The sequence below is a fragment of the Mesocricetus auratus genome, unplaced genomic scaffold, assembly GCF_017639785.1.
Source record: "Mesocricetus auratus isolate SY011 unplaced genomic scaffold, BCM_Maur_2.0 Super-Scaffold_100008, whole genome shotgun sequence".
NCBI lineage: Eukaryota > Metazoa > Chordata > Mammalia > Rodentia > Cricetidae > Mesocricetus > Mesocricetus auratus.
This window is the reverse complement of record NW_024429192.1, coordinates 63602472-63674560: the sequence shown is the minus strand read 5'-3', so window position 1 is coordinate 63674560 and position 72089 is coordinate 63602472. Positions and strand designations below refer to the sequence as shown.

The following is a 72089-nucleotide window of genomic DNA, read 5'->3' as shown; positions in this document are numbered from 1 at the left end:
GGCAGAGAAAGGATAGGTGGGGCTGTCAGGTAGAGGGAATAAGTAGGGGGAAAAATTCAGGCTCAAGAGAGAAGAACAATAGAAGAGAGAAGAGAACAAGGAAGAAAGAGAGAGACACACCTGGGACAGAAGCCAGGCAGCTGCCAGACAGAGACACTAGAAGCAGGAAAGTAAGTCATCCTGAAAGAAAAAAAGGTAAAAAGCCATGAGGGAAAACATAGATAAAGAGAAACAGATTAAAATAAGAGCTAAGATCAGGCCAAGCTTAATGACTAATAAGTCTCAGGATGCCTTGATTTGGGAGCTGGTTGGTGACCCAAAAGAAAAAAGGCCTGGTACAGTAAAAGCGTGTGTGTGTGTGTGTGTGTGTGTGTGTGTGTGTGTGTGTGTGTGTGCTCTATGTATATGAGGATATGGATGTGTACCCCCATTAGTAGTCATGTAGAGACAAGATAAGGATATCAGGTAGTCTGTTCTATCACCTCCTGCCTTCTTGATACCAGGTATTGAGACAAGGTCTCTCATTGAACCCAAAGTTCACATTTTGCTAGGCTGGCTGTCCAGGAAAATCTTAGGATCCATGTGACTCTTGTCCCCAATTCTGGGATTATAGGTTCATGTAGTCATATCATCTTCTGCAAATTTGAACTCTGAATCTCATGCTTTCCAACCAAGTACTGTTACCCACTGAACCATTTCCCCCAGCCCTGTAAGTAATAGTTTTAATGAAATAACAGAAGTTTGAGTCCTAACCTTATCAAATATTAGCTACTCAGTTATTATGAAACCACCTAGTTACATCGATTCTCATATACATGGTAAATATTAGGACATAACTTGAAAAGGCAAAGGAACATTTAAAATAGGAATCAATATTTAGGCTCCTTAAGACTTTACTACACTGTGTAGCATACATTACTTCCTTTATGTATCATGTAGGAAATACAAATAATATAGAGGCAGCTTAATGAAGATGCATTATCTTTCTCTCCTTGTCTTTACAGAACAAGTCATGGTCCTGGAGCACAAAGGTGGACTCAGTGAGGTTTACTGAGAGAATGATAACTAGGAAAGACTGTAGATTTGACTTTCAAGTTTTTCATAGTATTTTACAAGTCAATATTTGCCCTTGTTTTTACTTCTTGCTGATAACACCATGACAACTGTCCTAAATTTTTTTCAGATCAATGAAAGTAGCACTGTCACTGTTCTAGTTGTAGAGAGACCTGGGAGAATACAGCCAATAAGTGAGACAGACTAAAATCTCATGCAACAGCCAACTTTATTCAGAGCCTAATACTATTTACACTCTGAGGGTTAAGAAAGGTCACATGAGTAAAGTTCTCATGGCTTCAAGCTGTATAAAATTACAGGGACAAACTGTGCATGAAAAAACCATGTTTTTCCACAGAAGCAGACAGAGAAATAGCAGTATCTAATTGTAATAAGTAATCTGAAGTAAACTAACTCCTATACACTAGACCTTGGTGGAGCACAAAAACACATTCCAAAAACAATTCTGTGTGTTGAAGAAGCTGAATTCATAAGACCCTTGTCTAGTTTTAATGGAGCTTTCTCACAAGCACTCAGAATTCTTTACTCCATTCCTGCACCATGTTCTGACAGTGCACATTAGGTACGGTCAGCTATGTCATCAAACATGTTATCAAAAACTGGATGACATAAAGCAAAAATTAATTAATACTAATCTACTAGAGTTCTAGAGTCCAGAAAGTCATGGTTAAGAAGTTTGCAGGGTTAGCTCTGTGTAAAGCTTTAGAAAGAGTCTATTATGTGCTTCCCTCCTAACTTGTGGGAGCTTCAAATATACTTAGTGTTAATTCAGACACTGGCTTCACCCTCACATGAGCTATTCCCTGTGTCTGTCTGTGTGTCATTTGACTTAAAAATACTTTTAAGAAGAAGGATTGAATTCTTTAATTTCTTTGTTAGGAGAGTTTGTTTCTATGAACTAGTATTCCAACCTCTCTAAAACCTAGTTGTGCTTTTAATCTTAGGTTCTCAATGTTGTTACAGAAGTGCACATATTAAAAAATGACAGCATTTAGTCCACCTAAAGCTTGACTGTAAAGGGATTTCTGGCTGTTAGATAAAAGCCAACATTCCTCACAAATTTGAGAATAAGGTCTTATCCCCTAAAAGGGATCCTTTCCCTTGCCTCTGGCAGAAGGGATACTGACTCTCCATTACAGATACCTGCGGCTCCATGTTCCAAATTAAAGCCTATATTGACCTCCAGGTTTCTGCTGTCCTTATTCACAAGTGCCCATTATACATTTCAAACCCCCCACACTAGCTTCCTGACCCTTCTCATCTCAGACCCTAGGTCTCTTTGTATAGGCAAGGAGGTGGTTCTCCCCTCAGCCTCATGCCACTCAGTTACTCTCTACCTTTCCTTCTACTATTCTCACTTCCTTGACTCGGCCCATGTGCAATCTGTTTCTGTTCCTTTCGGTTCTAGATTCTTTCAGATGCCTCTGGATGTTCTCTCTCTTTCCCTCAGCTACAATAAAAAGCATCCCCCACTAACCATGGAACGGACATTTCAGTGAATTCTTTACTGCCCCATCACATACAATTCTTTATTGTGGGGGGTATATTTTAGTTAGCTTTATTTTTAAAGGAAGAAAAAACGATACCAAACCTAAACAAAACATCACTACTCAAAGTGTGCATGTTCATTCACATATTCATTTCTGCATATTCAAAACAACATGTTAATAATTTTCAACAAACATAGGTAGAAATGCAAAATTAGAAATGTTAGTGGTTTCTTGTTCAGTTCTTCAGGATTCCAAGGGCAGAGGTTGGTTTTGCCTATTACTGTCTTAATTTCCTTAGAGACTGGTCAGTTATAACTCTCTAAAGGGGAATGTTTTCATGGTTACATAAATCACAGATGAGATCATAACACTCTCTATTCTCTATTAAGAATTGTTCCACAGGGCTAATGGCTCAATATAGTCCTAGATTTTTCCTGTCATATAGTGGTTTCCAAAAAACTCAAAACAGCTTTCAAACAGACAAAGCCTGACCTATGAATAGTTCAACAAAGGTATGACCCATCACCAAATGGCTCAAAAGTGTCCAAACAACAGACAGAAATGTGAAGTAAACACCAAGTTGCACAAATAGGGGATAAACTTATCAAAGACAAGATGTTCTTAAGAGTCCAAAAAAACCCGAATAATCTTTCTTCTTCATCAAATAGAGGTAAAAAGGAGCTGATGCCAGCCCAAGTGGAAAGAGAAAAGTGCCCATAGTAAATGACTCCAATGCTCCCTGTTTTTCCTTTTCAAAGCCAACTTCATGTAGGTGGCAGACCCCTCAAAATGTGTTTTCAATAATTTCAAGGTTGCCATACTGTTACCAAATTTGGACATACCCTCTCTATTTCAAGAAGCCAGTTTTGGTCGCAGTCCCTGAAAAATCAACCTAGACTGTAAATGTAATAATAAAAAACAATATAAAGGAAACACATTTACTGAGGCCACATTGGGGGAAAGGCAGAAAGAGATCCAGTGGCCACCTGCCTATGTCCATGCAGGATTATGTACGTCTAAACAGTGCTGGTATCAAGATGTGGTTTCTCCTACCATTGACTCATGATTGTCTGAGCTCCAGTCTCTTCAGTAAGGTGGTGTGAAAGCTGTAAGCACTGTATGAAATATATTTTGGGGAGGCAAGCTGCATAAGTAACCAGAAGAGACTTCAAAGTGAGAGCTCATATCTAACCAAGGAGAGGAAATTGTTTGCTCTAGTCTTACCAAAAGTAACTGGAGCCTAAACTATGAAAACATTTACTGTTTTCATTCTTGGCACAAACAAATGTATTCTAAATGTAACCCTCCTTTAACTGCTTATTGTATTTTTTCAGTCATAAGCATATGCTGCCACATGATTAAGTTGTTAAAACAGAAGTTAGGGAGTAAACCACCTGGCAGAGATGAAGCTATTATTTTTAAAAGATACTCAGATAAACACACACACACACACACACACACACACACACACACACACACACTTATGCTAGCTACTTTTTTTGTCAACTTGATACAAGATAGAGTCATTTGTGAGGAAAAAAGGTTCTCAGCAGATTGGTTAAAGGATTCTAAGAGTCAAAAGTAGTGGGTGACTTCAAGGAAACAGTATTTTATGGATACAACAGGATAATTGCTCATGTGATTGTGACAGCATGCATAAGACTTGCACAAGTTCAAGTCTGGCTGGCAGTAGGTGGATGGGAAAGGGTGTCACCAGTAATGAAGGAGTTATTAGCTGATAGGAAAGGGAGAGTCAAAATTTTAATGGATTAGCTCTAAGTAGATTAACCACATTCCAGGGCAGGCCCCATACTCAAGAGTAGTGGGACAAAACAATTTAATGATAAACAAATAAATAAATTTAAAAATAAATAAATAAATAAAAATTAGAAAAAGAACTCACAGATGTTGGATCTGTGAAAAGTATAGACATAAGGTAAATAGGATCAAAATAAAACAATAAAGAATTAACAAACATATTATTTTTAAAAGTTTATATATTAATAGACAGACCTCAAAATAAAACAGACATCTTTTATTAGATAAACAACCTAATGATTCCAAAACCATAATTAAAGACAGTACAATACTTCAATACAATTCTTTACTATGGACTACCCTTAGCAATGAAATCACCGTCCTCTCCTAAGTGTTAAGGTGATGCTATGATGATGGGGAAGAAACGGGTGCTTTAAGGCTCATTTATGTAAAGATAAGAAAGCTTAAATAGTGAAAGGTGATTTTAGATGTTTAAAAGATGCTCCAGACTTCTCTCTCTCATTATGCTACTCTTATATTAGGATTCCAAAAGTTCATAGTCTTAACATTAATTGATAAACTCCTGATAAGCCATTAACTTGGCAGATTGCTACCACTTTGTGACTATACCACCTTTTCTTCAATGCTGATTTCAGTACAGATTATAAATAGTGGGAATGCTAATATGTCTAAAGTTTTTCACAAAATCAAAGAATTTTTGTAAGTTCCAGGAAGCCGACTTGGATTCACCTTGAGCAGATCAGATGCAACCCTCAATTAAGTACTCCTCTCCCTAAATTACCAGGACCTAAGAAAACATTTTTTCTATATGTAACTTTATCTTTTGCTCTGCCAGCATTTTTCAAGGTACAAGAAGCACATGGTTTTACAGAGCCTCAAGAGTAGTGAAATAACCAGGATGTGGCCAGCATTCCAGCCTTCTCAGGTCCCCCATGATTCTGACACCCCCAGATCAGCGGAAAGCAATCTTAAGAACTCAGTGCCTCATTTCCCCAATCTGTCACCCCTAATTCTTCATGTTTTTATAATAAACACAAAGTGGGAATGTTAGCATTCAGGCATTATGCTGGCCTACTCCCATCACCTGGAAGGATGCATTTGTCAGCACTCAGGCAAACACCTAGCCAGCCCCAGAGTTTTACAGCTATATATTCATTTACCAGTATTCAGGAAAATACTTAGCCAGTCCACAGAACACTCACTACATATCTACGTTTACCTGCTAAATGGCTGTGTAAGGCTCTGTACACATGTGCAAAGGCCCCCTTTTCAAAGTAAGCTCTGCCTGTCCTTCCTCTCTCTTCACCACTCCCTTTTCCTGGTGGACAATCACAATTCCTCTTTTACCCACCTTTCAATAAACTTCCATGTGAGTTTGTCATATTTTGTGATTCATTCTTGCCATCACCCCTAAACTATACACACACACACACACACACACACACACACACACACACATCTCAAAGGAACTTCAAATACACAAGGTTTCAAATGTATAAAAAATCCACATATGCCTATTTTTGCATTTTTCATATTGTTTTTCATTTTTCCTTTAATGTTGTCTTAATATCTCTTCATACCTGACATTCAAATTAGTCCTCCTCTGCGCCTCATTTGAAGCCAGAGAAAAAGGATAAACAGTATTGTTTGGAAGCCTTCCATTTATAGACAACACATTTGAAAACAAAGACATGTCATCAAGGAAACACCCTGGTTTCTATTTTCCTGATCAGACTGCCATCCATGCCATCCAAAACCCCTTTTCAGTGGTCATAGTAATCCCAACCACAATCAACAACACAACGCTGGCATCTACAGTTCAGGGAACATTGTGCAAGAGAGATCAGAAAGACTGTAAGAGCCACAAGACTAGGAAATCTGTTATAATATTGTATATAATAAAAATAACAGGAATCTTCGCTAATATAAGACCTTAAGAAATACAATATCACATGTCAATCCCAGTGAAGCAACCTTGTTTCTAATTTTTAAAAAAATTTAAAAAAGAAATATAATATCAATGGGCATGCTAACATGGAAGGGAGAAATAACATTACTTACCAATATTAAGCCCTGAAATCACACACATATGTGTGTGTGTAAAACACTGAACAGTATAAACAGGTTGTATTTATGTTACTTAGACACTTATGTGTATGTATATCAATAAAAACATAGGTCATGATTTTGAAAGGGAGAAAAGAGTGGAGAATACATGAAAAGGGTTGAAAGAAGAAAATGGAAAGGGAAAATCATGTAATGATATGTTATTTGAATTTTTAAGAAGAAGAAAAGAATAAAAGGAGAAAAGACTTTTAAAAACCATAGCCACTTAATAATAATGTATCTAATTCCAGGCAATGTATTAAAGTCATCAAGCTGCATATAGAATAATAAAGCATTCAGAGTGAAGGTGAATTTCTGTGCTTGAAAATAGTGGATGCTTCTAGAGTTAAGCATCCCTGCCATACCTTGCCTACCTGTCAGTCTGCAGAAAGAACAGAAAACCTTTAGCAGAAGGGGCTGTGTTTAGGTAACTTGATCCAGGAGTACTCACTGAGTTGATATGAGGAGACAATTGCATGGATGGTAACTCTTGCATAATTTTCTGAGACTGAAACTTCCAGGAAATGGATGAGCTTTTTTGTATCTAATAATGTTTCCTGTGGTTTGTGTTGTCATCTGAACTGACCCCTTCTTTGGTGGGAACAGGAGGAAAAAACCTGCAAGTTCAAGCTCACTTCTTTTCTAGCTGTAATCAGCAGAACCCCTCTCTCTGCTGTCACAGGTATGTCTGCTACATAATTTCTAATATTGTAAACAGTAAAGTAATTTTAACTGATTGAATTCTGATGAAATTGTTATTAGTATCACTACCTGCGTGGTGTCATTGCAGAAGATTTCCCACTCATCTCGTGCAATGCCACCTAAAGTTTATCATTTTAATAACCTGATAGTGAATAACTGCAAAAATTCTCCACAATATCAACGTTGAACAAAATAATGCAAAATAATGTGTATAGTGTGATACCAAGCATGAAAAACAGTGATTTTCCACACCTACTCATCTCAATGTGACTCCTCTACACTCAGACATGCAAAATACATACACATGCACAAACTTAACAGATGTCACCACCAGGAAAGCCACAATGCACATTGTAGCCATCTCTGACTTAGATCGTGATGGCTCCTTAACTTTTTCTTAGACTCAGCTGATTTTCTACTTTATCTAACAGGTAAATGTTACTTTCAAATGCAAAGAATGAGTAAACGGTTAAGATCTATAGAGCCAGTGATGAAAACGTACTCAAGAAGGCATGGAGAATCAACGGCAGGACTTGGCAATGCTCCTCAACACAGAAGTCGAGGCAAGGGCATTTCCATTTGCCTACGCTCAGAACTTCGAGTTGTTCTTTGGCTTAATTTTTTTTCTGGGCAAGTTTCTCTGCCTTGAACTAGCAGTCAAGAGGAGGAAGAATGGCCCATTCGCCTAATGAAGATAAATAGCTGCTTTGGTCCTTACCTGGGAGGCTGCGGTAACCTGGGTCTGCTTTTGTGTGTGCCTGTGGGTAGTAGGCAAGACTTCTCGTGGCTGCCGGATCCTGGCTGGGCTCCCTTTTGGCGTGTGTCTGACATTGTCTGGGGAACACTTTGTGCCTGCTGAGGCACACTCTTCTCCTAGGGCCTACAGCTAAGAAAACAAAAACTCCTGGTGCCAAGGCTGCCAGCCTTATCTGTAAATCACTTCTTTTTTTGTCTCTTCAAGGGTACGCTGACCTTAGCACAGAGCTTGAGCAGGCAGCTCATCAATTTTTTTTTCTGACAGCTTAAAAGATCAAAGAGTTTTGGCTTTTGTAGCCCTTGACTCTGCCAGATTTTATATGTGAGCATCATATACAATCTATTGGTCACTAGCACCTCCAAGAACTTTGTGTGTGTATTACACACATGTGTCTGTATTCACAGCTACCTATAAATGACAATCCACTTAAAATATATGTAAGAATACCGCTTGACCGTTTGAGAAATACTAACTTCAACCATGTTAGTAAATTGAAGTCTGTTAGTTTCTGTTATGTGAAAATATCAATACAAAGATTAAGGAGCTTAATGGATTTGGTTTCTAGTTTTTAATTTTAATATTTTTATACTTACAAATGGGAAAAATGAAGACTGTGCAATAAAAGAATCATTCAAGCCCAGAAAGTTACTTTGTAAAAACCTTAGTCTCCTCATATTTTGGTACCATGTACCAAATCTGTCACAAACAGCTGTTTTGTTCATACACAAAGTACTAGAGAATACTATCCATACAGATGCTGTCACATTAATAATCTAATCAGTTGGAAATCATTAAACATGTTAATTAGAACCGTTGTCATAGCGACACATTGATGGTGATTTTTATCATTTTTGCTACTTAAAGGTTTTTTTATTTTCCCTTTAAGTATTTGCTATCTTTGTAATGGCTTGTATTTTAGCACATACACTGGTCAACATGTTTGTAGTGCTGTGCTGCGTATGTCCCATGAATCAGTTTTGTCGTGAGGTTGTCACAGTTAGTCTCAGGAATGGGTTTGTAAAAATAGTACTGAACATAAGAAAATCCAGAGTCAACAGGTGCAGGATTTAGGCCAAAGAAGCATTCTTTCACCTTTCAGAGCTCTGCTGAATATATCTGCTGGATGGCAGGGTGGCATTATTTTAGAATCAAAGTTTTTAAGAAGCCTTGTGAGACTCTGGAGCAGATTTCTCTTCTGTCTAGACTGCCTTCAGGTCATTGAACATGGACATTGACCCCACAGGGTCCACAAAGAGGAAGTACACTAGCTACTTGAAAATCTGCATGAATAACGAGTCTGAAAATAATCAACCACAGCTGTTCCCACTAAACATTGCATGAAAGACTCCAAGATGAATAGCTACAGCGGAGGAATGCTGTAAAATTCAGACTTTCTCTTCTTCAGTAAAATGCACCCACCATGCCTGACCTGCTGTCTGACACATGGCTCATGTTACACTTTAAACAGAAGTAGAAATCTATTGTGCGTCCTGGGCCCCCAGCAAGTCACCAGTATTAACAATGAATGTTGTAGAGTGACTGTCCCTCACACAGACCTGGGCAGGGTTTAGTCTGAGAGAGGAAGTGATGGGACTCTGGATATGGGAGTCTTCTCAGGCTCATGGTTTGCTGTAGGTATTTTAATGACAGCTAAGGATGTGCCTTGCTTTCCCAAAGCTAAAATCCAGATACTCCTTTGAATGCCTTTCTACGGCTTCTTTAGAGTTTTCCACTCTGGGTTTCAAGATGCCTGACTCTGTAAGTACACACAAGTCACCAACTTATTCCTCAACTATGCTTGTCTCTCCCATCCCACAGCCTGTAGACCTAGAGATGGTCATGGTTCCAGTTATTGAAAATCAGAAATGAAATCATTCAGAGACATAAGGCTATACTCTTAACTCTTTTGGATCTTGAATGACTTTCTTGAATGAGTGTCTCTTTTTAGTTCTGTGTGTATGAACATCAGATAAAGAGTCACTGTCTGTGACTTTTCACATAGAATTCCGCCCACCTTGTGTTAGACCCTCCATGTGTTAGCCAAGAGTCCCACTGAGTCACTGCTCCATCCTCCTGGATGCAGTTATCCTTGCAGTGGAGCTGTCAGTTTTGTCCGCGGGGTTGCAAGTTGTGTGTATAATCCTTGTGTATTGTCTGTCTCCACTACTCATACCTTTGTAATGCCTGTCTGGCATGGTGTCAGAGATCAACTGTGATGGCATGTTTGCAAATAGTATCTAATTCAATATCCAGTCTTGCCTACGAGTATCTGCACAAGCTCTGCTTCACTTTTTTCTCAAATATCACTCCAAGGCAAGCTGGTGGGATTGCATGATTTAACCGATGAGGAATCTGAGAGTCACAAAAATTGTTGATGCTTGCCCAAATTCATAGCTCACATACAAATTTCTCCTATTCTTGATGCATGCTTTATCTTAAATGTTAACATTTATGCTATTGTTGATGTCAGAATGCTACCAGTATCTAGAGTTGGACATCTAGTATGAGTCCATATGTGACCCTAGTGGCATCACGTAAGGTTAATCTGTCCATCAGAAAGCACCCAGGTACATCTCTTAGGAAGGGGATGATTCTTACTGACTTTCCCCAGAGTTTCCTAATAATATTATGCCAGCAAAACCTACCTATGACACCCCCTTTCTAGCTTCACTGTTGCCATACTAAGCAAAAGTTTTTGCTTGAGGAGAGAGTAGGAATAAAAAGAAGTTTGTTATGAAGTTCAGTTGTGATTCACTCACCCTGTGGGTTCTTTCGATTTTTAGTAGATTGTCAGAAAGAATCAAAGGGAATGCAAAAGCAGATATCTTGGTTAAAGCATTAGAACCATCAAAAAAAGGAAGAGAAAGATCCTGGGACTTCTCAAGTGATTTTGCCCAGAAAAAAATACATTTGATAATAATCTTCTAGCAATTCTACTATGAATTGCAAATTATTACCAGTAGATGGTGCTGTGCATTAGCAAACATACTGTCTTGGGTCTCAAGGGAGCCCATCTGTGGGGAAATTGAAATGAGATTGAATTATCCAAGGAAGAACTACTGAATAGCAGATGCAGTAAGAGGCACACCTGCTATTTGGAAAACAAAATTATTAGTTTTTACACAAAGCATGTAAAAAAAAAAACCTTCGCTTAACTTTTGTCTGTTAGAATAATTCTGGTGAGACAAATCTAATAGAAATTCTATATAGCCCAATGAACAGTGCATTCATATGGGAAAATGTTTGCATCCTGTTGACATCTTTCTAGCTTGGCAAATGTTACATGAATGTCCAGATATTGATCAACATCTGGGCTGCTTTTTCTGTTCCAATTTAGTCCCAGTTCTCACACTCAGTTCCTCCTGCTTTGGAAGCTCTTCTCTAAAACCATACATCTATGATTTGTATGTAGTCTGACAATCATATGTACTTTATATTTTAGAGTTTTCCTTTTTGTAACTGTGGGACAATAAAATAACTTCAGTTGTTGGAATGGTCATGGTGTCTTACTTTGTTAATCCCAGCATGCTGGAGGCAGAGACAGGTAGCACTGTGAATTCTTGGTCTGCATATGGAGTTCCAGGTCAGCCAGGATTACATAATGTGAGTCTGTTTTGGAACAAGAATTCATTTAGTTTATGCCAGCACTGCTTACACTGGGCTGTGTGCTCAACACACTTTATTGACTGGTTGACTAGTGAATTGCATTATATTCAGTTTTCTATATACTCAATCATTCATTCCAAAACAAAGATCATTTCTGGCAAAAGTGTAAAAAATAAATTGAATTTGTCTTAGGGCCAAGGGAAGCTTAACATGCTGTACACTGAAAACTGAAGACAGAACTCGGCTGAAAAATTACAAGTGTGAAATGATGTATCTACTGCTGCTCAGACAGTCGTGTGGAGACCTAAGCACTGAGGAGGACCAGTAAGATAGCTTGTGGGAAGATGTCAGACTCTGAGGTTAAATGAAATATCACTACTGTGAAAAATGTTACTGGGCTTATAAGTAAATGGAGAAATTGACAGTTTAGAAAGTTCCTTTTGGGAAAACACAGTATGTTTTGGAAAGGGTCTTTTTGATTGGCATCTTGGGGTGATGATGGAGAATTCCAGCAAAAAAGCTCAGGTTACCCCAGTTGAAAAGCAGCAGACCATTTGATTATAATAAAGTTTATATTTGTAAGTTTGGAGACAGATATGAATAGTTCTAGAAAGCAAAGGAGAGAAGAGTGCTGCTTCCAGATGCCTCTCTTTCTTTCTCTTTTCAAAGTAATTACTAAACAGACATATGAAGGACCTTCATGTAGTGTGACACCAAATAATTAGCCTTCCCAGAGGGATTGCTCCACTGGGATTTCTTTATGACACAAAGATTAATTTATGGAGTAGATGACATCACTGTACAGGGTAAAAATGATAACCCTTCCTAATTACATCAGTTTAAGGATCACTGAGAAACAAGAATACATTAATAGCCACAATTTAGACTAAGGAGAGTATAATATTTTAGTCTCCGTGAAAATGAAAAGAGCAGAATTGGAAGGAAGGTGACTGCCTGTAAGATGTAGCACTCTCAGTACCAATACCATGTCTGCTTGCATGCTGCCATGCTCCCATCATAATAATGGACTGAACCTCTGAAACTATAAGTGAGCCACCCAAGTTATATGTTTTCTTTATAAGAACATCAGGATAATCAAATGCATTTGTCTCCTTAAGTTTGTCAAATAGTTCACATCATGGGCATTCAGTACTCTAGGAGACGCTTCAGTATTTGTAGATGCTGGGCAATTAGAAAGAATGAAACATACCTTAACATCAAGGATAGACATCATCTCAGCATAAACAAGCGGAAAAATATTTCAAGCAAATGAATTTAGAAGCAAGCTGGTGTAAACTTTTTAATTTCTAACAAAATAGACAAGCCAAAAGTAATCAGAAGAGAGAGAAGGACACTATATACTCATCAAAGGAAAAATATGCTGAGATGGCATTGTAGTTCTCAGCATCTATTCATCAAACAAAAGGGCACCCAAGTTTATAAAAGAAAGACCACTACAGCTTAAATCACATAGTGACCCCACACATGGATAGTGGGAGACTTCAATACTTGGCTCTCAACATCCACAGGTCATCTAGACAAAAACTAAACAGAAGAAAGCTTGATCTAACAGACATTATAAAACAAATGGACCTAACAGATATTACAAACCATTTCACCCAAGCATAAAAGGATATACCTTCTTCTCAGTACTTTATAGAATAGTCTCCAAAACTTATTGTATATTCAGACACAAGGCAAGTCTCACCAGATACAAGAACATTGAAATAATTATCTGCATCCTATTAGACCACCATGGATTAAAGCTGGTGATGAACAACAACAGAAAGCTTACAAATTCATTGAAACTCAACCACTCATTACTGAATAAGAAATGTGTCCCAACATAAATTAAGAAAGAAATTGAAGACTTTCTAGAATTGAATGAAAATGAATACACAGCATACTAACACTTGTGGAACACAATAAAGGCAGTTCTAAAAGGAAGTTAATGGCACAAAGTGCCTACATTAAAATAAATGGAGAGATCTCATACTAATATCAGCATCATGAAAGCTCTAGATCAAAATGAAGATGGCAAGAAATAATCAAACTCTGGGCTAAAATCAATAAAAAACAAAGAAAAATACAAAGGAATCAATGCAACAAAGAGTTGTTTAAGAAAATCAATATGGTTGAAAAATACTTATCCCAATTAACTAAAAGATAAAAAGAAAAATTGAAATTAACAAAATTAGAGATGAATAGAGGGAAATAGTAAAAGATACCAAGGAAATACAGAGACTCGTAAGATATACTTTAAAAGCCTGTACTCCAACATATTGGAATATCTATCAGAAATTGATAACGCTCTATAGATACCACTTACCAAAGTTAAATCAAGTTCAGATAAGGAATTTAAGTGGTCTTTTAACCCAAGTATAATAGAAGGAGTAATTAAGCCTCCCTACGACAACAATAACAACAAAGCAACCCAGGGAATCAATGGTTCTAGCCCTGAAATCTACCAAATTTTCAAAGATGAGATAAAATCAATACTCCTCAAATTATTCCACAAAAAAGAAACAAAAGGAGCATCTACCAATTTGTTTTATGAGGCCTCAGTTGCTCTGAAGCCCAAAGAACATAAAAACAAAACAACAAAACAGACCAATTTCCCATATGAAAGTAGATGCAAAAATTCTCAGTAAAACACTGGCATCAAATCCAAGAACACATCAAAAAGATCATCCACCTTGACCAAGTAGGCTTCATCCCAGAGATTCAGGGATGTTTCAATGCACATAGATCAGTAAATGTGATCCATCATATTAACAAATGGAAAGAAAAAAAACACATGTTCATATCATCGGATGTAGCGAAGTTCTTTGATAAAATTCAATATCCCTTCATGATGAAAATCCTAGAAAGATTAAGGATACAAGGAACATGCTTTAGCATAATAAAGGCAGTTTACTGCACACTCATAGTTATTATCCAGTTAAATGGGAGTAACTCACAGCAATTCCAATAAAATAGAGAACCAGAAAAGGTTGTCAACTTTCTCCATACCTACTCAATATAGTACTTGAAGTTTTAGCTGCAGCAATAAGATAACTGAAGGAGATCTGTTGGGGAAGTCTTATGTCAATAAAGCACTGTTGAGCCAATAGGAATCTAGATAGGTGGGACTAGGAGTCCAGGAGGACTCTGGGAAGGAGAAACACGAGTGAGTGGAGATGTAACGCCATGGGGTAGGAAGCCCGGAAACTTCTCCGGTAAGAGACATACTTAGATTAACAATTATGGGATAATTACTTAAGTCAGAGCTAGCCAGTAAGAAACAAGCAAGGCCAACAGCTTCATAATTAATATAGCCTTCTGTGTGTTTATTTGGGACTGATGCAGCTCTAGAACCAGGCTGGCGGGAAGGCTTCTCTCAAGGAAAAAGCTTCCATTTAGAGAGATCAAGCGGATATAAATTGGAAAGGAAGAAGTCAAGGCATCTTTATTTTCAGATGCTACGATAGTATACATAAATAACCCCAATTAGAAAACTCCTATAGCAGATAAGCACTTTCAGCAAAGCAGTTGACAGAGGCAGGCACCCATAGCTAAACACTGAGTCATACTCCTGGAATCCAGTTGTAGAGAGGGAGGAGGGATGAGCAAAGGAGACAAGACCATGTTGGAGAAACCCACAGAAGCAGTTGAGCTGAACTAGTGAGAGAACAGAGACCCTAGTCGTAAAACTAGCATTGGACTGAACCAAGTCCTCTGAATGTGGGTGCTAGGCGGCCTGGGCAGTCTATGGGACCTCTAACAGTGGAGCCAGTGTTTATCCCTAGTGCACAAATGGACTTTGGGAGCCCATTCCCTATGGAGGGATACTATTGTAGCCCAAATACACGAAAGGGGGCCTATTCCCTACCCCAAATGATATGGCAGACTTTGATGGTTCCCTGTGGAAGGCCTTACTATCCTTGAGGAATAGGTGGGGTGGGGTTGGGGGGTTGGGAGGACATAGGAGGGTGGGAGGGTGAGGGAATGGGGGATTGATATGTAAAATAAGATTGTTTCTAAAATTAAAAATGATAAAAAATTAACTCACAAAATTTGGTAGCTTTCATATATACAAATGACAGAATGAGAAAGAAATCAAGAAAACAACACATTTCACAATAGCTTCAAATAATAAAAAATAACATATTGGAGTAACTCTAACCAAGCAAATGAAAAACTTATATGATAAAAAAATTTAAGACACTGAAAAAAGAAACTAAAGAAGATACCTGAAGATGGAAAGACTCCCCCATGCCCACTGATCAGTAGTATCAATATAGTAACAATATGCCATGTACTGGACATTCTGCAAATTTGAGTACCCTCAAATTTACTACAAGAGTTTGCTTTCCTCTCTCTCTGAGACAAGGCAGAAGTTCATGTAGGTTAGAGCACTTCATCTGCAGGAATCTCAGGCTGTCACTGTATGCTGATGAGTTTGCAGTTCAGGGATGGTGAGTAGGGTTTCTTCCCTGCATTTTCTGGAAATATTGCCCAAGTGGGAGTTCTCTGTGATGGCTCTACTCCTACAAGTTCTGTCTTGGCACCCCTCAACACACAGAGATAACTGCAATATCATTTGACATACAGCCACATTGCTTAGCTCCAGAATTCTGCTTGTGTGAAGATTTAGTACCACCTGAGTCCACCCACCAAGTTTTACTACTTGTTTCTTCTGGAGTAAAAATTACATCACACAGAGGCCCACTTGAGTCCAGTAAAGAACAGTCATGCATATGCAGAGCTGTAAAGTTTCCTTGGATAATACATATGAAAGCCCTACCCAATGAATCCACATAGACCTTCTAATGCTCTGCACTAATGATGGGTGGGGAAGCCTTGATAATATCTGAAACACCTCGAAATATTTCAAACAAATCCTGCTGTCTCCTACCCTCACTAAACTCTACCAAGTGACAGATTGGTCCTACTCCTAGGGCTGTCACAGACCTGCTTTAGGTATATTGAATGATCTGAATCTTTCCACTACATTTCTTTTAAACTATAACTGTCATCTTTGTTATCTCTTTCTCATTTCCTTCTTAGCTGTTAAAAGCTGTCACATAGCAGCTTGAACACATTGCTTTTATGACACTTTTTCTGCTGTGTGCCAAATGCGTTCATCACTCATAAATTATGCATTATCTACCAATCCTTAGACCACAGGCTCACATCACTCCTCAAGTTCTTGGCAGCTATATACTTACATGTTCTTTGCTCAGCTTCTAAAGTGGTGTTCCAGAGTTCTCTCAAAGATCTTATCAGAATAAACGTTATTGCCCATTTTTTCTATATTTTATCCATGCCCACTTTAGTAAGTGCTAGAGGATTCAGAATTTCCTCTATTGCCAGTCTACTTTTCCCTGTTCTCACTGGACTCATCGTACGGTTCCATCTGTGCAAACCAAGATTTTCCCAGGCCACACCCCAAGTTATTGCAGCCTCTACCTTCCATCTAGTTTCAAAGCCATTCGCACATTTGTTGTGAAAAGAGCTTCACCTCTCCTCTCCCGCTTCCTTTCTTGCTTTATTCTTGCTGCTGTTGTATCACAAATCAGACTGTGAAACCCAAACACACGTTTCTGCTTCCCAGAGTTCCTTAGGCTACACAGAGTAAGAGCATCTTAAAAGGGTCTCTGTGCTCCATTGTAACACAGTGAAGAACAAGTGAGATGCAGAAGATAGAGAGAAAGTCTGGCTGTTGTGTGCTTCAGACCAGCAACCCATCCTGTAATAATGGACCCACGCCAGCAACAAGGGCCTTAAGTCCATTTGTAAGAGTAGATCTCTCACAGTGTAATTATCTCTGAAGTCTCCCAACTTCTTAATAAAGCTGAAATCAATTAAATCTCAGCATGAATTTTGGAGTGGACATTTTCAAACCATAGCAGACATAGCAGACTATTAGAACTATGGAGGAAAATTTCATAGCGATAAAATGGTCAATTTTTGAATAATGCAGAACTAGCATAACAAGAGAAGAAAATGGACAAATTCACAGTTATAATTGAAGATTTTAATGCCTACAGAAGGAGCAAAGGAACATTATTTACCAACTTCATTGTACTGAAATGTCTATAACTCTGCTAAGCTCTAATAAAAATACACATTAACTTTATGATTAATCTAGTTTTTTAATGTGTATGTATGTCTCTAAATTTATGTGCACCACATTTGTGTACTTGGCTTGAAGGCCAGATGAGAGCATCAGGTACCCCGAAACTGGAGTTACAGACCTAACTGCCATGTAAATGCTAGGAACTAAACCCTGGTCCTCCACATGCACACTAAGTGGTCTTATCTCTGAACCACTCCTCTAATCCCTTTATTTAGTTTTAATGAATCAATTTTTGTAGAGTTCAGTAGACAGACTAATCACACCCAAGCATATAAGTATACTTGCTTCTTATATCTATGAATGCTATGTTTATTGATAAAGGGGAACTAAAACTGTTAATCATCTGATCTTATTATTGGGTGGGTCCAGTGCAATAAAAATGGTATTCACAAGTGGGAGAGAGGTGCTGAAATGCTATTTTCAGAAAAGGAGAACAATCATGTCAACAAAAGACAGGCTGAGGCAGACTTATGGGACATTTCTAGGTTTGGAAATCTGAAACAACATAAGGATTTCAGGAAACCAGAAGAGGTAAAAATATATAGTGCTATTTATAAAATAGATCACACTGAAGATGAGTTTACTTTCCTAAGTATTATGCATCTGTCTGTAATAATACATGATGTAAATACATGGGCAGCACTAATTGTAGTGGGGTTATCAAAGATAAAAAGAGGAGAGTATAAAGCAGTGAAGGAGATGGAGTTGGATAGTAGGGAATTTTTAAGGGAGGTAACAGTGAGTGGAAATGATCAATATGAATTGAACAAACAAAATTTTCTAAGAATATGAATATTATTTACCAAAAATAAAACAAAATGTTGACTTGAATAGAATAAATAAAGCCAATTACGTACATGGAAACACAGTGTATTCAAAAGGAATAGAATAGCACACTAACTAACTCTCTGGTTCAAGAAATAATTTCACAGAATCTAAAGTATGAATTTTTATGCATTTAAGTTTTAGACAAAATAGTATTTAAACATGTTATTAAAAATCTTCTGTTATTATCCCCATGAAGCCTTTTACTGAAAGCAAATACATTCAGGTTTAATCATAGAAGCCTCTAACTAGTGAGCAGTGGTGATTTAAGACTCATCATTGTGCAAGGTGCTGAGAATAAGTGATAAATAACTGCTTAGCTCTAAATAAGACATTTCTGTCCAATCCTCTAAGCTTCAGAGAGCATTGCAAAAGTGGGGGCAGAAAGAATGTGAAAGCAGCAAGACAGGGAGAAGGATGGAAAATTTCATATTCTGGGAAGACATGGCCATCACAATGAAAAGCTCCTAGCAGGTGTAGGTGTCTTCACTGAACCAGCACAAGAATGAGCATGTCAGCAGTCAGGCAAGGATGATAGAAATGCCCAGGGGACCCTACTCCTCCTCACTGAACTAATTACTACTGATATATTCAGTTATATTCCATTCTTGGCTTGGGATGCCATTGCCTTCAGTTTTGAAGTCATTGGTGACCCTGCCAGGCTCCAGTTGGCATTTCCAATCCAATGGTCGCACTTATGACCCTGGTTAAACAAACTTGGCCAAGAAATCAACTTAAAAGTAGTGAGTCTGGGAAAGAGACTAATAAATAGAAGAAGGGGAGTTGATAGAGTTGGGGGAGATCTGGGAGACAGTGGGACAGGAGAAAGAATAAATAAGAACGCATTACATATATAGATGAACTTGTCAAAGAGCAAGAACAATTGATAGGATTGTAGTTATTTGAAGAGACTGTTATCAGGCTTAGAAGCATCTGCTTAATCACTGTTACATTTGATCACACCTGTTGGTCTAAAGGTAGATTGCTTTACACCAGTGTACACAGTTACATTTAGATAAACATGTAAAGGCTTCTTTTGCAAATGAGCTTTTCAAGACATGCAGCAAATATTTATATCACTTTAATGCATTGTTTCTGAAATGTCAGCAATGATTTGCAGAAAGAACACTGTGTTGGAGGCTTCCCTTTGTTATTCAGGCTAGCAAATGATAATCTGCTAATGTACTCACCCTTTAGAATTAGCACAAGGCCATTTGAGAATCTCAGAGATATTGTATTCATTGGGAAGTGAACACTTCAGTCCAGTGAAATCTGTGTCCAAGTAATGAGAATAGCTAGTACATTGTCAGGCTGGCTGAGAAGCAGATGCTGTTGGTTAATTAGTTGGCCTTCTAGTGATTACTAGTCTTACATTTGAGCTAAACATAGTTAAAGGCTACAAAGTCTACATATTAGCTCTCGATTTTAAATTAGATAGAGTTATTTCACAATGGAGTTCATCATTCTCAAAAATAAACATCTATTTCAATTGGTACCATTGCAGAGAGGCCACTTTGAGCTTTAACTTGTACACAGTATTTGCCCATATAATATGCCAAGTACTTCCACAGATGATTTTTGAAACAAATGAATCACACATGCCTACTCAGGCAGACTGGTCTATATGAAATTGCCAATTCATATCAAACCACATATGTTTTATAGAAGGGTTCTCCTGGTGGGATCACTTGGGAATGCTTGCTTCTACACCTCTTTCACGAAAACTTTTTGTTGTAATGGGCCCACTTGAAATAAAATTAGAGCTATCTGAAATGTACTCTTTTCTTCATTTACAGAAAATCCATCTTTCTATTTTCTTCATTTACAGAAAATCCATTTTTCTGTATTTTTAAGAGTCCTTTCAACCCTTCATAAAGCATAATTCTCCCAAGTAAAATATGCTGTCAATAATTTGGTGGGAAGAAAAATGTAGGGAGAGGGAAAACACAGTAGATTGAATCTCTTATCATTAAATAAGATAGATAAGATGGTAAATAATGACAGGTGTTTGAATTGATCCTAGGTTTTATTGAAATATATGTTTTGCCCACATCATCAGAAGTAATATTAACATCAGAATTAGTAGGAAGAAAAAATACAGAACTTCATAGAGTTAATCATAAATCAGTAGGGTTTATTTTAGTATTTGTTTTGATTTTTTAAATGTATCCCTTTAAAATTGATTTGCTTTTTATGTGTATGTGTGTGGGCCTGTGTGAGTTATGTATACAATGTGTGTGTAGTCAGTTGTGAGCTGCCTGATGTGGGTTCTGAGGCGTATGTTCTTAACCACTGAGCCATTCCTGCAGCCCAAGGTGGTTTAGTTTTTCTTGACGCCTTTGTTTTGTTTGAGACTGGCTTTCATATGTATCCCAGGTAGCCTTAAACTTGCTATACAGAGAAAGATTGACTTGAACTTCTGATTTCCCAGATTCTACCTAATATATGCTGATATTACAGAAATGCACCACAATATCTGGCCTATTATTTGAGCCTGATTCTGTTTGGTATCACCTACTTACAGTTGATTTTGTTTACTTCCTATTTAAAAGTTTGAATATTTATCATCTTCATAATGATGATTTGTTTTTCTACTATGAGAAAGTTATGCTTTAACTTGACCTGCATAAGCTGGTCTAAGAAAGTTCCGATATTGAATTAACAATCTGTCCCCTTCCATTCATGTTATGTTTGTCAGGACTTTTTAATGTGATTTCCCAAGTTTGATATAAGGAGTAACATTCATGAACTGAAGTGAAAGTCAATGAACCAGGAGATGAGGTAATCCATGAGCAGATTGTTCTGACCTCTCAGAGTACTGTCTGTCAACCTACTTGGCAGGATGAGTTCACTATTTCTATTCATGCACAACAAAGTCACTTCAATTTTAAGGGATTAAAATTTTCCTTCCAGTTTTCCTTTGACCTTAGCTAAATCTAGTGTTGCTCCCTGATCCAGTGCTAGGGAGGACATATGTGGCTATACATGTTTTAATCTGGGTATGTGAGTCTGTGCCTGACAAAGCTTGTGTGCATAGGTAATGATAAACTGTTTTTAAAATGGAGCCAAGTTTTAGATTCCCACACTCTATACCATCAAGGCACATGCAAATTGAAGGCATCAGATTGACCTAGAAAGCCAAGTAATGTCCATTGTCTTAACTGGTAATTCTTTCCCACACCTTAAATGACTTGGTTCTGAAAAGTTTGCATAAAAATATTTTGGGCACACAAAGTAAAATGTAGCCTAAAAATGTTGGATCAAAGATATTGTTAACTTAATAGCACTTCTCTGATAATGAGATTGATTGCGACCCCTGGAGGGGACCCCCGACCCGCGGAGATGAGGTGATGAGGGTCGCTACTAATTTGGTGGGTCTTCACGAGCAGATCCGATCTTAATAAGCAAACTTCAAGAGATTAAGGGAAACAGGCTCAAGACAACTTTCGCTGATCAAGAGCGTTTATTATTGGGGTGAGATAGTTTTTATAGGAAGAGAATCTCAGGGGGCGGTACAATCATGCCAATCAAGTCTCAACTCAAATATACACCAAGTAAGGTAAAGACGAAGCTGTAATTTTCCATCAGTTGCATTCCACAAATGCTTGTCAGTGTAAGGCAGGTGCAGGAATTAGGGAGGGGTAAAAGGTATTCAAAGGAACACATTAACCTTTTGTTAACAAAGACAATTGCTCTATAAGGGTTACTTCTGCCTATCATTATGGTAAAAGCATCCAAAGAAACACATTAACCCTTTGCCAACAAAGGCAATTGTTCTATAAGGGTTACTTTCCACTGGCTAGGCGGGTGGGCTGCCCTGTGTAAATTTAACTTTTGTGGTTAGCTTTTTCCTTTGGCTCAAGGGAATGTGTGCCCGCAGTCACGTAGGCAGAAGACCAAGAAATGGCTGACAGACTCCATTTTGTTCAAGGTTCTTAGCAGTCCCCAACAATTGATGACTATTTTATATGCCATCCTAGAGTCTTCATGCAGTAGCTGAAGGAAGCAGAAACAGACACCCACAGCTAAACATGGAGCTGAACTCTGAAATCCAGTTGCAGAGAGGGAGGAGTGATGAACAAAGCAGTCAAGACCAGGCTGGAGAACCCCAACAGAAACAGCTGACTTGAACAAGAGGTTGCTCATGGACCCCAGACTGATAGCTGGGAAGCCAGCATAGGACTGCTACAGAGGCCCTGAATGAGGATATCAGTTTGGAGGTCTGGCTAATCTATGGGGCCTCTGGTAGTGGATCAGTATTATCCCTAGTACACAAATAGACTTTAGGAGCCCAATCCCCATAGAGGGATACTCTCTCAGCCTAGACACATGGGGTAGGCTTTAGGCTCTGCTCCAAATGATATCATAGACATTGAAGATTCCCCATGGAGGGTTTTGCCCTTGCTGGGGAGCAGAAAGCAGATGGGATAGGGGGCTGTTGGGAGGCAGGGGAGGAGGGAAGAGAGGGAGCTGGGATTCACATGGAAAGGAAACTATTTTCTAATTTAAATTTAAAAAGAACAAAAGATATTGATAATAAATTATTCAAGATACATTTTAAGAAAAATCCTTAAAATTGATATGATATGTTGTTAAACTATATGTTATGAGTTAAGGAAAAATTATAGTCAAATATATGTCATGAATGATGAAGGAATGTTTGAGGAAATTGTTAGGCTACCATGTATATACTAAATGAGGCGAAAAAGTACAGTGTAAAAAGTCAGGGTCTAGAACTCGGTTGATCAGACTGATACCAAAGTTCCGATGAGAGAAAATCAAAATCCTGAGAAGTATAGAGATGGGCATCTTCTCTGTACAGGACTGATGGTAGGTATACTAGTTTTGTTTTGCTACAGCAAAACACCTGAACAATTAACTTACTAGACAAAAAGTTTGTTTTGACTCACATATCAGAAGGTTACATTCCACTGTTTATTGGTCTGTTTTGTCCTGTTAGTGAGACAGTATAGGGTGGTAGGATTGTTTTGTAAAAGAAGCTGCTTAGCTCATGGTGACCAGGAAATGGAGAAAGGAAGTCAGCCATGATAGCAATTTCCCATTCTGTTGCATCCTTCATATGACTGGAAGCCTTTTCAACTCTATTCCACATCTTAAAGTTTCCACCATTTCTCCATAGCACTACAGGCGAAGGATTCAGCTTTGGCTGAAAGACACTTAAGAAAGAGGTCAACATCCTTAGCCATCAGGGAAATGCAACTCAAAACAACTTTGAGATACCATTTTACACTGACAGGAATGGCTAAAATTTAAAACACCAATGACAGTCTGTGCTGGAGAGGATGTGGAGAAAGAGGTACACTCCTCCATTGCTGATGGGAGTTCAAACTTGTACAGCCACTTTCGAAATCAGTATGGGGGTTTCTCAGGAAAATGGGAATCCATCTACCTCAAGATCCAGCAATTCCACTTTTGGGCACACTGAAAGAATGCACATTCATACAACAAGGACTTATGTTCAATTATATTCATAGCAGCATTGTTTGTAATAACCAGAACCTGGAAGCAACACAGATGTCCTTCAACTGAAGAATGAATGGAGAAAATGTGGTACATTAATACAATGGAGTATTACTCGGGGAAAACAATGAAATCTTGAAATCCACAGGCAAATGGATGGAACTGGAAGAAACCCTCCTGAGTGAGGTAACCCAATCACAGAAAGACAAGCATGGGATGTACTCACTCCTATATGGATATTAGACAAAGAACAAAGGACTACCAGCCTACAATCCACACCACCAGAGAAACTAGGAGCAAAAAGGACTCCAAGAGTAGAACACATAGTCCCCAGAAGAAGGGTAGGGGGACAAGAACCCCTGAGCAAATTGGGAGCAGGGGGGAAGCAGGATGGGGAGAGAAGGGAAGAGGAGGAGAAGGGGAGGAGAATAGGAGGAATCAGGAAGACTGAGACAGGGTAGGAATAGAAGAGGGCAAGAAAGGAGATGCCTTGATAGATGGAGCCAATATAGTTTGGAGAGAGGTCTGACATTGGAGAAATGTTCAGAGATCCACGGGTTTATGATTTAAATGACAGTATTTGGTTGTTGGGAGAAACTGATATGGGTTTCTTAGATTGTAGTGGTCAAACATTTGAAATGGAAAGTACAAAGTGGATATCTCCACTATGCCCCCAGTCATTACTGCTACTCTCAATGATCGGTAGTTTCTTTGTCATGAGGATACTCAATATTCCTTTTTTTCATTGTTTTTAAATTTGAAATACAATGTTGATAATCACCAGTATGTGACCATCCGCCTTGACCTGCACCTGTTGGCTGTCCCCCAACTGCCTCTAGTAATACATTTTACTTGTCTATTTGAGATGTGCTTTTTCAAATTCTGTTTATGACTGATAGCCCATACTGTTCTTGTTTATGTGCCTAGCTTATTTCACACTTAATGTTTTACCCTCCAGATTCAACTCTGTTGCTGTATATTACAAAATTTTATTGTTTTCATGTTTCAATACCATTCCATTGTGTGTATGTACTACATCTTTAGCCTATCACACTCTGATAGATATTATGGTTGGTTTGGTATTTTGTTTATTGTGAATGGTGGCGTACTCAATAAATGTGGGGATACAGATGAATCATTTTAGGATTTATTTCATTGCCTTTGGAATTATAACCAACAGTGAGACTGCAGGATGACATGGCTGTCCTGTTTTTAATATTGGATGAAACTCTATGCAGTTTCCACAGTGACTCTATTAATTTACATCTCTACCAACTGTATGTAAGAATCCAATTTCTTCATACCCCATGCCATGAGTTATTATCATTTGTAAAACAGACATTTTAATCAGGGTAAGGTGTTTCTTGTTAAGCTCTATTTTGACTTTGATTTTGTTTTTTAATTGTTGTATATTCTGTGCATAAAATTTTTAGTTTTTATTAAAGTTCATGTCTATATATGCTAGTAATTGTTTCTGAATATTATTCTGATTTTTTACAGGTACTTCAGAACTATTTTTAGTTCTGTCATTGGACCTTGGTTGGTTTCTTTTAAAGTATCATTATTTTCTGAACATTTAATGCCCTTGCATTTTTATCTGTACCTAGGAGGAGATGCCTTCTTGTTTTGATGGATGATTTATGACATCAGTAGAGTTTCACAATTCACGCCAGCCAGTGATTCTGGAAGTGCCACCATGTGATTTCTTTAGAAGTCTGTTGCATTTCACAGGTATCTGGTGGACCTAATACCTAGATTTCAAGGACCAGTAAGAAAACTCCTGCATTCTGTTATCACAAGCAGCTGTTAGCTAGATGATATGATATCTTTGTATAGGCACAAAGAATTACCCTACTAGTATGCCATACTGTTATTTGGATTCTATAGTCAGACAGGCATGTAGGCTGGCTTTTGAGTTCATGTGAAATTAGTCACTAGGGACAACTGAAATGGATATCTGTGCTTCTTAGAAATATGCAAGCCGGGCATTGGTGGCACACGCCTTTAATCCCAACACTCGGGAGGCAGATGCAGGCGGATCTCTGTGAGTTCTTGGCCAGCCTGGTCTACAGAGCTAGTTCAAGGACAGCCTCCAAAACAATACAGAGAAACCCTGTCTCGAAAAACCAAAAAAAAAAAAAGAAAGAAATATGCAATTTGAGAATTATTTTATGCCTGAGTAAGGCAAAAGGATTTGAATTGATTTGAATTTTATGTGACCTTTTAGATGAATAAGAACAGTCCATACAATTCTTAAAATAAGTATAGAGATAGGTGTTTTCCTACTGCCAGTGTTACTATATAAAGCACTTGGATGTCTGCGGACAATTTTTTTTCGTTTTCAAATATATCCATTAGCACCCATTTGATTCTCTAAACTGATGAAGTTGAGAGTTTCCTTGCCTAAGCAGGACTTTTGCAGTTGGCCTGGTACAAAGATTGGACAGTCTACAAGTTGAATATAAATTGTCTTTCCCACATAGATCTCCTTTATATATGAACTTTGAACTACGGTGTATCACAGCTGTTAGAAACACCGAATCACGTTCAAAGTCTTCATGCTGGTCACATTCTGTGTTGAATAAAGAAGTTAACTACTGCATCTTCCTTAGTGCTCCCATGAAGTGAGAATGCAATAGACTGCCAGAGAAGATCTCACAGGGCCAGAGAACCTGATGCCTGCTTGTGGTTCTTTTCACTGTGGAAACACAACACTTAAATGGAGTCCTGTGTCCTTCACTGTGATGATTTAGAGAAATAAATCTTAACCTTCAATCTCAGATTTCAGCTAGCTCTACCAAGTATGTAGACAGCTTCTGGTGTCCTATGGGTCCTGTACTAAATGACTTGGGGAAATAAATCTTAAAACTCAGATTTCAGTTAGTTCTGCCAATTATGTAGACAGCTTATGGAGTCCTGTGTGTCCTGTACTGTGATGACTTGAGGAAATAAATCTCCAAACTCAGATTTCAGTTAGTTCTGCCAAGTATGTAGACATCTTGGACTTATTTCTACATACTTCCAAGAGAATATTCTAGTCTATGCATACCTTTTACTTGAGCTCTCAGGAGGTGGGGGACAAAGCCCAAGACTTACGGCATGCCGGACAAAACCATGTTATTTTTCTGAAATACCTATTTTGTCATGTTTTGCATTTGCTTATGATCCCTCGCACATATATTTTTAAATTTTCTTGGTTTTCAAAAATTCAAAATTTTATACAGACTGTGGTATAATTTTAATTTTCATTGTATGTTGTAATTTTGGATTTAGTTTCCTGCTCTTGGGTGGCACAGCACACATTGACATAATTCTTTTTTTTTTTTTTTTTTTTTTTGGTTTTTACGAGACAGGGTTTCTCTGTATTGTTTTGGAGGCTATCGGTCCAGCCCGGCCTCGAACTCACAGAGATCCGCCTGCCTCTGCCTCCCGAGTGCTGGGATTAAAGGCGTGCGCCACCACCGCCCAGCCGACATAATTCTTAATACTATCAACCATGTTTCATTTTGATATGGCTAGATATACAACAGAGGACTTTCAGAGTTGCTCTAGTGTTGGAATGCAAGTTGAGGCCAATTTCAACACCTTGACTAGGGCAGTGGGCTCAACACCATTTGTACATCTTGTGCAATAGGTCAATATTGCCTCTATAAAGTACTAAATCTTTGTCTAAAGATGATTGATAAAAGAATCCTGCTGTCCGATAAGATAGTTCTGTAAGTAAAATCCACAAAAGCCTTCAGAAATTTTAGCTTTTATTATCATCTTTCAAAAATACTAGTAAGACTAATCAGAGAGCTTTGGGACTGAATAAAACAATAAAGAGCACAAAACAAAAATCCAATATTCACACCATGAATGAAGACGTTAGATTGTGTTTCCTATTGAGAATTCTCCTTGTCATCATAAAAGGACACTATTAAAAGACACCTATTAAAAGACAATTTCTGGTGTGCTGGATGAATTATTCAAGAAACTTCAGGAAACAATTTTATACATCCATGTTTTCTATGTAAAATGAAATGAGTAATATAAATATTGTGAATCTAAGCTTTTTATTTATGCAATGGAAGTATGGAGTTTATGATACAGATTATATTAGTGTATGTATATTGTTACCTTATGGAAGTGTCACAAACAAAATATATTATTTATGACAGTTGATTAGCATAATGACTGTCATCTCATCATTTTTTGTGTCGAATTTGAAAATATTATCCAATAATAACTGGTTATATATTTACTGGAAGAACTGAAGTGCTTGCAGAGACATATAATATCCTTGCTGAAATGCACCTCCTATGGCTACACACTATGTATTGTTGACAGTGATTTACTCACACATGGATCAAACTGTTCAGTTGGGATTTAGATTGGTAGATGATAAAGTAGTATCTTCTAGACAGAGGCAGATGTCCCTTCTTCCCTCCTTCCTTGCCTCCCTCCCTTCCTCCCTCCCTCCTTCCCTCTCTCCCTCCCTCTTCATTCTTTTTTTCCCTTACTTACAGAAGATTGCAGTACAACAGAGGGAGAAGTGATAATACAAGTAAAGGGACCATGATGTGGAAACCCACAGAAACATCTGACCTGAGTAAGTGGGAGCTCACTGACTCAGTACTGACAGCTGGGGAGCCTGCGTAAGACATAACTAGGCCCTCTGAATGCAGATGACAGTTGGGTGACTTGGGCAATTTGTGGGGCCATTAACAGTGGAACCAGGATTTATTACCACCCTTCCCGTTCAGTCTCTTTCCCTTCCTAAGCTTCATGACTTCTCTTTGTATTTCTAAGGGCAGCTGTACTGAGGTGCACCAAATAGTTCTGGAAATTTTGTTGTGCTTCTCATAATATCTTCTTCCAATAGTCCATGTTATAGTAGCATTATTCATTGATGTGTTGAAACACTGTGGTGAAAGGAGGAAAGGGTTTATTTGGTTTGTGCTTCCACATCAGAATTCATCCATGAAGGCAGTCAAGGAAAGGAACTCAAATGGGGGAGGAACCTGGAGGCAGGAGCTGATGCAGAAGCCATGGAGGGGTGCTGCTCACTGGCTTGCTCATCATGGCTTGCTCAGTCTGCTTTTTTATGGAACCCAAGACCACTAGCATAGCATGTTCCCACCCATTATGTGCTGGACTTTCCCCCACAGACCACTGATTTAAAAAATTCCTTACAGGCTTGTCTGCCTACAGCCTAATCTTCAGGAAGCATCTTCTCAATTGATATTCCTTCCTCTAAGATGACTGTAGCTTGTGTCAAGTTGACACAAGTTTCTTACAAGGTGTTATTTCTTTACAGACGACAATAGTGGGGAGGATAATACTCTTCTACTCTCAGTATGTGTTAGGAGCAATTATAAATCATGCTTCTGTATAGATCATTTAAGTGTTACCTTGAAATCTTTGTTAGGCACTCTAATAAGACTATTTGGAATATTTGTGGAAGTGCAATTAAAATTTAAGACTGTAAGGCTTGTTCAAAACAACAGATTTGTGAAGTAGAAAATAAAATGCATTCAGTTTTAATTGAAATAATCTTATGGAAGGAACTTTTCAACTGATTATGTTTAATTTGGGTAGAGTCTAGATAGAACGTAAAGGCTACTTTCGCAGGTATTTGTAAGGTGGGTGTTTCAGGGGCCAGAGAGATGGCTCAGAGTTTAACATCACTTGCTAACTTTGCAGAGGTCCCTAATTTGGTTCCAGCACACTGCACTGGTAACCTCTATGGGCACTTGCATGCATGTCATGTACATACATTTGCATAGGCCTACATACATACACATAAAATAAAATTAAATAAAATTGGATTTTAATATTTATAGATCTAACATGTAAATATCTCCAGAGTGTTGGTTATTACAGGTGCCAAGGAATGATCAGATTTTAAAACTTGCAGTAGGCATTTTAAAACATTCAGTTGTTGTCGCAGGAAGTTCACAATTCTTTTGTATTTGGAAGAACTTCAGTATAATAACTACTATCTTATAGAACACCAGGTTTTTTTTCATGACTACTCTGTCTCAGTACAAGCTGAGTTATCTGTTTTTGGTTGGCTTAGGGAGTTGTAATTATGACAAATCCTGGATGATCAACAGCAATCCAAAAGTTTAAAATCCAAAATGCCCCCAAATCGAGAATTTTCCAAATATAGTCATGATACTACAGGTGCACAATTCCTGATTTTGTACAACAGGTTGATCCAGAAGTGCATCAAAGATACTGTGGAATTTTCTTCATAATGTATTATAAGATATATATATACATATATATATATATATATATATATAACAAATAAATTTTACTTTTCTACTTGGAACCCATCTCCAAAATGTTGCATTGTAGTATTTCAAATAGTCCCACATCTAAAACAAAATTCTGAAATATGTAACACTTCTGGTTGTAAGCATTTCAGGTAACAGACATTCATATTGAACTAAAAACCAAATAAATTCAGCATTGACATAGAAAACAGTGTTTCAGAAATAAAATAAGACAGTCACACTTGAAGGAGAGAAAATATTCCCTAGATAGGCTGCAAGACTGGATGATGTACAAACTGGAAAGGAATAAGTGAGGACAACCATTGCCAGACATTTGTTGCCTCTACTTTGATTAAAGTCTTGGCAGCATCCTTGGGAGATGACAGCAAGGTGAAGAAGGACAAACATTCTCTCCCAGCTTCCTACTGAAATTCTGAGGGAAACTATGTGCCTGGTCACAATGAAGTGAGCATGAATCCCTCTTTCAAAACATTGTGTCTGCTTGCATCCCCAGAAAATTGCATGAACACACGCACACATGGCTTCTAAAATTTAATTTTGTGTGTGGTAATGGTTATAGGGGTATATGTGTATGTGTGTGGGTGTGTGAGTGTTCATGTATAAGGGAATGAAATCACAGGTTGTGGAAGTCACAGGTCATTTTTGATGATGCTCTTCATATGCCACTTTGAGACCACTACCTTGGTCCAAGGCAACTGCTCTGCCAGCTTTCATGGTTCTTCCATCTCTGTCCTCATTCTAATGGAAGAATACTAGACTTACAAATATGTATGACCATGACCATTGCCAGTTTTTATGTAGATTCTAGGGATCTGAACTCAGATCATCAAGGTTTTGAAACAAATTCTTTTGACCATTGAGCCGAATTCCCCAGTCTGAGGTTTTGAAGATTATGTATTATAAACACTGTTTCTGTTTTACATAGTTTAGAGTGCACAATTACATTTCTTACATAGTCCATAAAATAGGGCTTTCTCAATATTTCTTGAGTTTCCTACATCATTCTTCTTAATTTTTGCATACATGGAAAGTAATCTTTCAATTAAAAATATAAATGTCTTGAAATCATGAGATAAATTATTGTAATCAAAAGCAGTTTAAGGATTAAGGGGATGTATGAAGAGATATGAGCTAAGAAAATAGGGATCAGTTTCTGCTGACTTCCAAGGCTTAAATATCAACATCATGCCATGAAGTAAAATGACTTGAGTATTTGTTGCTTGAACGTCTAAGTCATATGGACTTTATCTCTTCCTGGGGTACCACTTGCCCTTGTCTTTATTCAGGATGATGGATAGAAATTTACCTCCTATTTGTCATCCAGACCTGTGCTCATTGCTGTTTAAAAAAACATTTTCATGTCTTCTGCTGCTATTTTTGTTTCTACATTGGCAAGAATGTGTGTGAGAGGGAAGATGTGGCTCTAACATTTTTCTACTCCTCTCTAGAGGCTTTATTGTTTGTCCAATCACCTTTTATGATTAGTTCATATATAAATTATTGCTTTCATATATGATGCAGCCACTAGTTTTTCATTGTTTTAGTTTCATATGTGCTTTCTAATTTATTTGTGTATATGCAAAATTCCATATACAAAGTTTGTAAATCCATAAGCATACAGTAAAAGACACATTATAGAGTCTGTCCTAAGTCTATGACTAGAAGATGATTTAATAAAGGTAAAATATTTATCAGAATTTCTCAGAGGACAATTTTATCACAGCCTGAATCTTTTGCTAGGAGAGAAACAAAAGGCATTGTGTGACTAAGGGAAAGACATCAGTAACCAAGGGTAAAGACACAGCAACTACTCTGTAGCATTCATACATACCTTGTAAGTCTGAATATACTTAATAAGGGAAGTCACTGCCTATTAAGGCTCCAATTTTATAATGATTCATGAATAAATGAGTTTGGATTATACTTATAATGAGAAATTGATATGGATCATTTATAAAAGTTAGCCACTCCAGGCTACAAGATCAACTCAAGAAAATCAGTAGCCCTACTATATACAGATGATAAAAGGGCTGAAAAAGAAATCAAAGAAACATCACCCTTTACAATTGCCACAAACAACATAAAATACCTTGGGGTAACGCTAACCAAACAAGTGAAAGACCTGTATCGTAAGAACTTTGAATCTTTAAAGAAAGAAATTAAAGAAGCCCTCAGAAAATGGAAAGATCTCCCATGCTCTTGGATAGGTAGGATCAATGTAGTAAAAATGGCAATCCTGCCAAAAGCAATCTACAGATTCAATGCAATCCCCATTAAAATCCCAGCACAATTCTTCACAGACCTTGAAAGAACAATAATCAATTTTGTATGGAAAAACAAAAGACCCAGGATAGCCAAAACAACCCTGTTCAACAAGGCAACGTCCGGAGGCATCACCATCCCTGACCTCAAGCTCTATTACAGAGCTATAGTCCTGAAAACAGCTTGGTATTGGCACAAAAATAGACAGGTAGACCAATGGAATCGAATTGAAAACCCAGGTATTAACCCACACACGTATGAACATCTGATCTTTGATGAAGAAGCTAAAAATATACAATGGAATAAAGAAAGCATCTTCAACAAATGGTGCTGGCATAATTGGAGACTGGCATGTAGAAGAATGCGGATCGATCCATGTTTATCGCCATGCACAAAACTTAAGTCCAAATGGATCAAAGACCTCAACATAAATCCAGCCACACTGAACCTCTTAGAAGAGAAAGTGGGTGGTACCCTTGAACGAATTGGTACAGGAGACAGCTTCCTGAACATAACACCAGTAGCACAGACAGTGAGATCAACAATTAATAAATGGGACCTACTGAAACTGAGAAGCTTCTGTAAGGCAAAGGACACAGTCAGCAAGACAAAACGGCAGCCCACAGAATGGGAAAAAATATTCACTAATCCCACATCTGTCAGAGGGTTGATCTCCAAAGTTTACAAAGAACTCAAGAAGCAAGTCTCCAAAACACCAAAGGACCCTATTAAAAAGTGGGCTGCAGAACTAAATAGAGAGTTTTCAATAGAGGAGTCTAAAATGGCTGAGAGGCACTTGAGAAAGTGCTCAACATCCTTAGCCATCCGGGAAATGCAAATCAAAACAACTCTGAGATACCATCTCACTCCTGTCAGAATGGCTAAAATCAAAAACACCAATGACAATTTATGCTGGAGAGGATGTGGTGAAAGGGGGACACTCCTCCATTGCTGGTGGGAGTGCCAACTGGTTCAGCCACTTTGGAAATCAGTATGGAGATTCCTCAGAAAAATGGGAATAAACCTACCACAAGACCCAGCAACTCCACTCTTAGGCATATATCCAAAAGATGCCCATTCATACAACAAAGATGTCTGTTCCACTATGTTCATAGCAGCTTTATTTGTAATAGCCAGAACTTGGAAGCAACCTAGATGTCCCTCACCCGAAGAGTGGATAGAGAAACTGTGGTACATCTACACAATGGAGTACTATTCAGCAGAAAAAAATAACAGAATCATGAGATTCTCAGGCAAATGGATGACACTAGAAGAAACCATCCTGAGTGAGGTAACCCAGTCACAAAAAGAGAAACATGGCATGTACTCTCTCATATATGGATTTTAGACATAGATCTGGGGAGTGCCAGCCTACAATCCTATGGCCAGAGAGTCTGGGAAACAGAAACTTCATTTAGTGGCTGATCAAAGAACAGGCAGACTCCCTTGGTTAAGTACTGAGCTGAACTCAAGAAAGCCAGTAACAGAGGGGGAGGACTGATGATCAAAGGGATTAAGACTGGGCTGGTTTAACCCCCAGAAACAGCTGACCAGACAAAGGTTAACTCTTGAATCCCAGGCATCAGCCTGGTAATCCAGCATGGGACTGATCAAGACCCCCTGAATCTGGGTGTCAATGAGGAGGCCTAGGGAATCTATTGAGCCTTGGGCAGCAGATCAGTACCCATCCCCAAGTATACACATGGACTTTGGACTCCCATAGAACAATGTGAGGTGCACTCTCACCCTGAACTCTTGGGGAAGGGTCTAGGCCCTGCCCTATATGAAATGACAGACTATGGACACCCCCATGGAGGGCCTCACCCTCCCTGGGGGAATGAGGGGATAACGGGGGGGGTTGGGGGGAGGATATGGGAAGAGGGGAGGGAATGGGAGAGGGACCTAGAACTGACTTGTGAAGCAACCTCGTTTCTTATCTAAATTTAAACTGGAAAATAAAATATAAAAAAAAAGTTCAGTTTGTAACAAAAAATTGGAAATTCACAGAATAAAGAAAATTTCACCCATGCCCAGACAAAATTAACAGATAATATTCTTAAGTAAATATGTACATAATGTTTATTATGTAAAAAAAAAGTTAGCCACTCATAACTTAAAATTCATGATAGCTATCAATTGAAGAATCAGAACACCAAGGCTCCAAGAATTTTTAGTAAAATAATTAAATTATTAGTTTTGTGAGATTAAGAGATGGCTCATTGGCTAAAAGCACTGGCTTCTCTTCTAGATAACCAGGGTTTGGTGCCCAGCACCACATGGCAGCTCACAAATGTCTGTAACTACAGTTCCAAGGGACCCAACACCCTCACACAGACACACATGCAGGCAAAACACCAATGCACATAAAGTTATTAGTTCTGCTTATTGTAGTAATTTTGTTAACTTAAACTTTCAAATGAGCAGGTGCAGTTTTCCATACCCTTCAGAAATTTCCTGAATATTATTTCAATACATAAGAACATAGCATACCCAACATACCAATTACTTCAGTGTTACTGTCTGTAACTGCTTTCCTCAGGATAGCATCATTGGCTGGAGAAGTCTTCTATGTGGCTAAAACCCAGGTGGCTGCCATATTTCACATTGTAGATGTATGTCCTGGATTAGAATAAGTTTCTTCTCAGACAGATGATGCTGACTATCATACACTCTTCTTAGTGTTCATGCTACATGCGCAGCACATGTATTTTCCAAATAAATATTAAAATATTAATATTAAAGCATTAAACTGGGGAGTTTGTAAACTATCTCAGTTCTTTTTTTTGAGGGATGTTTCTTTTAATCTTAAGAAATTTAGAGTGGGGGAATAGAATAGGGGTAAGAGGGAATCATAGGTTAGAAGACAGATTAGGCACCAATGTGACCTCTAGTGATCTAAAGGGATGACACCAATTGGCAAGCTGAGCAATAGTAGAGAGACCACGTAGAATGCCCATTCCTGATAACGAACTTGATTTTTATAACCATCCTGGAGCCTTCAACCAGTGACTGATGGAAGCAGAGGCAAACACCCACAGTTAAACACTGAACTGAACCCATGGAACCCAGTGACAGAGAGAGAGGAGCGATGAGCAAATTGGCAAAGAATGGGCAGGCAAAGCCAGCAGAGACAGCTGATCTGAACAAGAGGGAGCTCTTGGACCCCAGACCGACAGCTGAGTGGCCAGCATGGGACTGATCCCCGAATGTGAGAGTCAGTGAGGAGGCCTGGGCAACCTATGGGGCCCTGAGCAGTGGATCAGTGGTTATTCCTGGAATACAAACAGACATCCTCGGTCCATAACACAAAGAGGGATGCTCTCTCAGCCTGGACTCTTAGGGGAGTGCCTGGACCCTACTCTGAGTGAAAAGACAGACTCTAGATATACCCTATGTGGAAGGAATTGCAATAGGGTGGGAGGCTGGGGGCAGATGGTGGGGAATGTGGGAGGAGGGGAGGGAGAGGGAACTGGGATTGACATGTAAAACAAGCTATTTAAAGTTAAAAAATAAAAATATCTAAAAAAAGAAATTCAGAGCATTTTGAAAGAAAATAGGTAAAAATTAGATTCATTAGTCTTTGTTCTAAGGCCAGCAAAGACAGAGATGAAGAGCAATGTTCTGTTTGTAATAATCCAAACAACTCACCTTAATCATTACCTTGCTCTTTTGGATTCATTGCACATTATTAGCTTTCAATTATAGACAGAAACTCTATTTTCAGAAAAACTTCCACTGCCTTCTAGAGATATTATACATTCTTATATAAGAAGAAATCATGTAACCAACTATGCTGGTTCCCATTCCTGAGAGGTCTTTCACCTTGTCCTGTTTGTCTCCTTTTATTCTTCCAACCTGTGCCTTCACTCTTTGTCATCAAAACTTTGCATCCCCTGAATATACATAATCCTCTTCTGATTTCCCTCTGCAACAAAGTATAGGACATATACCATAGTCCCTAGAAGACAAAGTTATATTTTGAAATGAGCATATATAGAATTGATTAATAAGCATAAATACATGTTGCATATTTAAATGATGTGTTTTTGAGTATTAGAAGGCTTTTCTTTTGAGAATATAAAGGAATCTTTTTAACTCTGTGTGATGGTTAGGAACAAATAATAGAATCTGAAAGTGCACATAATCCTTAAAAAATGTCAGGGTTTTAGCCTGAAAGTGATGTTACATTTTTTAAGGATTATGTGCACTTTCAGATTCTATTATGTAATTTCAATATTATTTCTCTGTTCAGAGTATCATGGCTGTAAAAGGAAGGGATAGTTGAGCGTGTTGTGAGCAAATCGCTGACATAAACATATCCTACTAATTGCTGCAGATATTAAGCTGTCTCATAAGTCTGAAAGATAAATGAATGCTTCTTCAACTCTTCACTGAGCTAGTTTAGAATCCTAGACCACCTTTTCTTCATTGTTACTAAGGAGATGACTCACAACAATCCTGATTCAGTTTCTATTATTTCAAAAATCTATTGACTAAATGATGATATAAATGTTTAGTAAGCACAGGAAGGGGGGGCAAACAGGGCTAGTCCTGGTCCTTACACACAAGAGGAGAAAAGACAGTCTCTGGCAAGATGGTGTTCTAACTCCCAATGGAGGTTGTGGTATTGACGTTTGCACAGCTCTCCAGGCAGGTGGACCCAGGGGAGTATCTGCACAGGTGCCACTTCCAGATTTCACCTGGAACCACACCCTGCTAGCCACACCCTGCTAGCCACACCCTGCTAGAAAGGTGTTTCTCCAGCATCTGTAATGTGGCCAATCCCAAGAGGTCAACATGAAAAGAGGGTGTGTTTTGGCCTTTTGCCTGATTGTAAGGAGGGCTTTGACTTTAAAGCATCCTCATTAAAGATCTGTTCCTGTTGTCAGATCTCCTGGCAAGGGAGGGTTCCGGAGGGACCATTCCCTCCAGAGGTTCCTGAGATACTGAGGCCTCAACCCAGTGGGACATCGGTTTAAGGACTCTATTGAAATGGGAAGTTACCTTGATACACCCTTCCTGTGATTTTTTTTATTTCAAATCATCAGTCTGGCATAAAGATGAAGACAAAGACAGCTGCATCTATTTTGTACCTGAAAATGGAGCATTTAATCCACCACCTCCAAAGAAAGCAAGCAGAAGGCTCCCAGGGTTTTAGAATGCATGGGTTGTACATTGTATGTGTCTTTACCCATTATCTGACTGGTCCTCCAGGATGATCTAAAATTATTCATACAAAAGAGAATAATGACAATACCTCAACAAATCTGAACTTTTATTTCCTGAAAGCCTTTCATGTGTGTGTGTGGGGAGGTGTACCATCTATGCATATATACATTGATATGTATGTGGGCAGAAATGTGTATCTTTGTAAATGTAGAAGCCCAAATGATATTAGGTATCTTTTTCAATCATTCTCCACTGCATTTGTTGGAGCAGGATCCCTTTCTGAATCCAGACAGGTCAGATTCCATCTTCTCTAGCTAATCAGTCCAGTCTATTTTAAATGGATCCTGGGGATTTGAACTTTAGTTACTGCACTTGCTTTGCAAACACTTTATCCACTTAGTGGACCCATTCCCCATAACCCAATAGACTTTCATGGGAAATGTTTGTACAGTTCTACGTTAGGTTTTAATATGAGCAAAAGCAATTGAGAAATAAATTAATATTCCTTTTAATATCTGCCTTTTCATTGAAGAGGGCTATTAGTACATTCGATGATAATTCACTTCGTCATATTTTGCCACAATTCCCTCCTGATACTAAATTTATGAAATGGATTAGTTTTTGCAGTTCTCTTTAAAAATGGTAGAGGATGAATTAGGTCTCTGTTGAACATGGTGAGATTTTTGAATTGTAACAGTAAGATGAAGGATTAAGAGGTCTCTACCTCCAGTGCCTCTGTATCAAAAAGGCCTGGTGTGCTGTGCAGCAGCCATGGTGCCATTCATCCATTTGGCTTCCACAGAATGCACAATGTGTGTATAGCACAAAAGATATTTGGGGGGGGGCTCAATTAGTTCCCATGCTGTGCCCAGAAAACCGGGCTTAAGTTTTCTCATTTCTCAAATATACATATTTATTTATAAAAGTTTTCCCCTTTTGTTTCTTCACTCCCACCCCTTACATGTACCTGTGAGCCAGATCTCTCTCCAATTATGTCCTTTTTCTTAATTATTTCCTATATTTACATAAATGAGTATATGACCTTCTCGGTCTGCTTAGTGCTGCTAAACCCTCACTCTTTTTCTCATTTCCACCTCCACATAACTTATATCTTGTTGTTTCCATAGCAAACATTCCCCAGCCTCACATTATTTATTTCCTGATTTCTGTTGTTATTCTAGTTTATATACTCATATCCAAAGATTTGGACCTAGAAGCTAAATGATGACAGAGAACATACAATATTTGTATTTTGGGGTGTAGAGTACTACATTCAACATAATATTTTCAAGTTCCTCCTATTTACCTGAAAATTTCATATTTTTTACACATCTGTATAAACTACAATGACCACATTCAAGTATCATTTGGAAAAAGATTCAGCCAAAATTTTCCTCAAGACAAAAAAAATCAAATGGTACTGCAGAAAAACAAAATCCTGACATGAGAAAGAATCTGTATGTATTCTCTGTAGACATGAATAGGTTCCTTGTGAATTGCTGTGTAGAATGGAGCAGAAGACTTGAGGAAATCTGGTCGGCTGATCTTCTCCCTTGGTTTAATCAAGACTGTCTTGTTTCCCTCATTTGGGGCAAGTGTATGTGGGAATAGGGAGAAGATCAGAAAATGATTTATGAGACACAGCTTGTCATGTAAGTCCACAGACCTCATTGCATTCTTCTTTCTGTTGAGTTTGTATAAGCACCTCCTTAACACCATTTAAAATTCTGCTCCTTATCATAGCCTCTCTTGAGATCCCAAACCTGATTCCTGTGACTATACCTCGAACTTGGATGACACCACCCTGGAAGAGAGCTTTCTGTCCTCTTCAGAGCCAGTTCCCTTGCTTTGATCAAAGACGCTCAGGTTTTGCCTCCCATTTACAGATATTTTAGTTTCAAAAACACATTGCATCTTCATAGCCTTACTAGAGTCTGCCACAGGTTATATATATTGAACAACTCTTTCATTGCTAATGATTGTACTTTAAAAAACTGAATTGGAAATGAAAAAGTATCTTATGATGTAAAATTGATAGCAAAAATAGGTACAAAAACCCCTTGATTATTTTATCACTTCATTCACTGTAAATCATTTCTAAAATAGCAAAGGACAGTAAAATAAATTTTGTCATTTATTAGTCAAATATTCTTTACAAAAGTGACTTATATAATTAGAAAGAATTCCAATCACAAATAAATCATAGCATTAAAAATGCAAGTGGTAAATTGAGCTTGACATTTGTAGACATTTGGTGCGAGAATTAAAACTAAGTGCTTATGTACATCTAACAAAATGTAGACATAAAACATATTTAAAACATAACTATGCCATATATTTGTAGTTTAAGAAACACACCTATTAGGTATATTCATAAATAACCAAAAACAAAGAGATTGGGTGGGTCAGGAGTTGAGGGTAGGTACGTTGGATCTAGAAGGAGTTGGGGGTGCTGGTGAATATGATCAAAGTATATCACATAAAATTTTCAAATAGTTAATATATTATTATTAAAGAGACAGTAATTTAAAATATAATTAACAATGAACATTAGATTCAAATTCTCATATAAGGTTAAGTTCAAGATTGTTATATCCATAAGGCATTTGATCATTTAGGCCATAGATTATTCAAAAGCCTTATTTATGTACCTGGAAAAAGGAAACATCCAGTAACCCTAAATGCCAATGATACTAATCCAGCTATGTACATACTATAAAATTAGTGCAAATAAAGAGGAATATGGTTAAAACTCCAGTGGGAGAAAAATTTATTGTTGCAAATCATTTGCACCGTATGAAAGTGCTCATCACCTTCAAAAAAGGACAGAGCTTTTGTTTGTCACTTTATCTGTAAAATATTAACTGGTTCACTGCAGAGAGAAGATCGAACCATAAAAGTCAGAACATGCACTCAAATAATGAAATTGCAAACTCTTAAACACCAACAAAACGATATTTCACATTTAACTCAATATAGATAAGCAATTTCAAGGTGTGATTGCAAAAATGTATGATAATTCCTCAGATACTGCCTTTAATAATATAAGTTCAAATGAATTTTAAATAGAATACAATTTCTATAAACCAGACTGAGACCAAGTTGGTTTGAAACAATGTCAAAAGCTGTGATATATATGTGTCTGTTTTCATGCACCAAATGCACTGTACTGAACTTGGGCATTTCCTCATGGCATGCACCCCAAGTTACAGTACTTAAACAATACAACATAAATACCTGATATCTAATTCTGTTTTCCTGTTTATTCGACTTTCAAAATCATTGCATTGTTTACTCAATTCCTAGTAGAGTAACATACAATCAATTCTAATGTTCCGTTTGCCATTCTAAAATGAGATTGATGTCACCCACCAGGGACATGGATCCTAGCAAGTAGAAGGCACTTGTTTTTACAGAAAGCTGTTAAAAGTTCTACTGCTCCATAAGTTCGGAAAACATTCTAGCAAATACGATTACTTCCTTTGCAAATAATAAGCAAAACTGATTAGCAATAAAGATGATAGCATAGATTATTTGACTTGATGATCAAACAAAATCAGAGAACAAAGAACAAAAAAACAAAATCAGAGAACAAATTACAAAGGATTCCAGACGGAGCACAATTCAGGCACAGATTCTGTGAAGTGAGTGACTGAGACGGAATGGTAGAGATAAAAACAGCAATGGGTTGTGGGCAAACATTACAGGTGCATATCCATGATAAGTGCTTAATCTGGAAAGAACAGGGTGGGAAGGAAACAAACGTGTATATATTTCTTCAACCTAGAGAAGTGTGACTCCTTTGCATTTGAAATATGAACAGTTTGAAAATTAGCATGTTTCTGCTGGTAGATGCAAATGGCTCTCTCAAAGAAAACTGGCTCACACTGAAGAATGTTATGATCAGAACAGAATTTGTGAAGCTAAGTATACATTGCTTCTAGTTATTTTCTTTGCTTTGAATGCATGTAAGGTACACCCTAGATAATAACTGCATTGCTTAAAAATTAATGGGAGGGATAGACTGGGATGACAACTTAGACTAAAGCTGATGGATCCACACTCAACTCAGAATGCTAGTGATGACCTAGTCTAATTTCTATATTCTAGAGTCACATATGAAGTAGCTTTCTCAGGGTTACCCTGTGCAGGAATCTAGGGTGCAGGACATATGTCATAGTACCTTGTCCAATATGCATACTAAGTATCCTATAAACATTTGAGGGATTAGCTTAATGGAGGATGCATGAGGATAAAACAACAGCAAAAGAAACCTAGACTACTCTTTCAATGACAGGGTTGTCTGGGTCTGTAAAGTTTAGAAAATCTCTCTCCCAGTCTCCTTTTTAAATTAAAGTCCCTCAAAAAGAGTTTGAACTGTACTGCTCAAACTAACAATGCAAGGTGCCAAAAGAAATAGCTATACCACATAGCACTTTAAAGTAGCAATAATTCTTTGACTGTTATAATTTTTCATTGGTATTGCTTATCAGTGAGGTTAGCATTGTTGAAAAGACACTTTGACAATAGCATTATGGGACACTCGATTATTTGATCTTCCCTGGACATAGTTCCTCATATTGGTACTATGTCTCCAGTAGTGCCAATGGGCAGATCCCCCAATCTGTGAACATTCAGTAGTAAGTATGTGAAGCAAAAATAGGGCTCATTCCAAAAGTAGTTTTCAGAAATAAAGACAAGCAGAGGAGTAATAGAAGCAACGTTTAGACTATTTGACCAAAAATGATATGCTGCCATATCATTACTGGCCATAATTGGAAAAGTGCATTGTGATCTTGAAAAATACATGTGATTAGAAAATACATTTCCAAGACAGACAGACATAAAGGGTCCCCCAGAGAAGAGGAAAGGGACAAGATCTCCTGAGCTAATTGGGAACATGGCAGGAGGGGAGAGGGGGTTAGAAGAAAGAGAAGGGGAGAAGAAGAGGGGAGAGGAGGACAGGAGAGACCAGGAAGATCTAGTCAGAGGAAGAATAGAGGAGAGGAAGAAAAGAGATGCTATAATAGAGGGAGACATTATAGGTTTAAAGAGAAATCTGGCACTAGGAAAATGTCCAGAGATCTACAAGGTTGACCCAAACTAATAATCTAAGCAATATTTGAGAGTCTAACTTAAATACCCTTCTGCGATAATGAAATTGATGGCTACAATATATGCCAAGTAGCTGATGGAGGCAGAAGCAAACACCCACAGCTAAACTCTGAGCTGAACTCTGGAATCCAGTTGCAGAGAGGGAGGAGTGATGAGCAAAGGGGTCAAGACCAGGCTGGGGAAACCCAAAAAACAGCTGACCTGAACAAAGGGGTTGCTCGTGGACCCCACACTGATAGCTGGGAAACCAGCATAGCACTATACCAGACCCCCCTGACAAGATGTTAGTTTGGGGGTCTGGTTAATCTATAGGTCCTCTGGTAGTGGATCAGTATTTATCCTAGTATAGGAATGGAATTTGGGAGCCCACTCCACATAGAGGGATACTCTCTGTCTAGACACATGGGGAGGGTCTAGGCCCTGCTCCAAATGACAGACTTTGAAGATCTCCAAAGGAAAGCCTCACCCTCCCAGGGGAGCAGAAAGGGGGTGGGATAGGAGACTCCTGGGGAGCAGGGGAGGAGGGAAGAGAGAGGGAACTAGGATTGACATGTAAAAGAAGCTTGTTTCTAACTTAAATTTTAAAAGGGGGGAAAAGGAAATTCATTTCCAGGCATCAGACAAAGAAAGAAAGCTAATTGCTGGTATGGACATGTAAACAAGTCAAATATGAGTCAAATATAAGTAAAAGAAGAGAAGATACCTATTAGTATGCTTTCTTGACAATCATACCTTATAGTTTTAAGTACATAACCTAAAGGAACACTGGCAGTGGCAGGAGGCAGGCAAAAACTTATGTGCTCTGGATGGTCCCTGTGGAAGGGGTCTTTGTAAACAGATGTCCTGGCGGTCCTCTCTAATAGAAGAGAGGTCACTAAGGCTCCTTAGGGACCCAGGTAAACTTCCAGCCTCCCTCCTCATCTCGACGCACAAAGGCTTGTCCCTGATGGAAAGAGTGAGTTTTCACATTGCAGTGAGGGCTCAGAGATGTGGAGAAGGCCACCTCTGTCTTGTTGGGTGACACATCTGCACTGTGGTAAGGAAGAGTTTGCACCCCTACTGGAGGATTGGACAGCCAAGAAAAACAGTGACAGTCTTGTTGGTGGATGGTGGTGACATGTGAGGCATTTGTTCTGCTCCCTCCACAGTCAAGGTGTTGATCTCTAGGAACAGTTGCATAGCCAACTGTATCATGTAGAAACTGGGAGGATGTACTGGGAACTGTTCTGGGATGGGAGGCAATGGCACTGTAGTTAGCTGGCAGGGTGTCATCAATGGTGTTGAGGTCTTTCAACCCAAGTGTTTGAAGAACCCAGGGGTCCACACAGGGCCCAGTTTGTTCTTCACAGTTAGAAAACTCAGTGGAGAGGTTTCTCTTGGCAGTTTTGGACTGGGGTATCTCAGCAGGGGAGTGTCTGTGTTCTTTGGGTTTCCTCTTCTCTTTTCTGTGTTTTCCACATACTTTAGAAAACTCATCTGATGACAGCAATTTCTGGAAAAGCAATATTTGAAAATTGTACTTTTTTTGGTTATTTACTGTTTGCTCATTTGAATACCAAAAAATGGCTAAGTGTCTTGTGTGTTTCCATAGAAGTAAAAATAGTTAGTCACTTAGCTACTGTTCCTTGAATAAACATCCTTAATAAGTTGTTACTTTGTTTCACATTCTTTATTCAGCTTTTAAAAATTGAAGGAAGCAGATGACATCTCTTAGATTTCAACTAAATGAAATAAATGCTGATGCCAGTAGCAGCTGTCACTTATTAAATTAATTTATAAGCAAATAAAATAGGATCATAATTCATAAACCACTGCTTGTATGTTTTCTCATGGGATGCAGATGCTCTTAAAATAATTAATAGACATCCACATATTAGTGATCAGCTGAGTATATCTTTGCCTAGATTTAAATCTTACGTATATGAATCTAGACAGAACCTCTTATTTCAACACTATTTATCACCTTCTATTTCATCATACTAACTTTCAAACACTCTCATGTCATGTGTCATATTATTCTAAATTTAGAAAACTGATATCAAGAGAATTAAAAATGCCCAATCAATATCACTTAGGGATTTTTTTATGGATTGATATCTGATGTTAGGATCCAGACTAATTACTATAAGGATGTGTTTGTTTTAGTGAAAGCTAACTGGATTGCAACGGAGTCAAATTTAATGACATTCTCTATACTCAAAAACAGGAGGTAGCATCAAATTTAGATCAAATAATGTCATAGCTTTTCTAGCAATAAGATATATCTGATGTAAGACATAGTAACTAGAATGATGTCAAATGCAAACTGAAATGTGAAAAAGAACAAAAAGGTTATAGGTTAGATATTCATCCTTGAGTTAAAGCAGTTCACTCAAACATATATGGAAAAAGAGTACTTGCATACCCATATTCACCAGTGGAGACACCTGGGGCCCAAGTATGTCCACAGCATTTCAGATTCAGAGATATCAACCCTCCCTTGTGTGTGTGTGTGTGTGTGTGTGTGTGTGTGTGTGTGTGTATAATTGTCCAGATGTTGAGCTGGGTGTCTTCTTCTATACTCTCCACCTTACATTTTCAGGCAGAGTCTCTCACTGATCTTCCTAGGCTGGCTGGCCAGTGGGATGCAGGAATATACTGGTCTCAGCTTCCCTGTGATCTACTGGGACTGCAGATAAGTGCTGCTGCCCCTGACTTAATGTGAACACCTCAGGATCCAAACTTAGTTCTTCATGGATGCATGTAAAGCACAGCCCCCAGAGAGATCCTTACCAGGCTCTTGACCTATCCATTTACCAACTACAATAGCAAAGGCCTTGAGGAAGAACTTTAGCTAACATATAATACATAATTAGAACTACTAATGTTTTTTTACATTTGATTTCTATTCCAATACTCCACTCTTTATTAACCCCAGTAGTCTTAGCAACTCCCTGATTAACTTCAGTCCTTAATTCCCTTTGTGATGTTAGGCTAAAATCTGAAACGAGAAACTTCTAGAAAATGGTATTTAACAATCCTGTTGAAGTCATGTATTTCCTTAAGGATAATATCCTACTAACTCCCATGAAAACATCTCGTTCTGTAAACTTCATGTATTTAATCATGGGGTTGTCACGTAGTGATTTGCTCTGTCAAGTCACTGCCTTGCACTTGGAAAACAGATAATTACATACCTTGGCTTTTTCTTCCAGACATTTAACCAAAGTAGAATTCAGGTATTGTCTGAGGTGATTATTCTCTTCATGTAGCCTAGCAAGTTCTTCCTCCTTCTGTACCAGAGTGTCCTGGAGCTGCAAGAAGCATACAATAGTGAAGGGTGCTCCCCTCTATTGGCTTTGTAACCTAATAATACTGCACTGCTCCCCAACATTCTTGGACTTGGTTATTCTTGTTTGTTTTAGGAACATTATTTCAAAGAGCCCTGGTCCTCTGAGTCTTAAATTAAATCTACCCTCCCTAACACCTGACTGTTCAGTTTTGTGCACTGTGTATTCCATTCACTGCAAAGTATTTGAGGAGATCAGATGACTTTCAGAACTGTAACCACAGAGAGTCAGGGGGGTGTGAAGGAAAGTGAGCCACACGGAACTGTTTAAATATAGGAAGGATGGTTAGAAGGTTTGACTGGATTCCTTCCCTGCAGTTAAAATAAAATCAGTAGATGTTACCTGGCTTTTCCCAGCCCCAAACCTATGTGTCCAATAAATAAAAGCACTCATCAGGAATGATCACAAATGAGATCCAAAGGAGGAAGTGATCTTTGGGAAACTTTTATCATTATTCCTCCTCTCGAAGATGAGCCATGTTTATTGTTTAAGACACTACTGTATTCACCCTTTGGTCATTGCAGCTGCCCTAGAGAAGGGCTGCAGGAGTATTCCACAGATAAGGGGAATTTATTTGGTTAATTGAGAGGTCAGTCATAGGTAGGTTTTCTTGGAGCTTTTGTTTCTGTGAGTTTGTTCATTTAACTTTTATGTCTTTGGATACACAATTACTGTTGTGTGTCACAACAAACACTGAGCCACGGTGAATTTTAAAAAAAAGAAAGAAAATATTTAAAACTAAAAGACAATAAGAAATAAAGGGAGTCTCATGGGACAGCAGACATTATGGAACTAGGTTAGTCTCAGTATTCTCACTACCTATCCATACCTGCTTATTTCTGTAGAGCTGAGAGGAGAGCTGAGTCTCTTCCCATGAACATGAATCCAGAACAGGGAAATTTAAGTCACAGGATGCTTCTATGTAAAAATACAAAATAAATGCATGAACATATTTAGAACTACACGATAAAAATTCACAAACAACTTCTAAAGTTTAATAGATATAATTGCTTTTATTTCACACAGGAAAACAAGACTTTTAAGATTTCAGAAGAAAGTGAGCAAACATTTTTGCATTGTCTACCAGTGGATAGAACCCCTTTCTAGTGTTAATCTTATTTTCTGATTTTTAGCATTTAATAGCAGCATATTTGGCTATATAATTAAATCCTATATTTTGATGCTGCATTTTCCTCTCACTTGTCTTACTTGTGAAATGTGAAAGGCAGACTGTGTTCAGAATTTTGTGTCATGGTATGATAATATTTTCTAGTATGTATGTATGTATGTATGTATGTGTGCTACACATTAAAATTGGGACCTTGCGCATGCTGGAGAAGTACTGCATGACTGAGTCAAATTACCAACGCTTAACCCCCTTTGCCTTAGTGATTGACATCTCATTTCTCTGAAGAATTCTATGGAGATTACACTGCTGAGCCATACCTGATCTATTTCAAGTGTCTACATCTGTATATTTTAATGTGTTTTCAAAGAATTGTTACAGCAAGCTATGCCCATCAATGAAAAATGGTTTCTGCATGCTAATGTACTTTAGCCCTCACTCCCCCAACCCTTGGCTTCATTCTCCCATTTGACCAGCAAGTCTTAAAATATTGTTGTTGAAACATTTAGTAGTAAGTTGGAGTGATAAGTAATAAAATAAAAATCAAACTTGGGTTCACATCCTGAGATACTCGTCTCTTTTGCATAGAGTTAAAAGACAAGCTGAGCAATGTCCTCAATGACACATGCTTCATTCATTTCAGTGTATGCTTCAGCATCTTTTCATTCCCCTCTCCCCAATCTCCAAAATACTTTGGGGGCAGAATAAATGCACAGGTTTTCTGAGGTGCCTAACAGTTTTACAGAAACCAAGCATTAATACAGAAATCCCAGTAACAAGTGTAAGAATATTCATTAAGCTTCAGGCCAGCATGAGTGTTTTCTGTAATTTTCATCAACATTGGACATCTCTCTAAAACTGAAGTGTGTATATGAATGGGGAATGTTTATTTCCATGTGCGAAACACTGTGCACAAACTTTGTATGATGCTATTTACTTTGCTACTCATTCTTTATTTTTCCCTCAAGGTCACACGAATCTCACCAAATTACAACATAAATATTCTACCTATATTTTGACTCAAAAGAATGTGCTACTAGAGTGCTGTTTATAAAGCTGTGCTACAGACCCAAAGTTACTTATGAGTTGGCAATCTCCAAGAATTACAGAATGTAGGAAATACATGTCATCTAGCACACAAGAGGAAGTGTTTCACTTTTTTTAGTTGAGAAGCACAGAACAACCAGTTTTACCACTAAAAACATTCCAGGGGTCTCAGTGCCTATTTAAATTCTCTCTCTCTCTCTCTCTATATATATATATATATATATATATATATATATATATATATATAGATAGATATAGATATAGATATAGATCACTTTCTCTGTTGATTCCCAGTCCTTGATGCTTACAGTCACAGGACTGTGAAAAGACCCATTCTACAAGCAAAGCAGAAGAGTAGAACTTACCCTGTGTCTGTGGTGCTTGTTGGGGCTCAGCGTTGTCCAGGAGACTAGCAGCCCAGAAAGAGACCCAGGTTTCCTTGGAAACGTCAACACTAGATTCTGACGTTGTAGTTGAATACGGGCAATTATAACTCTGCCCTCCTACCAAATACGGATCTTGGCAAGGCAGAACGCTGTTCTGTGAATTTCAGTTTGATGGGAGTGTGGAAGATGGCATGACGCAGTTGGGAGGGGGAGAGAGTGGGAGAAACATGGAGAAATTATACGTGATAAAGCATATAAACAATAAGAAAAATAACTACAGATCCATCTACATAGTTGAATTGTATGGTTATAATTGCTCAAGAATTCTAGGTTCTTGAATTACCCAAGAGTTTCTTAAGGCCTTTCACCAAATAACTAGTATTGAATCGTTCAGGTGTGTAAACATCAGAGTAATATTTTCTACTGCAGTGACTAGCTCAACTCATAAGCTAACCCGAAACTAAGTAAAAAGAACTAGATTTCATGATCCAAAAATATAAGAACTACTTGTTTCTCTGTCGTAGATAGCTTGATGTAAAAGAAGAATCAGATTTCACGATTGAAAAACATAAGAACTGCTTGTTGCTCTGTAGTAGCTATCTTCGTTGTATTTTATAAACCTTGAAAGGCAAAGATCACAGACTTCAAAGAGTTAGGTGAACGGTTCTATATGGCATCATATCAAGGAACTTTCTAATTTGGAAGTCTGAATCAGCTTTGTGTCTTACATTAGAATGGATAAACATGTATATGAATATATGTGTACAGAGGTCATCACATATATTTCCCCCCAATTCCAGTCATAGGAACATGACATCTTTCCAAGTAAACAGTCAAAAGCTGAGAATCAAGGCAGTGGTTTCTAGTTCACTCCACAGTTAACACTTAGTACCCTTTCCAAGTTACCATGCCACCAGTAGCTGTCTGGCATGCCTTTCTCCACTGTGTTCTGACTAAATGAACACCTTCCTGCCCCGCCCCACTCACTCCTCAAACCTCGAATGTGGTCTCTCCAAATGTCCCTGCAGGAGTAGGCAGTCTGCCTTCTTCCTAGCTTAAGCCGTCCAACAGCCCGTTCTTAATTATGTGTCAATGTTTAATCAAGTCGAAAACATCCCTTACAGCAGAGTCCAGGTCTAGGCAAACTACTCCAAGACTGGTGCTGACTTGAAGACTTTCTTGGACATTAACAAAGAGAAGGCAGAGAGTATGGGAAAGGAAGAGAGTAAAGAAGAAGAGGACAAGGAGGGTGTGGAGTAGGAAGAAGAGGAGGAGAGAAATGGGAATAGGAGAACAAAAGTTATTATTATTGAGTCACTGGAGTCTCCCCAGGTCCCTGCTGCCAGTGACTGGAGGGTTGAAAAGGTACACTATTGAGAAGCAAGCACGGCTTGGGCGGCGCTGCCTGAAGAAATTCAGGCAAAAGTTTATCAAGTGCTATTTTCTTTTATTCTAAAAGTATGTTTGTAGACTCTTTTTTTCTTTCTTGAGGTTATTCATGGAATCAGAGCTATTAGGCAATCGACACCTGAGAGGAAAACAAACCCCAAACACTCGTGAGGATTTCAAATCTAAGTGTTTGCAAATATGTGCATAATCTAGAGGAGCAGGTGGAAGGAAAGCAGGTCTGTGCCCGGGTGAGGGGAAAGGCGTGGAGTGGGGAGGCAAATATGCAAGGAGAGGGAACAGAGAAAAATTAGGAGTGCGGGGTAGCAGAAACGGCCTATATTAATTGGCAAGTACAAAGGCATTTCCCAAAACAGAATACATTCTTAAGGCAGTTTATTGTCTTCTAGGGCTCCCAGAGTTCTGGCAGCGAAACAAGCTAATGCCAGCTCCTCACTTACCATCTTGAAGAAGAAAGTGCTGCAGAAACTGGGACCCCTCAGTTCTTTCTTAAAGCCAGAGTTAGCTTTGAATGGGACTGCAGAGAGGAGCAAGGAAGCAAGATCTAATCCTCTGGAGAAGCGAGTGATGCACAGGTGCTGCTCTCTGGTTTAGTGCGAGGCTGTCAAACAGGTGACTTGCCCCAGGAGTCACCCAGCCTAAGCCACAGTAGCTCCAGCTCCGGAGACACCCGCACTGGGATGTAAAACCAGCAGGACGTCTTGCTTGGGCCAAGGAAGGACCCTATGTTGCAGGCGGCTGAGGCAGTGCCTGGTCAAAGCCTGTGCCGGTGCGAGCTGAGTCTATCGAAACTACCTGCAGCTGTGACGGCTGGCGATGGGGACTCAACTGCCCTGCTCCCTCCGTGCCACGCGCCCAGCAGCCGGCAGGGCGGGGCTGGGCAGGGCGGCCAGCCAGGCCCGGCAGCATCAGAAGCCCAAACCTTGGTCTCTGTGAAGCGCTAAGGAAGCCCATCCAAGGGGCCCTGGTGTGAGTGACTTTCTGTGCATGTGCTGCTCACCGGATAACAAGTGATGGCAACTTGGTAAAAACGGCGACTTTATTTTTATTTTATTAATGAGTCTTATTTCACCCAGTTCTTGCAATGTTTAAATGTGAGGGGAAAATGTTATCAATCTTAGAATATACATTTTCCAAGACGTATATGCCATGTCTGACTCCACAGCACTGTGGTCAATGGGCTGCACGCAACAAGTACTCAATAAAAATTTCTTCAAACAATGAATTAATATTCACATTTAGGAATCTAAAGTGCTTTTCTCTGAGTTGGACTGATGCATACCACAATTACATAAAATTTTTAAAATTACGATTAAGAAAAGAGACGCCTGTCTGTCCTTCATAAAGTATTATATTTCCCTGTCTTTAATTTTGTTCTCACATGTATCTACATAATGCTCAATCTAGGGATGAAAGAGAAGCCTCCTTTACACAAACTTCAGTAACCTCTTCTCACTTGCACTCATCATCTAAACGGATACAACGCAGTGAACAAATGGGATGCAGTTTCATCAACCCAGTAAATATCATCAGAGGTCTCTAAGACACCCAGCCAGAGACACCTGAACACACCTGTCCATTACTGAACAAGGCACAGTAGATGAACTGTGGAATCTACCCACCAACAGATAAACACACAAAGAAAACATATACACCAGAGAACCATATTCAGTTATAAAGAATGACATAATGTCATTTGCAGAAAAAATTGGTAATCTTAGACATCTTTATGCTAAGTGAAATAAACTAGACTCAGGTTGTCAAAGAGCTTATATATTCTCTTGTGTGTAGAGTCTCTATTTTAAATTTGTGCATGTATGTGTGTGTGTGTCGTATACAATAGAAATGATACCATTTTACTATTGTTAAGAGGCAAATGACCAGCAGATAGAGGGAACAAGAGAGGGCAATGCATTGTAAATATGAGAAAAGCACATGATGTACATGAGTAAAAATGTTATGAGGAAGCCTGTTATTTTGTACAATGAATAAAGCTATTAATAATTGAACAAAACGAAAGAGGTTGACAATCAATATAGGAACCAGGTACTAGTATTCTCTCAGTTTAAAGGAAAGCTCTGATGGTAAGAATATGGATACTGTTAGCATAATAGATAAGTGCCAGACAAGATTTAGACCTCAGGCAAAGGTAACTATGCTTCATTTTATATCTTGCCTTTCTTGTGTTCACTCTTTAAACCACATAGGTGTCTGTATGCGTAACAGGCACTGTTTCAAACTTATTTGTGTTACCTTCAGATTCATAAGTTGAAGTTCTGGTGCCACTGTGACTATATTTAGAGAAAGGGTATTCAAGAGACAGCTTAAATGTGATCCTGAGTGGACCTTATGTCTGGTGGTATTATCAGAAGTCAGGCACACCAGGGTCCTGGATGGCACACACACAAAGAAAAGGTGGTGTGAGTTCAGAGCAAAGTGAGTCATGAAGGGAAGGCTCTGGAAAAACCAACAACCCTGCAGAAGTCTTGGTGGTAGGCTTCCAACCTCTGAACTGAGGATAGCCCTCCTGTGACACAATTGGTGGGTAGCCTTAGCAAACCAATGTGTACACGACACAGAAACTAAGAAGCAAAGTTCAAGTCCAGCTTACATCTAGTTCTTTAGAGAAAATTTCACCTTTATTTGCTTGTCCCCTTCCTCTATTTGTCATGCATACAATTTACAAAAGTTACTAAGAGACTAACTGCCCAGGGCCCCAAGGTCAAAAAAGGTATAGAGGAGGAAGTGGGAGAATGTGCCAGAAGGGTCCTTTCTCTTGCTCTGATAATATTTATTTGAAAAATATGTAAATGAATGCCAATACCTGTGAAGATCGCTGCATCAATAATAGACAAGCTGGATCACTCAATGCCAGCTCATTCCAGTGTGTCATAAGAGAAAGTGGTCCCTTGCAGTACAAACAACAAAACCCCAGAACAGATCAAATTCAATTAGATCTTGCAAATCTACAATCTTATTCAAGGCAAAAAGTTGTTGATGCTTTAGTCCTGCATACAGCTACTCTCTTTAACAAAACCTGGATAGTTTTGTGATGAGCAGAGGCAGAAACAGGAGGGATGGGTGGCCTTGCTTTTGGAAGCTTTCACAGATGAGATGCATAAGGCTTTGCAAGACACATTGTCTTCTTCACTCCAAAAATGATGCAAAGAAGGTAAATGAGCAAATACAGTAGGTAAAAAGGACAGAAAGGAACATTGGCTTTGAATTAAAATATACATGGACTCCAATCCCTGGTATTTTCTGACAGAAATATGTAGGTTGCATTATCAGTGTATCTAAATCCTGGTAACTAGTTTGGTAAATTAGAAGAAAAATGCTTACAAGACAGATCAAATATGAAGCGTATTTATTAATGCTCAATAATTTGCTGATTAAAGAACAGTAACTTTTTACTATTATTCATAGAGAGGGTTCTGCCTTTGATGATGAATAATTGTCTACTGCTCTGCTGGATCTGCTGAAGTCACTGAAATGAATGTTGGACTGGCAAAATGGGAGGTTTGGAAGGGTTAGATGTAAGTGTTAAAGTTATTTGGTGTACATAAATGCTTTGTAAATCATCAACTAACTACCTTAGCGAAATAGATGTGGGAGGGTAGGTACATGGAGACATAGAAACACTGAACACCAAAGAGCTGTGGACAATTGAATGTAAATGAGATTGTAAGTTCTTGCTAAAATTAAAACACAATGGAAACACTTCAGATGCATAAACTCTGACTGTGCCTATCATTATTTTACGATTTACTGCTTAACCATAAGCTTAATTACTATTATTATTTTAAAAAGCCACTGAACCAAGTAAGCAATAATATGAAACCCTTTGGCAGGTATATCCATGTTTATGAAATGCAAATTCTTTCTTATATAAGTAATGAGATCAGTTAGAAACTGCCTTTGTGTTGTGTTAGAGTAGATGGTGCTAAAGAGGAGACCAATAACAGCTCAGCTGCTGAATCAGGAATATATATGTATATATATGGAGGTAATTTGACCTGCACAAAAGCCATGTCTGCAGACAGACAGCAAAAGGTAGAGTGTGATCAGAGGTACAGTGGAAATATAAATACATGGGCATATGGAATGGTCTTTCCTTTCACCCCGGGAGAGTTCTTTCTTCGATTCACCTATTAGTGGATTCAGTAGCATATATAATAAAGAAGAATCATTTTTCTTTGTAAACACAACTCCTTCCTGTAGCAGACAGCTGAGTCTCCAGGAAAGAAGATCATGTTTCTCCTTTCTCCTATAGGTAGAATGTTACATATGGAAAAGTTGCAATGTAACAGTTTTGTATTGTAAGATTTAACATTTGCAATTATCTGTATCTGTATAGTCATGACACGTTCAGTTTACTGCATACAACCTTAAAATTACTCACCCAAAAGTATATGTGGGGATCATTCTAGTATGGACAGAAACTTGCCTACTACTCATCACCTTGTTGTTCTTGGAAATTTCTAATGATTATGATATATGTGACAAATTTTTCAGTGATAAAAACTATTTCTACATAAGCTTAATATGTGAAAGAATCAATATTTAATTCTGACAAGAGAAATAAAAAATAAAGAAAGATGTAGTGGTCACTAGCCAGAAAGGAGAAATGCTTTGGATAAGGTCCAAAATGTGAAAAGCATGTGCATTTCTGTGTGTGTGTGTGTGTGTGCGCGCGCGAGCCCATGTGTGTGTGTGCGTGCACACTTATGTATGTTGGGTATGTCGTCCAGAATTTCTTTCTTTTTTTTTTTTTTTTTGGTTTTTTCAAGACAGGGTTTCTCTGTGTAGTTTTGGAGGCTGTCCTGGCACTCGCTCTGTAGACCAAGCTGGCCTCAAACTCACAGAGATCCGCCTGCCTCTGCCTCCCGAGTTCTGGGATTAAAGGTGTGCGCCACCAACGCCTGGCCAGAATTTCTTTAATAGTTTTATATCTACCATTATTCATTTATGCATAAAATGTTTGCTGATAATGCAGCTATACTTGATGTATTTTATTAAGGCAGATTACCTACCTTCATCATATGGAACAATCAGAAGATTATCATTGTAAAAGTATGTCTTTCAAATATCAAGTATGTATTTTACATACCTGAGATTGCTTGCAAATGGATGCAGACCTGTATTCATTATTCAAGAAAAATGTTCTGTCCTTAGTAGCCTTGCTTTCTGTATTTTGTCATATTATAACACTTCAGCCTAGGATTTCAGCCAAGTTAGAGTACAGAGGCTTTGCCTTGCTGTGGGAGTTCCCATTTCATTCATGCCTCACATGGAAACTGGGGTAATTAATACCTTACCTCTCTGCCATTTACTATGTGAGCACTGGTGGGAAGCTCTGAATTAAAATAAGAAAATGTCAATAGGACTATGAAAGAACATAAAAACGTTGAAGTTAACCTCACAGAAATATTAGAGAGGAAGCCTTTGAAGCCAAGCAAAGAGAACTCAAGGCTGAGGGGGTAGCTCTGCAATTTGGTGCTAGTCTATTAGGCAACGTTCCAGAATCCATCCCCAGCAGCAGGAACAAAATAAATAAACAAGTCAATAAATCAATACAAGTTTATTTCACACAGTTTATCGCAATGCACTGAGAAATGATTAAAATAGTTATGATGATTAATATATGTCAGGGATATGTTCATCTAACTTTGATATAAAACAAAGTTCTATTTCATGAAAATCTATAGTTTTGTCAACTAGGCTCCAGTGCCCACATTGTTCAAGACTCCTTGTCAGGGATGCTTGGCAAGCTAGGTGACAGATGACAGATAACTGATGTAGTATTAACAACTTGGAAGACAAATGGGCAATGACTACAGCACTTAAATTTCTTGAAAATACAGAAATAAGGAAGTGGGCTCCTATTTTTAACAAGATGACTGGAGTCATTCCATTCTACTGTTGGAGTTACCCAAGAAACTAAAAATGTGAGTTGTTTCACAAAATATACACAAAACCCTGAAAGGCATTCCCTCACTTCTTTTATATTATCTAATTTTTACTAAGTTTTATTGCATTTATTTTACATATCAACCACAGTTTCTTAATTAATTTCTGGTAAATTTATCTTAGTTACAGCTGTATCAAAGAAATTTAAGTCAGTCTATTTCTATTTCCAGTCAAGTTTTGATTTCTACATTTCTCTTTTCTATAGAAAATAAAATCATTACACCAACATTTCCCAGTGGAAGCATTTACACATGTTAAAACAGCCTCAGAAACATTCACAGTGTTTACTGGATGGAGGGTGCCAGTGTGTGTGTGTGTGTGTGTGTGTGTGTGTGTGTGTGTGTGTGTGTGTGTATTCCTCTCAATCTAGCTTTGTGAAGGTGGTACTTACAGCAGGCACACACATTTCAGTGGCTTCATATCTGGGTAAGGATGCAACAAGAGCCAAGCAGGTAATAGCATTTAAAATGCTTTTTTTTCTTTTTTCATAGAACACTATTGGGAAAAATCTGCAATTGCATATTATGGAAATTATATAATGTAAAAACTTGTATTGTATGAATTCTTTTAGTCCTCATGAGTATACATCTGGGTGTATACATGTTTACATATTTGTATTCATTCTTTCCCATGCCTGTATCTGGAAAAATCAGTAAATCCCACACCTCCAGGTACTTACAAATAGACAGAAACATTCACATGTTAGAAATTAGCCCGTATTCTGCACTCCAAAATTCCCAATAAGGGACAAGAATCCATGAAAATTTGATTGGTACGTCTGCAGACAGAGAAGCAATATTTCTTTCCTTCCACTGACATCAGTGTCTGCACTAGCAAATCTCTAATCTTTAAGGCCAACTTAGAGGACAGCCTATGCCCAAGGCATGTGTTGTCGACCTCTGGTGCTTATCATGATATAAAGACATTTACAGTATTCATATAGGCATTCTAAGGAACCCATTTAATTTATACATGTACATTTTACATGAAGCCATTTACTCCAAACCCTCATTCTTTCTTGAGTTGAAACATGGACTACATAAGGGACACTAAACGCAACTTTTATTTATGCATCTATCTTGGGAATCTGTTATATAGTTGGAGTTCCAGCTCAAGAGAGAAGGAAAGGAATGTTGTGAGGACTCTTGTGTTCAAAGAAGTAATCAGATATTAAGTTTCCTGGAGAAAAAAATATGTCAATTTGACATTTAGGTATATACAATATGTTCTGAGAACTTGCAACATCCACATTCTTCAAGCTGGCAAGCACAAAGGAAATCAGTGAAAAATCTTGAAGATAACTGGATTAAACTTCACCCACACATCAATATAAAGAACACAGTCATATTTTGTTGTTTTTATTTTGGTGGGGTATGTTGCATGTAGTATTTGTACATTCACATATGTGGATATGCATGTATATACAGGTGCACATGTGCACATTCATGTAAAGGCCAAAGGTTGCCATTGGATAGCTTCATCCCTCACTCTCATGTATTGAGGCATGATCTTTTACTGTACCCAAGCTTGCTGTCCCTGGCTAGTGTATCTATACAGTTTGTTCTAATCATTCTTTATCGCTGCATACCTTGAACTGGGATTACAAGGTTCCAAACTTGGCACACATGTTCACCCAGCAAATTAATTTATTGTAGAATTATCTCCCCAGCCCCTGACATTTAAAAAGCTGGAAAAATAAGGGATGGTTTCAATGAATTAGAAAGCCTACAATGTGGATTGTTATTCCTAGAAAACAACACTGTGTTTGTTACATTAAGTTGCATGTAAGCACATTCTCATAAGCATAAAAGTGCTAATACACTAATGTTTAATTGTTTATTGTAAGCTCCTGATGAGGCATGCTGTCTATATATGCTTAGAAACCAAAAGTACTCTGCAGCATTTAGTGGGTGCCTATTTAAAGTCTGCAGACTGGGGCTGACTTATCCCTTATTTTACAACAATTTAAAACTATTAAAATGTGATTCTAATATTTCTTTGATAATTCTCAGCACTAATATTCTGAATTAAATTACAGTTGCAATCCCCATACTATTTCATTTGGTACAATATCCATAATATAGAAAGCACCATATTCTTAGAGTGGAATAACAAACAATAAACTAACATGTAAAAGTATAATTACAACAAAAATACACAGTGGATATGAATAATCACACAGGAAAATAAGTGGCTGCCATTATGCAAAACTAGCCTTGTAGCACTACCCAACTAATTTATCCATGTCCACAAATAAATGTACATACAACAGACAAGACTATTTTAACAGTACTTTACTAAAGTATTGTATAGATTTATTTATACATTTTTTCTTTTATATTTTTTTCTTATTCATTTTAAATACGACCCACAGTTCTCCTTTCCTTCCTCCCCCCACCCAACTGGCTTTTTATACATTCTTTTTCAATAATACCTTACAGAAACCAAGTAAACTGGAACAATCTTAATGCATTCTTTTAGATTTGTTATAACCCAATAAATTACCTAAACTATTATAATGAGTACAGAAGAAATCCATCCACTATTTCCTCTCTTAATAGATATATTCAAATTACTTCTATGTCTTTGTTTCAATGAACAGTATATAATATACATTTTGGTATGTTTATCTTATATAATAGTGATATCTTGACTTACTTATTAGGGCTATATATTTTAGGAGAACAGTGATGGAGTAAAAAGTCTTAAATTTTTAAACCCTCCTCTTAGGTTATCAGGTTCCTTCCTATTAAACTGATTCAAATTTTAAGTAACCAATTTAAGTAACTAATTTTCAGAACACTTTTTAAACTTTGTGAAGGTTTTAAATATTTATTTTATGCAGTATGATGTATATGTGTTTTACATACATGTACATACATAATTGCATGTGTATTCCCTTTCCCCTCTTGACTTATAAGTGTTTTGCATATGCATCAGTATTAATGAAGTTTACTGTTTTTTCATTTATGACTGCTTCAGGGTTGTGGATGTAGTTAAGTTGGTAGAGTGCTTGCCTAGCATTCACAAAGCCCCAGGTTTCACCTGAAGCGCCACATAAATCAGGAGTGCTGACACATATTTGTCATCCACAAACCCAGGGGATACAAGAGAATCCGTAGTTCAAGGGCAGCTTCAGCTACATTTGAGGACTACCTGGGCTACAGGGGCTTCTGCTTCAAATACAAGGAGGAAAGAAGGAGGGAAGGAAGGAAGAGAGAGAGGGAGGGAGGGATGGAGGGACTGAGGGATGGAGCAGGGAGCGAGCGAGGAAGGGAGGGAAGGAAGTGGGAGGAAGGAAGAAAGAATGGAAGGGAAGAAAGAATGAAGAAAGGAGGGAAGGAAGGGAAGCAGGGGAAGGGAAGGAGCCAGGAGGGGAGAAAGTAAAGGGGGGGTGGGAGGTAAGGAAGGGATAGAGGGGGAAGGAAGAAGAAAGAAATAAAAGAGGGAGGATAGAAAGGTTGTTTCAAAACTTATTTTATTCAAAACTCAAATGAAACACATGCAAAGTTCTTATTGTAATTGTATTATTATCAAGTTGCCCACGGAAGCAGTTTTCCCTTTTGTTTTTATATATTAACCCTATTTATACAAAGGTCTCTGGCTGTGTGTGTCTCCTCATAAATGCACATATATCAAAGGACAGCAGTCTACTGCAGCCTCCGTACCATGCTTGAAAACTCGAGAACTGCTTGTGCTCGTTAACGCTGCTTCTCCTCTGTCACCATTTCCTCTTCCATTGACTTTCAGATTTTCATTGCTTACTTTTCATTCTGATTTTTGTAAATTGCACACAGATATAATTTTGTAAATTAAAGAGCATATTTTATTGGAAGATTATAATACATTCTTAACTTTGTAACTGAGGAAAATGTTTTCTATCCAGCACTGTATTATAGGCTTGAGTTTATATTTTTTACACTTTTATCAGTTTTGCAGAGTAACATTTTTTGTATCCATGAAAGTGAATCTTTCCAATATCTCTAAATCAAAAGTATTTGTTTATATTTTCACACAAGATTTTATATTTTCTTTGTAGTTATACATTATTTATAATTCAAAAGAATAAACATAATTGTTATTTCTATTTTTGAGATTACTATATTCATATATACATATATACTTTAAAATGTCAAATTTATAAAGCAGTAATATTTCAATCTATAGAATCAGCAATTAAAAATTTAAAGACTAATGCAAATTTATTGCATTAAAGATCTGACACAATTACAACAATGGACGGTACACTAGAGACGTATCATTTTTTAAATTAATATGTGTTATTTTACTACTTCCAGCATTAAAGAAAAGTTGAGTGGAAAGCGTAGAATTTTATAAGCTGATTCTTTGTCCCTTAAATTGGCACTATTATCAGCATGCTCTAATAGGGATAAATTTGTTAAAATCTCAAGACATCCGGGCGTTGGTGGCACACGCCTTTAATCCCAGCACTCGGGAGGCAGAGGCAGGCGGATCTCTGTGAGTTTGAGGCCAGCCTGGTCTACCGAGTGAGTTCCAGGACAGCCTCCAAAACAATACAGAGAAACCCTGTCTCGAAAAACCAAAAAAAAATCTCAAGACAAATTGGAACGCTATGAGAACCGTGTACATTCTCCGTGGTGTACCATCTTGGATTTTAACTGATGTGTAATAGCACGTGTCTACAAGTAAATCATCATTTGCTCCCCTGCAATAAAATTATTTTTGCTTTCTTCATTCTTCTCTTTCAGCTCATTTTCTATATTATTTTATACTTTTAGGTATCATGTTTCCATTTTTATTACATTTTCATGTCACAAATTCAAATGGGATATCATTTTTCACAGCACAAATTAAATTAAGATTAAAAGTGAATATCATGAGAGATGTCTAGAACACACAGAGAAAGTGTGGCATTTCTGGAAAATGCTTTGGTGATAGGAATGCTTCTATGTTAATAAATATTTACCCACATGTTCCACTTGGAAATGACAACATAAGAAAAAAATCCAGAAAGTAAAATTTAAGTTCAATTAAAATCTGTTTTTCATAGCACTAATTTGAATAAACATAATTTCTCTATAATTAACCAAGATGGATACATTAACATTTGACCTTATGAAAGAATTTTTATCCATTAAAAATAAAATGCAAAACAAAGAAAAATAGAGCATACATTTGAAAAAAATCAGTGGGTTTAGAAGGAAAGAAAGGAAGAGGAATATGATATGAAATTACCATCTCAAAAATTATTAAAATGTTGCAAATAATCCAGGCTAGAAAAATCTTCTTAGACTTGGTAAGATATCAAAAACGCTGTGTGACTTGGCCACAAATGTGAATCGCAGTCATCATCAAAATAGCCATTTGCACTAAGGAGCAATAGATAATTTAATATGTAGTATTATCAGTCTCTACAGATTTCTTTGTGGTTCTTTATTTATGATCAACACCTACCCTGGCATTTTAATACTTTAAAGTGAATTCATCCACTTCCCCATAAGCACGATTTTATTTTATATTTCTTTATATTCAAGCATTATATTCATTCTTCTTAAAATGTTTTAAAAGTATTTCTTTTGTTTTTTGAGATTATCATACAATTACATCACTTCTCCCTTCCCTTTTCTCCCTCCAAACCCTCCCATCTTTTTTTCAATTAGTGTTGTTACACACACACACACACACACACACACACACACACACGCACACACATCCTCAAATGCATAAATATGTCTTAAAATGTTACTTATATGTATGCTTTTGGGACTGACCATTTGGTGTTCGATAATTGATCTACGGGAATGCTGAGAGCTTTATAGTCTTTAGGATTTCATACTAAGACAACTTGAACTTTACTGCCCTCTATGGGATGTTGGCTGTTTATAACTTTTCTTCTTTTCTTTTTCCTCGTCTATTCCCATCTCTCTTCTAGTGTTCATTTCCCTCCTTTCTGTGTTTTTTCTTAAAGACCAATCACAGACTGCAGAGTGAATTTACACAAGTAAAACTTAGGTGTAAAGTGTGTATGTAAAAGGAGTATATGCTAAAACGAGCAACATACTCATGCGGCGCTAAACAGTTACTGAACTAGTAATACCGTATTTGTAATTTATGCAGAGTACAGATACTAGGCCAAAGTGAAGCCTGAAGTTCACATGTGTGCACACAGACACTGATTTGGATAAATTGGTTCTTTAAATCATGGATTGAGAAAATAAACAAAGAAAAAGTTTTAGTGGTGGATAATGGTTCTCAGCTTGCAAAGGCTGTGTGGTTTTGTGTCCCATACGTGACCTTCCCTCTGGGAGATTCATGGAGAGATAATTCAATGCATCTGAGCAGAGCTCTCTCTCTCTCTCTCTCTCTCTCTCTCTCTCTCTCTCTCTCTGTCTCTCTGTCTCTGTCTCTGTCTCTCTGTGTGTGTCTATCTGTCTGTCTGTCTGTCTCTCTCTCTCTCTGATTCTCTCTTTTTAAAAATTTAAATATAATTTACAGTTTCCCTATCCCTTCAGCCTATCCCATGTACCCCTCTCTCTCAAATACATGCCCTCTGACCTCATCCTTTTCTTTAATTGTTGTTGCATATATATTCGACAAAAATACAGAGAGACAAACTTCTTAGTCCTCATGATATTGTTGTATGTATACAAGTGCAGACAGAACACTTGGCATTGGAAAACCAATTGAGCATCTATTCCCTAGGGAAGACTATTTCTCCTTCTCTCAGAATCCCTTAGTTTTGTCTAGAGTTGGAACTCTGTGAGATTACCCCCCCCATTCCATGTAAACATGTCTGTTTGCATTTTCTTTGTTCAGGTCTTGTCTAGAGCTCTGCCTTTAACAAGTTCTCAAGATTTCTAGACCAATGATATCTGTCACTTCACTGATAGACTTTGTTTGGTTTCCAGTGGTATCATTTCTGCTCAACTTTTTCCGTGTCTTCCTAGGTGTCGTTGTCGTCTTCGTCTTCATCTTCTTCGTCTTCTTCGTCTTCTTCTTCTTCTTCTTCTTCTTCTTCTTCTTCTTCTTCTTCTTCTTCTTCTTCTTCTTCTTCTTCTTCTTCTTCTTCTTCTTCCTCTTCTTCTCCTTCCTCCTCTTCACCTCCTCCTCTTCCTCCTTCCTTCTACTTCTTTCATCCTTCTTCTTCCTCCTCTTCCTCGTCATCCTCCTTTCTCCTCCCTATTCTCACCATTTTCTTTCCTTATGAGAGTTTACTCAAGTGCACAACCTGTTCATTATTTACCCAAGGGTTCTTTGCAATAAAGATAATATTTAACTCCCTTTTATTAATAAAGTTTTCTATATACTTGAGTGTATTACTTAAAATATACTTTTCATCAAAGTGGTAAGTATATGGAGTCAGAATGGAGGGAGAAGTAAGAGTCTGAACAAGGCTTTGTCTTAAACTGGAGCTGTCTTCTGTTAGAAGCAAGCCTGTATGCTATTAAGTCCCCTGCCTTCATTTCATTGTCTCTAAATAAAGTATATTCCCAAATGTTTTGCATGTTTGTGGTGAAGAATAAAAGAAACACTATATGGAAAAATTGTCATGCCTTAATATATGGTTTGAACAGTAACTAGTTTTAATGAAAATTTAAATTCAACCATCTTATAATAAACCTATTAGCAGCTTTTTGGTAACTTTGTAATAAGCAAAAAAATAATTTCACTTACTCTCTGTGTTGCCTTTGTAATCTCATTGGGATGTTTTGATACCAGACAATATAATTTTAAAGTGGTTTAGTGAATATTTTCTTCACATAAATTTACTGTCTTATACTTAAATTGTTTAGCTCCTCCAAAGTCACAATTTCCTGTTTTTTTTGAATGTCTCATTGTTTTTCTCATACATTGTGCTTTCTTCCTATAAGCTATTGGTCTGCTAAGGCCTTTAAAACAGCATAGGCACTCATCACTGTCACTGGTTATTAACCAGAGATAGATGGTGAGACTCTGTTGCTGAACACATATGTTCTGGTAAAAACACAGAGAAGCTTCCTCAGCCTTCGTAGATTCATAGTAGTGGTAGGTGCTATTCAAAGTATTGGTAGCTGCCATGGTGCTAGTAGATGCTATCCAGGTTGATGGGAGAAAAGCGACATCAACAATCTTACTTGCCCATGGACTCTGTGTGCCATACTTCCAACAGGCCAGACATCTGCTACAGCAGCAGTGGCAATTCAACTCTCATGACAACTAACCATTTGCAGATCAGATTTGAGTATTGATCCACAGAAGCATAAGAACAAACAATGTAGAGTGCTCAGCTGTCAATAGACATATACATTACCCTCAAAGAATTAAGGAACATGTGTGAAAGTTAGGAAAGAATGTCCAAGACAGAAAACATGGGTGGGTTTTGTTATCTGGGTATGACATGACTGTTCCACCTTCGAACCTTATTGTATCAGTACTTGCCTGCACAAGATTGGGTTCATCATTACCTTGCAGAGAGTGACAGTTATAGAAGCAGGTGTTGATTGATTATGGAGGAAGAAACATGTTCTTCAGTAGTGTAATCACTGGTAAAATGTCCATGCCTTTCCAAATAATACCCTCCATACCCTTCTATAAGCAACCTAATGAAACTCGTTGAGTCACCCTTCCCTTGGGGGAATAAAAAAACAGCACATGAAAGAAGAAGCAAAAATAGTTGGAAAGAAGACAGGAATGAATAGGAAAGAAGGTAGGACACTTGAATGAAATGTTAGGTGAGTATATAATAGCAACATATAGTATTATGTATCTATGTATAATTAATGTACCCTAACAAAATTTGTCAAAGAGGAAAGTGTACCAGTGCTCCAAAGTGTCTACAAGGAATCCATGGCTCACTGTAATGCTAAAATGCATGCCTAGATGGCGATTTTATGCCAATGATACTCATGATGCCTGAAGTCATATGTAAAACAACACAAAACGAACAGAGTTTGTATGGAACAGCCATGATGTAAATGAGGCAGATGCAAGAGAACTCTACTGTATTCTTTCTGTGTTTGTGTTCTAGAGTACCATGTTGCCATGATCACTGTATTTTCTCTCTGTGTGTATGTTCTAGAGTACCACATAGCCATTATCATTATATTTCTAAGTTTTATCCATTTCCTTGACCAGTTTTATTTTCAATTCACTAATTTCACTGTCATTTTTATACCAAAACATTCTGAGGTTTGGTGATGAAGAAAATTAAATGTATGTATTGCATTTTATAGAAAATTGGTGTCTTGAAAACCAGGTCTCATAATCATGGGCATAGGGTATCCAAGTGAAGAATTATTAATGAAGTAGGTCACCAAGGAGACTGTCTTAATATTTTCTCACCACTGTGACCCAAATGCATGATAGAACACATCATGGGGGAAAGATTTGGTTTGCATCACAGTTTCGGAAAATTCAGTCTATACTCATCTGTTGCCTGAGATTGGGCAGAACGTCATGGCTAAGGACATTATGTCAGGAAAAGACTTCAACTCAGTGATAGGAAGGCAGATAAGCATGAGACAAGAAAGGTACCAGAGACACAATGCCCAAGAAGCCCTGACCTCAGTAATCTACTCTTATTGAAGTAGACCTAAAACCTAAAGTTTCCAGAATTACCAACATATTGCCTCAAGGATGGCCTTAAGCTCTGACAAAGGAATCCTATGACATGATTCATATTCAAACCAGAGCAGAAACCAAGTGGATCAAGGACAATACACCTAGAAAAACAATGCAGTTATATAACTTAGGACGAAGTGTATAAAGAGGTTTGGATTGACACATATTTTAGTAGAAAACTGGAGAGTTTACTTGGTAAGGTTTTTTTTTACTATAAAGTAGAAGGTAATGAATCCATTGATAGACAAACATACTGGCTTGTAGACAGCTAGGAAGGCCAAAAATAGTTACAAAGGGAAGAAAAACAGGAACTGAACATTAGTGCAAATGATTCTGTCAAAATGAATGGCAACAGATGTGTGGGACTAAGTTTTATGAGGTTGGGGCAGACAGACACAGGAAGAATATCTGGATGGAGGACTACTCTCAGAGGAGGAAGCTCCCAACTCAAAAACACAAAAACGAAAATGGGAAAAACAGAAAGTAAACCAAGTGCTAGGTAGACAACAGATCTTCAACAGATAAGGAAACAAGGTTGCAAAATGCATGCTCAAGCTGCATACACACACATACACACACACTCACACACATGTACATGCACACATCCTCTTGGCTACAGTGCAGAACTCATTTAACCATCCTTTAAGAGTACTGATTGTAAGAATAAACGGTAATCAGTCTACCACAAGACCCAGCAATTCCACTCTTAGGCATATACCCAAAAGACACATTCATACAACAAGGACGTCTGTTCCACCATGTTCATAGCAGCATTATTTGTAATAGCCAGAACCTGGAAGCAACCTAGATGCCCCTCAGCTGAAGAGTGGAGAGAGAAAATGTGGTACATTTACACAATTGAGTACTATTCCATGGAAAAAAACAATGGAATCTTGAAATTTGCAGGCAAATGGATGGCTAGAAGAAACCATCCTGAGTGAGGTAACCCAGTCACAAAAAGAGAAACATGGTGTGTACTCACTCATTTATGGATTTTAGACATGAATCAGGGGAGTGCCAGCATACAATCCCACTGCCAGAGAGTCTAGGAAACAGACTAGCGACTGATGAAGGCAGAGGTAGATACCCACAGAAAAACACTGAACTGAACTAGAATCCAGTGTCAGAAAGAGAGAACTGATGGGCAAAGGAGTTAAGAGTGGACTGGTTTAACCCACAGAAACAGTTGACCTGAACAAGGGGTGAGTCCTTGGACTCCAGATTGATGGCTGTATGGAAAGCATGGGACTGACCCAGACCCCCTGAATGTGGGTGTCAGTGAGGAGGCCTAGGTAATTTATGGGGCCTTGGGTAGTATTTATCCCTGGCATACAAATAGACTTTAAGTGCCCATGCCACAATATGGGAGGCTCTCTCAGCCCAAACTCTTGGGGAGGGCCTAGGCTCTGCCCTGGATGAAATGACAGTTACTAGAGATCCACCATGGATCTGAGTGGAGATTGGATGGGGGTCTGGGGGACCTGATGGGGAGGGCAGTGGAGGAGGGGAGGGAGAAGGAGCTGGGATTGACATGTGAAACAAGATTGTTTCTAACCTAAATAAAAAATAATTATTATTATTTTTTAAAGAAGAGTACTCATTGGTAGAATAATTATACCAACTTGAGAGCCTCTCAAGAATGACCAGTGCCCCTGGGAATATATACAATGTCAGTGAGAGTATAAGTTCGACCTTAATACACCCAGAACTTGGAACTCCAATGTGTCTAGTCTTCTCTACCCTGCCCACCACATTACTACCACAAATTCACAGTGAAGCATCCAGTCCTAGAGTCAACCAATTTCAGATTTGTGAATGCAATGGTTTTATGATTATATTGCCTCCAACATTTTAAATTTAACAATATCTCTATCACATTTATAAGATTTTCTTAAGTATATTAACTTATGAAGTTTAGTGACATGTTGTAAATATTGAAATATTAATTTAGTGGTAGAGAGTTTGCCTAGGAGGCCCTGTATTTTATAACCAGGACTAGAAAAGATACACATACCATCTTTAATATACATTATAGTTACATATATAATTTCAAATAAAGAACAATCCCTAAGGAAGAATTGAAGATGAATTTTCTAAGAATTCATGAATGCCTTTGTGGTTTTCCTTACACTGATAGCCCACTAGGACTACCAAAATATTGCAAATATCTCGTAGAACTAAAACAAGATAAGGGCTGTGAACATGTTAGGAACTGTAAATTGTGCACATTTGGTTATCATTATATTTTAGCTAATTAGGTATTTATTTTGATTTATGACAGTCTTGAACATTGAAAAAAGAAAGAAAATTAGATTTCTATATCTTCTTATTTTAAAATGTGACTTCTAGAAATATATTTCCATGACCCTACCATAAGCTTGCCTCTCATAGCCCTGCTCAACTAATGACTGAACAACTATGTATTGAAAAGTGTTCTTTTTCATCCCAGGAACCCAGTGAACTGTGTCTGGGATACTCAGGATTCCTCAACTGCTTGCTTGAAGTTCCCCAGAATTCCCAGCGTTTCCTCAATTTTATTCATAGATTTTATTTCACATGATGGCCTTTTAAGATCTCGTGCAAACTACGCCCTCCTTATTTCCCTTACCCTGCACTAGTCTTTTGAGAGAAAATTAGCTCCAGTATGAGTTATACTTCATATCCAGCAGTAGTAATTTTGCTAGAGTATATCCAGAGCCCTTCAGTACAATATTCCACAAGTGTTATGGTGTAGAAGAGACTGAGTATTAAACAGTCTTAGAAATGTCTTACTTATCTCTTTCCTGTTCTTTTGTGTTACCCATCAGACTAGGTCCACTTTGCTTTATACTGTAATGTTTAATATTTCTGACAAAAGCTGAATGTTTTTCACAAGCTAATTCTCAGAAACAGTACACAGTCAAGGCCATTTACTGAAGAAAAAAGTTAGTTAGGCAGGCTCTACTTCATATCTTTCTAGAGAGACAGATCTTGGATCTTTTCTCTAGAGCAGATATGTTCTTTGTGCATTCTGGAGGAAGGAAGGGCCACAAAGAGCTACATATTCTGCTTAAGGGCATTTTATAGTGAATAGTTTCATGGGTATCACCATTTACAGGATGATAACAAACAGGCCTGGATGGGAAGTTGAGGTTTGCTGTCGTGCTATGAGATTTGTACAGTGTGATATGTGATCGGTTGGTGCTGAGACAGGTGCCATACACAAGCTCGAGTAAAGAAACAGATTTTATTAAATGGGGGATTACTGGCTAACTTTCATCACTGATTTTTATCTTCAGAATGAAAAATGCATAGCTCATAATTGTCATTTTTATAATGTTTCTAACCATTATAGGTATAATTTGAAGTATCACAAATCAATTCTTCATCACCCTGCCTCTGAATCCTTGTTAACTCCTGATCATGGCCTTTTTCCTAATCCTTTTTGTTCTTCTATACACCCATGACCATAGCCCTTCCCTTTAAAACCAGTACACGCCTTTCAAGCACCTTTTTTATTAGTATTATTCTGTGGCTTTGCTTGCCCCAAATCCAAGACCACAAGCACAGTGGGATGTCTTCTAAGTGAGGAGTAGAGAGACCTGAGTTATATCACTTAATTTTCCCTCGACATATTGTGTACTTTGACACTTCTGGTCTCTCTGGAGGGAGGATTTTCCCCACTTGTTAGCAGGATAGGTCGTGGAGTGAAATTCTCTCTGCCTCTTTTGCTTTAGGAACTTTGAAAGTCTTGCCCTTTTAAAATTCTCTCACCCATCTGGCCTCAATGAGCTGTTTCATTCTTCAAACACTAGAGGGTGCCTCCTGAAGACAGTTCTAATATCGTCCCACACACTGAAGCAAAGAGGGACTCCATTGACAGAGATAAACTTCCTGATAAAGAAATGCAATTCCATTTTTCCACTTTAAAGAGCCTATAAACAAGTTAATGTCGCAACTATTGTAGTAGCGTTTTTATTGTGTATGACCTTTCAGTGTAAAGCTCAGTTAATTTGCTTCAAACCTAGGCATAGCTGCAGACACTTGTGATCACAAGGACTGGAAAGATAAGGACAAGGGTATTGTGAGTTCAATTACAGACTCAGCTACAGAGTAAGTGTAAGGCTAACCTAAGGCTAACCTGGTCTACGAAAGACCTCAACTTGGAAGCAAACAAAATACAAAAAAAGAGAGTTCACTAAATCAATTTGCTGTGATATTGATCAACTCTAGAACAGTGTATTTTCTATCTTTAAATTGTGACTGAAAAGAAAGTTTAGAAAACAAACACAGAATATTACAAATACATGAATAAGATTTAATGCATTGTTAAGCGTTGAAACTTTATTCTGCTGATGGCTTGAAATCCACATTTTTTTTCATCTATTCATCATTGGTGAACAACTTGGCTGGTTCTTAACTTGGCTGTTTCAAATAGTGTTGCGATAATGACTGATATACAGTAATGTCTATTAAGAATGAAAATGATTTTAGAATGCTAGGCAGTATGGGTATGGAGTGGGAAGGAAACACATAAAATTATTGGTGGGAAAATAGATAACATATTCCAGGCCAATATGCAAATTGGTCTGGAAATGTTTAAAACATGGTAAACTAGAACAATGTTGTGATCCAGTAGAATCCAACTTAAAACATAGTCACTTGATCTTTGACCATTATTTCTAGACTTCAGTTTTAAAAATTATATGTAAATAAAATTTAATTTTCCTCTTGATTTATCTGTCTGTTTTGCAATATATACATATAAAATATGCAAATCAGCAACCCGTGTATGTGAATGTATTTATGCATGGTGTGTGTGTGGGGTTATCTTTTTTATAACCTGAAATATAGGGCTATTATGGCAACACATAATGGAGGCACAAACCTGTCAAGGATCTATCTAAGAAAGATTCAATTACCACTGAATCTTGAGTTGCTACTTTTATAGAACAAGTTCTAAGGCCATTTATTTAATTAGATATTTAAGTAACTCTTCTATTACATCATGGATGGATCAGAGAGAATGAAGTTGATCCAGATCATTACAGTCAGCCCTGATGGTTGTGTGACTAGTGTACTTTTCCCAAAAAGGAGTATTAGGGGCAAAAGTCAAAAAAAAAAAAAAAAGGAACAGTAAAAAAATAAAGCACCCTTGAGTCTCTCAATCTTATGAATGAAAAATGTATAATTTGTACCATTTCCTGCAATATCAAAGATTTCTATTTGAAGTATTAGTCATAAGCCTAACGGGAACTTAGTTTGGAGCTTAGAATTTGCTATATGTAATATACTATCAACAGGGTGTTCAACCATTCCACTTCATTGTTAATGCCATTTTGGTCAGATGGTCGATCTGTACTTTTCTCCAAATACTATAATTTTGTCTTAATGCCACACCCCTCTTTTTCTTCTTATTCTTTCAGATTTCAGAAATTCCTGCGTCAACCTCCCTTCCCCAGATCGATTGCGGGAATTGCTCTAGATTAACTCTGCTATTCCCCTTAGACATTGCCATCATTCTAGTGTCTTTCTGTACCTTGATGAATTCTAAATGCATGTATTTAGCCTACCTTTCCTTTGATCTCAAAATTGAGTCACTGTCTTAATGCATCCTTGTTTCATTCTGGACACATCACAGGCACAGTCACACTGTATCCAAAATAGATAAACAATCTGAGGTCACTTCAGTCTTCCTTCAGCCAACAGCAAGGCCATCACCTGTGCTGCACCAGAGGCAATCCTAGAGGTCACACTTCACCTCGCTCATCTTCACCTTCTACAGTCTATTGGCCATGAAGTCTTTTGTATATCCAAGTATAATATTTTCATTGATTATTTGGGAACTTCATACAATGCACCCCAATCACACTTGCTTCTCATTCTTCCCAGGTCCTCTGTCCCACCCTGTCCCCTCCCCCGCCAAAAGAAAAAGAATACACCAAGTTCAGTTTGTGTTGTTGTCCATGTACTCATTGGTGCATGATCAAACTCCCTGTGGCCAAGCCCTTAAAGTAACCGAGTCCTTTCCCAGCCCCACCTCACCTCTACCAGAAACCATAAACTGTGAATAGTTACACTTCAGCATTACTATCCCAGTTCCTATCCAGTTTCCATAGCCACCTAATCTTTGGCTTATATAAGGTCCTATAACACCTTGTCTTGGCTATTACAATAAACACTTTAAAACATTACTAGACTCAAATATTAATATTTAATCTGTAGTAAATTACTGGACTTTTCAACAAATTTAGAAACAGATGATATAAACTAAGACATACTCAAACTCCATGTTTATGTGACTAAACAATGAATTCATTGAAAAAGTTATAAGTAATATTATAAAATATCTAGAACTATAGGAATCAGTGGATTTTCATTAAAATTTCTTAAAATAAATGTATAAAGTGCTTTATAAATTTAAAAATACTGAGAAATGGGCTGTGGCTGTTGCTCAGTATTACCTAATACATAATCATCTGCCAAACAAAC

The 72089-nt window shown here is 37.9% G+C and overlaps 1 protein-coding gene across 1 annotated transcript; it reads right to left on the bottom strand.

Moving 5' to 3' along the window:
• Positions 1–43255: 43255 nt before the first annotated feature.
• Positions 43256–51020, bottom strand: Gmnc (geminin coiled-coil domain containing). Its single transcript, XM_040751440.1, has 5 exons — positions 50862–51020; positions 48639–48813; positions 46930–47018; positions 45948–46064; positions 43256–44263 (listed from the first exon to the last, which is right to left on the bottom strand). Exons 1-5 carry the CDS (start codon positions 51018–51020, stop codon positions 43646–43648), a joined length of 1158 nt encoding a protein of 385 aa, XP_040607374.1. The 3' UTR covers positions 43256–43645.
• Between the last annotated feature and the right edge of the window lie 21069 nt (positions 51021–72089).

Coding starts and splice junctions, on each gene's coding strand:
- Gmnc (XM_040751440.1), bottom strand. CDS start 51,020: ATGGGCTTCCTTAGCGCTTCACAGAGACCAAGGTTTGGGCTTCTGATG. Junction 48,814..50,861: donor GCCAGCCGTCACAGCTGCAG/GTAGTTTCGATA, acceptor TGAAATTCACAG/AACAGCGTTCTGCCTTGCCA. Junction 44,264..45,947: donor GTCTGGAAGAAAAAGCCAAG/GTATGTAATTAT, acceptor TTGCTTTTCCAG/AAATTGCTGTCATCAGATGA.